The 72,089-nt window shown below is 38.3% G+C and overlaps 7 non-coding genes and 2 pseudogenes across 7 annotated transcripts; all 9 read left to right on the top strand.

Annotated features, from left to right (window-relative positions):
* Window positions 1-22,129: 22,129 nt before the first annotated feature.
* LOC145110047 (U4 spliceosomal RNA) lies at window positions 22,130-22,273 on the top strand (annotated as a pseudogene).
* Window positions 22,274-22,596: 323 nt separating this feature from the next.
* Window positions 22,597-22,792, top strand: LOC145109996 (U2 spliceosomal RNA). Its single transcript, XR_013709389.1, has one exon. It is a non-coding gene; the product is annotated as a U2 spliceosomal RNA (small nuclear RNA).
* A 751-nt stretch (window positions 22,793-23,543) lies between these two features.
* Window positions 23,544-23,707, top strand: LOC145110610 (U1 spliceosomal RNA). Its single transcript, XR_013709976.1, has one exon. It is a non-coding gene; the product is annotated as a U1 spliceosomal RNA (small nuclear RNA).
* A 2,536-nt stretch (window positions 23,708-26,243) lies between these two features.
* LOC145110644 (U1 spliceosomal RNA) lies at window positions 26,244-26,406 on the top strand. The gene has a single exon (XR_013710008.1). It is a non-coding gene; the product is annotated as a U1 spliceosomal RNA (small nuclear RNA).
* Window positions 26,407-43,946: 17,540 nt separating this feature from the next.
* Window positions 43,947-44,090, top strand: LOC145110046 (U4 spliceosomal RNA; annotated as a pseudogene).
* Window positions 44,091-44,413: 323 nt separating this feature from the next.
* Window positions 44,414-44,609, top strand: LOC145109995 (U2 spliceosomal RNA). The gene has a single exon (XR_013709388.1). It is a non-coding gene; the product is annotated as a U2 spliceosomal RNA (small nuclear RNA).
* Window positions 44,610-45,360: 751 nt separating this feature from the next.
* LOC145110609 (U1 spliceosomal RNA) lies at window positions 45,361-45,524 on the top strand. The gene has a single exon (XR_013709975.1). It is a non-coding gene; the product is annotated as a U1 spliceosomal RNA (small nuclear RNA).
* Window positions 45,525-48,063: 2,539 nt separating this feature from the next.
* LOC145110659 (U1 spliceosomal RNA) lies at window positions 48,064-48,227 on the top strand. The gene has a single exon (XR_013710022.1). It is a non-coding gene; the product is annotated as a U1 spliceosomal RNA (small nuclear RNA).
* Window positions 48,228-60,302: 12,075 nt separating this feature from the next.
* LOC145110643 (U1 spliceosomal RNA) lies at window positions 60,303-60,465 on the top strand. The gene has a single exon (XR_013710007.1). It is a non-coding gene; the product is annotated as a U1 spliceosomal RNA (small nuclear RNA).
* Window positions 60,466-72,089: the final 11,624 nt, after the last annotated feature.

The following is a 72,089-nucleotide window of genomic DNA, read 5'->3' as shown; positions in this document are numbered from 1 at the left end:
CCTGAATGTCGTCCAGAGAAACGACCACGGCCTCGTCGGTGACACACTTCCGAAGCTATGACACATAGAAGGTGTTGTGAATCTGGCTAAGCTCATCCGGCAGCTCCAAACGATAGGCCACCTTGCCCACGCAGGTCGTAATCCTGAACGGTCCAATATATCGGGGCCCCAACTTGCCTCTCTACCGAAACCTGATGACTCCCTTCCATGGCGACACCTTTAGTAACACAAAGTCCCCCACCTAGAACTCAAGATATGATCTCCGTCGTTCAACATAGCTTTTCTAACGGCTCTACGCGACTCACAGCCGGTCGCACACCTGCTGAATCAGCCCAATAGTCTTGAGCACTACCTCAGTGCTCCCCATGACTCGGTGTCCAACCTCACCCCAACAAACCGGGGTCCTACACCTTCGACCATACAACATATCAAACGGAGGTCGGTCGATACTAGCATGGTAACTGTTATTGTATGAAAACTCTGCCAACGGAAGGTATATATCCCAACTACCTCCAAAATCCAACACGCATGCCCGAAGCATATCCTCGAGTGTTTGGATCGTCCTCTCACTCTGGCCATCTGTCTGGGGGTGGTACGTCGTGCTGAAATGTAACTTGGTGCCCAGTTCCTCATAGATCTTCTTCCAGAATCCAGATGTAAATCAAACATCTCTGTCAGAAACTACCGACACTGGCACCCTGTGTCTAGCCACCATATCTCGCACATATATATCCGCCAATTTCTCAGCGGAGATGCTCTCGGAAATCGGAATAAAGTGGGCACTTTTCGTCAACCTGTCCACAATCACCTATATGGCATCCACACCCCTCGTTGTCCTCGGTAACTTCGTGATGAAGTCCATAGTGATCTCTTCCCACTTCCACATGGGAATGGGTAGCGGCTGAACCTTGCCATGCGGCCATTTATGCTCAGCCTTGACCTTCCTGCAGGTTAAGCACCGCTCCACGAACCAAGCGATCTCCCGCTTCATGCAGGGCCACCAATAGCTCAGTCTCAGATCTCTATACATTTTTGTAGCCCCCGGATGTATAGAGAACTTGGACTTGTGTGCCTCTTCTAATATCTTCTGTCTCACTCCTCCAGTCACCGGTACCCACACCCGGCCACACTGTGTCAGAAGACCTCGACTATCCCGAACGAACAAGGGATACTGACCCCGAATCCGCTCTATCTTCCAATTCTCTTTCTGCACCCCCTCGACCTCAGCCTCTTTGATCATATCCAACAATGGAGAGATCACTGTCATCCTCAAACAAATGCTCCAAATCAGGGAACCCGCCGTCTTGCGGCTCAAAGCATCGGCCACCACATTGGCCTTCCATGGATGGTATATGATCTCACAATCATAGTCCTTCAGCACGTCCAACCACCTCCTCTGCCGCATGTTGAGGTTCTGCTGATCCATCAAATATTTCAAACTCTTGTGATCTGTATAAATAGTTCACCGTACTCCATACAAGTAGTGCCTCCAAATCATGAGGGCGAATACTACTGCCCCTAACTCCAGGTCGTGGGTGGGATAATTTGTTTCATGAGGCTTCAACTGCCTCGAGGCGTAAGCTATCACATGCCCCCTCTGCATCAGTACCGCGCCTAACCCTGAGATCGATGCATCACAGTACACTACCAAATCATCTAACCCCTCCGGTAGTACTAGAATCGAAGCCTCGCATAACCTCCATCTCAGGGTCTCAAAAGCCAAGTGTTGCTCCGTGCCCCATCGAAATGTCACATTCTTCTTGGTCAAGAGGGTCAAAGGCACAACAATCTTGGAGAAATCCTGGATGAATCTCCGATAGTACCCCACTAAACCCGAGAAGCTACGAATCTCATATGTGTTCTTTGGTATTTCCCACCGCATCACCGCCTCAACCTTGGCCGGATCAACCGAAATTCCCTCCTGGTTGATGATGTGCCCCAAAATCTGTACCTCTCGTAGCCAGAAATCACACTTGGAGAACTTGGCATAAAGCCTCTCCGCCCTCAGTGTCTCCAATACCTCCCTCAGATGCTGCTCATGCTGCTCCTTGGTCTTAGATTAGACCAGGATATCATCAATAAAAAACAATTACCGACCGATCCAGTATCGGTCTGCACACTCTGTTCATGAGATCCATGAACGCTGTTGGGGCATTGGTGATCCCGAATGGCATCACCACAAACTCATAGTGCCCATACCAAGTCCTGAAAGCTGTCTTCGATATATCCTCATCCCGAATCCTCATCTGATGGTATCCCGACCGAAGATCAATTTTAGAAAACTAAGACGCCCCCTGCAGCTGATCGAACAACTCATCAATCCTCGGTAACGGACATTGGTTCTTCACAGTTAGTTTGTTCAGCTCTCAATAATCAAACACATCTTGTATGACCCATCCTTCTTTTTCACGAACAGGATCGGAGCTCCCCACGAGGAACTGCTCGGACAGATAAACCCTCGATCTAGCAGCTCCTGAAGCTGCGTAGATAACTCCTGCATCTCGGGCGGTGCTAGCCGGTATAGTGCCTTTGCTATCGGAGCGGCACCCGACACCAAATCAATGTGAAACTCCACTTGCCTCTCCGGAGGCACTCTCGGTAACTCCTCGGCAAAGACATCCCGAAACTCCTGTAGAACCGGCACACTGCCCACATCTGTAGTGGACTCAACCCTTGTATCGGAGATATAAGCCAAAAATCTCGAACAACCCTGATAAAGCAATATCGTAGCCCTCACAGCTGAATAAAGGGTCGACCCCTGTGAGGCCCTCTCTCCGTGAATAACCAGTTCTCCCCCACTTGGGGTTCGAACCCTCACCAGCTGGTGCTTGCAATCGATCATGGCCCCATTGGCCCCCAACCAGTCCATCCCGACAATCAACTTCAACCCTCGCAACGGTATTGGGACTAGATCAACATGAAACCTCTCCCAAGTAACATTCAGGACACAGTCCAGATACACCATCGCAGCACTCACAGTGCGGTCGTCCGCAATCTCCACCTCAAGCGGGGAATCCAAAGTTGTCGACGCATCCCGAAACTTCTTGCTAAGCGCAAGAGACACAAACGATCGGGTAGCTCCCGAATCGAACGAAACGTGAGTAGACGTACCATTGACCAAAAGGTCCCTATACATAAGCACAATATACACATAGGCAATACAATAAAAATCTAGAGCAGGAAGATAAAATACATACCAGCCACAACGTCTGGCTGTACCCGAGTCTCCTCGGTTGTCAACTGGAATGCACGACTCTTCACTACTGGAGTCTCCACCTTAACATAGCGGCCATCAGTGATCCTCATGATGGCGGGCACAGGCGCCATCACTGCTCCTCCTCCTCCCTGCAACCTCGGGCAATCAGCCTTTTTATGGCCAACCTGGTTGCAGTGGAAACATATCAAGTCCTTCTTGGGGCAATCCCTACTCGTGTGGCCCGACTGACCACATGTATAGCATACCGGGCCCGACCCCCGACAACCTCTACTATGCGGTTTCCCGCACTTAGCACACCGGCCACGACCCTGCTGGCCCCTACCCGAAGACTCAGAGGTCTTAGGCTTTTTAGCCATACCCCTAGCCGCCTGAACCTGCTCCGGCTTCCGCTTGGTGCAGAAGTCCAACTCAATCTCCTATTCACGGGCCTTCTCCACCATCTCATTCAGAGTTTTGCACCATATGAAGCTCATGAACTCCCGGATATCATCCCTCAACATGGAATGATACCTCGTCCTCCTCATGTCCTCATCAGTAGCATACTATGGGATCAACAATGCTCGTTCTCGAAACTTAGCGGTGATCTCCGCCACAGTCTTGGTGGTCTGATGTACGTCATGAAACTCCCTCACTAGCCGTTACACCTCGATTGGTGGTGCAAACTCCAAATCAAATCGTTGAACAAACTCGGCCCATGTCATCTCAGCCACACCGACTGCTCCCACCTGACTAGTCACCTCTCCCCACCAGTCTCGGGCTCTGTCTCTCAGCATACATGAAGCAAAAACCACCTTTGCCGCATTAGGGCAAGAACTCGTGCATTGGGCGTTCTATATATCCGCCACCCATCATCGACTAACAATGGGGTCCTTGACCCCGAAAAACTCCGACGCCCTACACGCCTTGAACTCCCAGAATGAGGGAGTTCGGGCCCCAACCTGGCCTGCAACTATCTCGGCTCTGAATACCCTGAGCCTCTCCTCCATAATCTCCATCATACCCTCCTTGACCGTCCTAAAGATAACTGGGGTAGCGTCAAGGATTCCCCTCGTAACCTCAGCTGCGATGAGCTCACGCAGCCTCTCGTCGATGGGCTCGGTACCATCGCCCGACCCAGATCCAGATCCCGATCCTGATCCCCCAGCTCTATGTCGTGTCACCACCATACTGAACTACAATGTCAAAAATTATAATGATCAGGATGTCCTTATGAAATCTTCCCACGACGGTCCTCCTTAGAGATTCCAGATCTAACATCAGTCCGGGTATAGGTCTTGTGCTTTCAGTAGTACAGGTCCAATACTACCTTCCACACCTACCTGTACCTTCCCCAAGGCTATACTTGATAACTCTAATTCATCCCAAAACAAACCATATCTCATAGGCTACCGTATAGCTCGAATCCTAGGTTGTCCTAAGATTTTATCTACCCACATCAAATCAATCATAACAGGTTGCCTTTATGCATGCAAATTATACACAGAAAAAGATCAAATAGACTTTCGAATAATAGATTCTACCCTAGGACCACAACCAGACAAGGAACAGGGAATAAGGACAAATCAATCATTCTAAGGCTATAAGCTCCTTACCCAATACAATTTTAAAAGCATACACATAGCAAAATCCATACGATTATCATAGCTCAAATATTAGTATAGCATGTCTAACATATTGGGGAGCTATTTACTTAGCTCGGCCGATCACGCCCGTTGCACTCTCCTATTTTCCATTCTTTAAAAGTTTTAACTTTTATTTTATTTTTGAAAACAATTTTACCATTTCCTTAGTTTGAGTCTCGACACACCCGCGGGTGTGCCTGAATCCCTCAAACCAAGGCTCTGATACCAACTTGTAACGACCCGATTTTTCAAAAGAAAAATTTTCATTTTTGATTAACCAAAATACTTTCCATAAAAAACGCCTGTAAGAGAGTGCACGCCGCGCTATCAAGCCTTTCCCTTACCCTTGGGCTTAGATGTACTTGAAACAAATCCACAAACTGCAAGCTAATGCTTAGTGAGTCCCCCAAAGCATACCACACACACAATCTACATAACACATATCATATTAGCTATAAAAGCTACACATATCACATAAGCCATGCATATAAACATATAGGGTTGTCGTGGAAACCTTCCAAGGTCTTACAACAAGTACCACGGGAAACCTCCACGTGGTCTTTACTAGCCGCCACTGGAACCCCCACGTGGTCTTGGCTAATTGTCGTGGGGACCTCCACACGGTCTACACTAATTATAGAAATATCATACGATCTAAACAAGTAAACAGACTATGAATCCGTGGAAACCCTCCAAGGACTTATACTAAATGCCATAGGAACCTCTTGATAGTCTTAATATACTGCCACGGGAACCCCCCGAGGACTTCCATACAAATGTTCTAACGACATATCACATAACCAACTATCAATCCATATAACATTAAATGGTTCGACCTTGGTGCCTTAGACCCATTGGTATGGTGAGAAGACTCACCTCTGTCAGCTGAATCCGAAAGATGCTCTCCTAACAGTCCATAACACTCGTGCTGAACAATAATAACATTACCCAAGATTAGGACTGAACACAATCCAATTGAAGAACCCAAACCCCAAGTCCTTTCACAATGACCCCAAAAGTCTTCTTTTGCTAATGGGCCCAAAGTCCATGTCCAAAACCATTAATGGGCCTCATGGACCAATAAAGCCCAACCATAGCATCCATGTACCAAAACAGATAAGCTGGCCCACTAACTCCAAAACGTGACCAGACCCAATGACTAGTTAAGGCATAAAAGCTTACAAATCCAAAACAAGTCCCAATCCATCTACTGTGCGTACGCCTTGCGTACCACCCTGGTACGCGCAGCGTACTAAGTCCCTGAGCCGTACGCGCTGCGTACTCTAAGTTACGCCCAGGGTACAAACAGATTAAACACATTTTCCATTAAGTGCTTAATACTCAATGTTCTATCATCCAATATCAGATCTGAGCTCATTAAGACGTCTCAATGCATAAGGTTGGCAACTTTATGCCTTTGCATGTCCCATATGTTCCCAACAACCCATTAAGACCTTTCCAAGAGTCTTAATCCATGCATGAGGTCAAAACACCCATCAAGACTCCATTTTTATGTTATGAATTGACAAAAGGACCTCAGATCTATCCTCCCTAAGCTCTGGAGTTGCTCAAACTCTCAAGAGGTGGTTCAAGAACACAAAAAGGGATTAAGGAGAAAACCCTAGCTCTAGAAATGGAAGCGATAACCAAGGTAAAAGCTTTTTACCTCCTTAAGCTTCCTAGACAGCTCAAAATGTAATATCCAAAAGCTCCTCTTCGTTTAAGCTTGATTCCTCTTCTTCATAGTAGCTAACACACAACAAGTATGGTGTTTAAACACTCAAAATCTCAAGAACACACTCCCTAATGATTTTAGGGTTTTCAGGGACGTTTGAAGGTGAAGGAGGCTGGTTAGGGTGAAGCTCAAATGAGATAAGGATGCTTATATAGGTCTCAAGTCTGGAAATTAGGGTTTGAACATTCGTCACGTACGCTGTGCGTACGTGATGGCCCTCTGCGATCATCCATGCATGGTATGCTAAGCGTAACCATGAAGTACGCCCAACGTACTTAAGGGACTTATTATGCAATATTTAAAATTTCATGGGCTTCAAAGATAATACCTGATTTGTAGTGTTACACATCCCGAGCTACTTGTGAGGTGAGTTGTCCTCACTATACTAACAGGGTCGAAGGCACCAATGTTGGCCCTTTTTGGATTTGTATATGGGTTTATTGCATGATATGCTTATTGATTTAGATCCTGGTAGTTTGGAGGGTGATATGCTTAGTGACCTGGTTAGGTCGGTATCCTGGTATATAGGATAATGCTATGTTAGTGACCGGTTAGGTCGGTATCATGATTATAGGATATTGCTATGATTAGTGATCTGTTAGATCGGTTTGACTGTTATATATGCTAGCGTATGATATTTATGTGCACATGATTGTTTGATTTGGGGGTTGTGTTGAGGCAGACCTGCTTTGTGCTGAAGGCCAACATACCCAGGGTGGACTGGATAGACTGCAGGCCCGGGAGGGCATACTAGTCAGACCAAAGGCCCGACGTGCGGTCCGGATAGGCTGAAGGCCCTGAGAGGCGGTCCAGACGTGCCGATGGCTCGGAGAGCGGTCCAGATAGATTGTTGTCCCTACGAGGCGGTCCAGTCAGGCTGATGGCTCATTATGCATGTTGTTTGTTTATATGTTATTGATATGGTTTGTATGGCGTTGCTATTTTGGGGGAACTTACTAAGCTTCGGGCTTACAGTTGTTGATTATGTTTCAGGTACTTCTGATGATCGCGGGAAGGCGAAGGCGTGATCGTGCACCTCCTTATGTTTTCATGATTTGATTCTGGGATACTCTGACACTAAACTATTTTGAGAACAAATTTTGTAATAATTATCGGTTTTGATTGTTTGAAAAAAAGTTTAAATTTGGCATGATTTTTATGGGTGTTACATTACCACATCTAACCATCTCCTCTACCTCATATTCAAATTATGCTAATCAATCAAATATTTCAAACTCTTGTGATCGGTGAAAATGGTGCATCGGACCCCATATAAATTATGCGTCCAAATCTTGAGGGCAAATACCACCGCCCCCAATTCCAAATCATGAGTGGGGTAATTCGCCTCATGAGGCTTCAGCTGCCTCGAGGCATATGCAATCACATGCCCCATCTGCATCAGAACAGCTCCCAAACCCGAAATAGAAGTGTCACAATACACCACAAAAATCATCTAATCCCTCGGGCAGTGCTAGAATTGGGGACTCACATAAGTTCTGCCTCAAGGTCTCGAAAGCCGATTGCTGATTTGGACCCCAACGAAAGATCACACTTTTCTTGGTCAAACGGGTCAAATGCACGACAATCTTAGAGAAATCATGGATGAATCTCCGATAATACCCTGCTAACCCCAAGAAACTTCGGATCTCGGATGCGTTCCTCGGAACCTCCCAACGCACCTCACGCAACCAAAACTCACATTTGGAGAATTTGGCATAAAGCCTCTCCCTCCTTAAGGTCTCCATCACCTCCATCAAATGTTGCTCGTGCTGCTCCTTAGTCTTAGAATAGACCAAAATATCATCAATGAAAACGATCACAGACCGATCCAACATCGGTGCAGACCCGGTTCATGAGATCCATGAATACGGATAGAGCCGGAGGCGAATCTACATTAGCCTCAAGGGTGTGTCCATGGACACCCCTAAGTTTCGAATTGTTCTTGTAAATTATATAGAAAATTTGGAATGGACACTCGTGGGCAACACAAGGTGGACACCTGTGAGTGAAGAAAAGCAAAACAAAGATGTTTTAGGAGTTTAATATAGTTAATAGAAACAAGATATTTTATAAGTGAAGAAAAACAAAACAAAGATGTTTTAGGAGTTTAATATAGTTAATAAAAAAACAATATATTTTACATTGATATCGTAATCCAATCTATTTTCAAACTTCAATAGTAAAATATAAGATAATATGTGAGATGGAAAAGAAAAAATAAAAGAATAAAAATACATGAAAGCACCCCAATTTATAAACCCTTCGTAGCTATAAAAAATTCAAACCCTAGTGTCGGCTAAAATGCAAAAACACCTAAAAAACATGATTTCTAAATAATTTAGGTCACCGGAAGTCCATGTCGTCCTCAGCCTACATGCTTCGCTAACCATTCTTTGTTGTAATCGGTAGTCCCTCTCGCTGCACACCTTCGCCGATTCTTTGATGTCGTCGGTTGGCTCATCGTTCTGCCGATTCTCTGTCCATTCCCGCCGATGGAGAACCTGGACGCATACTTCTCTCTTTTCTCCTATGACCAGTCTTATCTTTGAGGTATCACCGTATCACACATCATTTTGTGATTTTTTGATTTTGTCTATTGATGGTTGGATTGGGTTTAGTATAGTGTAGAAAGTAGAGGTATTGTAGCAGTTTTGTAATTGACTAGCTATAAATACTTAGATATATGTAACAAATAAAATAATTAAAATTGCTTTCATCTTTTGATTTTTTTTTTATTTTCATTTTTTCAAAAAACACTATTTGTTTGAAATTATACGTAGTTATAAGTCATAACTATATTTATAGTTTGAATCCTAGCTAAAGAATTCCGATTCTTTTTTTTTGTTATTTTATTATAGTATTTAAGTTGGACACCTGTTAGTTTAGATTCTGGATTCGTCACTGGCTGGAGCATTGGTGAGTCCAAATGGCATCACCACAAACTCGTAATAACCATAACGAGTTCTAAACGCCGTCTCCGGTATGTCTTCATCTCTGATTCTCATCTGATGATACCCTGACCGAAGATCAATATTGGAAAACCAAGATGCACCCTGAAGCTGATCGAATAACTCATCAATCCTCGGAAGCGGATAACGGTTCTTCACCGTCAGCTTCTTCAACTCCCAATAATGAATAAACATCCTGTGTGACCCATCCTTCTTTTTCACGAACATGATCGGTGCTCCCCACAGGGAACTGCTCGGACGAATGAATCCCCGGTCTAGCAGCTTTCGAAGCTACGTAGACAACTCTTGCATCTCAGGCGGAGCTAGACGATATTTTATCTCTTATATCCTTTATCTTCAAGTTTCCTTGGTTGCTAGGGTTTGAGTGTGAATCATTAGATACACGACACTTGTGGTTCTAGCTTCCAAATCAAAGAAGAAAGTATTTTTGATTGTTTACTACAACAATAAAAAAGGTATGTAATTTATAACTTGTTTTTCAATTTCGAAAATACCTAGGGTTCATAGGTTTCTTGTTGTTCAATAGAATGTTACTTCAATAGTGTTATAACATAGATCTAATAGGTTGCATGTACCCTTAAGTGTTAAGGATTTATCCGCGTTAATACATGTAAAACCCATCATAAGGTCTGATGTCGGAGGGATTTCGGATGAGAAGGAACGACGACATAATCGATTGCTTCGTTTATGTGGTTAAAGGGTGAAGATGAACAAAAAATTAATGATCGCTTAAGGGTAGGACGATGGTGTCGACATGTACATTGATGACCAACGTCGACTGTGTAATGCAGTTCCGGTACGGGCTATGGTGTATGTCATTGGGTATGAGAAAGAAAGTAGCGAATCCAAGTATTTTGGAGATGACGACTAGAGAAAAATAGAGAATGAGGATTAGGTCTAATTTTTTTTAGAGACAGGGGAAATAAAAATATCTAATTTTTGGTAAAGAGGGAAAAAATAATAAAATTTGAGTAAAGAGGGAAAATTGAAATTTCATAGATGAAGGAAAAAAATTGTACTTCCTCCCAATACTGGTTTCATTTTTCAACACTGTCACCATACTAACACTTATAATGACATGTCTTTTTTTTTTCTTTTATGGTTACCATACAAACACTTATAGTCACATGTCTTTTTTTTTTTTCTTTTATGGTTACCATTTTTTATATTTAGATACAAATAAAAAATAAAATGTAACTGTAACATACTTTTAATTACAAGTTTCATTTTTTAAATGTCATAATAAAATATTTACAGTCAAATGTTGTTATTCTTTAATATTCAAAATCATTAATTTTAGACATATATATGAAATTAAATCGTTATCATAAAACAATTATAATCACATGTTTTTTTAAATGTCATAATAAAATACTTTTGGTCACAGTAATCTACCGTGATTATTGGCTAATATTTGTCACAATTTTTATGTAAAACAGGGGCGGAACACAAGCATGAATATTGAGGGGGCCAAACATAGTTATACACATATACTATAAATATTACTTTAAATTAGATGATATGTTTGAACAATTTACGTACAAGGCTTTTATTTACGTATAATACTCGTAAATCATACTATACGTATAAAATGACCAATTCAGAAAACTAATCAAATTAATGAAACGATTACATCATGAAATAGTTAGTAAAATACAAAAAAAAACATAACAATATATTCACAAAATATATAAACATGGATAAAAATCAAAAGTTTTTTTAAGTTTCTATACATTAAAGTATCTCTGATACAATCGACACATATTAAGTATTAAATATTTACTTTATGAACTTCTCATAATGTTTCTCATTACTTTATTGTATTGTCACATGAGATATTGGGTCATATACTCATATACTCATAGTCATATCTATCTCAGTATTATTACAAATTAACAAGTAATCAAAAGAAATAAGATTAGCAGCTAGAGAGAAAGTAACAAAAGGTTGAAAAAAAACAGAGAGCTTCAAACGGCAAAACCTGGTAAGTGGCAATGGGCGTGAGTCAAAGGCGGTGACCAGAGTCAAGGACGACGTTCAACAGTAACCGGTGGTGTTTTGAAGATTGTGACGGGAGACGATGCACCGCAGATCAAGGGAGAAGCTGTGAACGGCGTGAAGTTCTATATCGGTTAGGGTTTTTAAAATTTTTGAGTTTTGGAGATTGTTTATCTTAACTTTTTGTAGTAGCTAGGTACCGATAATGTGTAAGATTTGTGGATTTTCTTAGATTAAAAGATTCATGATTTTTTGATGTTAAAATAGAGATTAATATTGATTAGGATTTGTTACATTTTGATTATTAAAGTTTTTTTTTGGGTTTTTTCTAACTCAAAAGACCTTTCAGTTTTATTTATTTTCTGGTGCTGCTAAAATCAAGAGGTGGTTTTCTTATATGAAATAGATAAAAATAGATAATTACCATCTTCAACGATCTTCAAATGCATTTTAAATATTTTTCTGTAATTTACTGGTATAAGAAAGGAAAAAACCTGGGGGCCATGGCCTCCCCCCTGACTCCTCAAAGGATCCGTCACTGTGTAAAACATTGTAATTCAGAAGCATGCATCAACTTTGTCTTAATCTTCATTTTTGGAATGGACTTCTCCCATTTACCACAATCAAAGATTACAATTCTTTTGAGAGGGAGAGATCGTATTGATCTAACAGGCCCAGACATGAGCTGAGGGCCAGGTGGGGCATACCAGATTTGGGATGTAGTTTGCAATTGGATTCAGAGTTCGGCTATCATACTATTCTAGGGTCACGTGCGATCGTGAGTTGTAGGAGTTTGCTTGGATAGCAACTTATTATATAAGTGAATCGTGCATGGTGGGATCTCAGCATCGTGGCACTGGTTGGTGTGTGAAGGACGTTGGTTAGGTTTTTCTTTTGGATAAGGTTGATAGTTTATCAGGAGCATTCCAGTCATGAGCTGAGGGCCAGGTGGGGCATACCAGACTCATGTTGTGGGCTTAGAGGCAATCCAGACCTATGCTGAGGGCCTTGTAGGGGTATTCCAGTCATAAGTTGTGGGCCAAGTGATCCTAGTAGTTCATTCTTCTGTTGGAGCGCTTTCGGAATGGACACATTGTTGAGGTTCGGGCGAGCCATAATCGGCTGCGAGGAATCAGAAGATTTAGTGCGAAATACAAGGTTAGGTCCCTGAACTTCAAGTTATGAGTTTAGACCCGAGTTTCGTATATAATGCTATATTGATCGAGGGTATTCCATCCTGAGGATGACTGGACCCGTCGTGGGCATGCCTGGTATTCCACCCCGAGGCTGATCGGGCCAGGTATAAGTGTTTGGGCTTATGAGCCGGTTATGATATGTATGTGGTTCAGGAACCAAAGGAAACACTGTCGTGTTGATCCAAAAGGGTTCATCTCCCAGTTTACATCTCGTTGTTTATTTTATCGCTGGGAATTGGTTATCAGGACGAATTTCTCTTGAAGGAGTACCTAATCTCTTGTCAAGAAAAGAGTTTTACGTAGCAGTGTGTGATTAGTTGTCACACCCCCAAACCAAGGATGGCGGAAACGTCCGGGGGTGGAGGACTTCATGTATAGTATCATAACAACAAATTGCAATAGTGATCAAAGTAAACACAACCAACATAATATAATTGAAAGAGTTACATCATTGTATGCGTTTACATGTTTCCAAATCAATTACATTATGTTGACAAAAATGAAATGTTTGACGCTTTACGTCCCATCCTCAAAAGCACTTGGTTACCTGTTTATTGATTTCCTGAGAATACAAGTAGTTTTGAAAGAGTGTCAACAATTAAGTTGGTAAGTTCATAAGCTTTTGAAAGCGATGCTAAAATCCTTTTCTTGTAAGTATGATGTTTGTTCAAGAAAGATCCCATATTTTCTTATGTAATGCATTGTAGCCTTAAAAATCAAGACCGAAGTGTACAAGTATTTTACCATACTTAAAGTAATTTTATGCAAGTTTAAATCGACGTAAACTCGTTAAATTTAGAAGTAAAACTCGCAAATCTTATGTTTTGTTAATACCACATGTGAGTTATTATAACCATACTATGACTCAGACGGCCTCGTAATACGACGTTCTTCAGGCGTCGCAAGTTAAATGACACTTATCACCACAGACCTGCCGGTCTAGCTGTTGCATGCAGCTCAGGTGTGGGTTTGTCAGACCCAATATAGATCTATACACAACTATCACGTTCTCCCTACAAGAGACTCTGGTTACAATTTACAGGACTTTTGATTTTGTTACATGGATGTAACACGAAGCGAATGTCTCACAAATTTATTCATTAACAGATTTACGTGAACTGAAAACCTTTGGTAAAGAGTTTGAAATGTAATGAAACATAAACTATACCTATTATAGTTTATTATAATCGTTTGTAATGTAAAGCAATATAAACTATTCTTCCGTAGTTTATCAAATGTTTGTATGAAATGGATGTAAACTTTGTTTATAACCTTAAACTAATTACCATACTTGTGAAGGTAAAATCCATTTGTTTTCTGGTGTATGTCATTACACTAAGACGAAATGACATATAATGTAAAAACATATATTCACATAATGATACACACATTGCTCAACAAGTTACAAGGTGCAAATGAAATTGATAGCATTTTTCTAGTATTATCATTTCTATTCTGTTGTTAGAAATTTTATAGAAAAATCATCAAAGATCCAAATCAAAATCTGTAAATTCTGAGAGTTTGGAAAATGAGTCTAGTTTGTTCATAAATTTTATTATGATTTTTAGTGACCTCCAACTTGTGTAAAAAGGTCCTTAATCACAGACTGGTCCGGATTTGTTCTTGAAATGATAGACAGTTTTGTAAAAATCGTCATAAATTGTAGAAAAATCGTATGGAGATGTGCAAGTAGTCATTTTAAAGGTATGAACCTGAACTATTTGCACCTAATACAGTTTTGAAAACTAAAATGTTTAAGTTGACCAAAACAGTCCGTGAATGGAGTTAAACTTTTCTGATGAAGGCTGTTAAATGAGTTTAGTTATGTTCTTAGTGTTTTAACCTGTATTCCCCCCCTTAAAACTTAAGAAAAACATGAAAAGATAGGGGTATGAACTCACCTTGTGTGTTCTTAGTGGATGGATGTTGAAGTAAAGAAGTGTTCTACTCAAGAACACTAAGAAGATGCCTTGAAGGTTCGAAGATCTAACATGAATGTGATGATATTTATGTAAGATATCCATGATTTGAGTAGAAAGAAGTGAAATAATGTTGTGGAGGATGATAATACTTACCAATAGTAGAAGAAAAGCTTGGAGAATGGCCTTGAATCTCGAAATTTAGAGAGAGAATGGTGTTTGTCTTTTGGGGGAAAAATGAGAGAAATGAGAGAATGGTGAGGAGAGATAAGAGTTTTCAGCCTTTGACCAAGAGTGTGGCTGGTCAAATGGTGGGGAAAGTACTCTTGAATGACCAGGTATGGTGGAAGGACAATGGTTGGTCCCTGGAGTGGGTATGGGGTGGTTGCTTGTGTCATACACTAAAGTAAAGTCAACACTCCACCTTCACCCACTAGATTTTATTCTTAAATACAGATTTCCATAAAAATATGTTTAAATTATGAATATTTAGGGTCTTATATGTTAAAATATGATTTTTGGAGAAAATCCCGCGTTGAAATCACGAAAAACGGGCTTAATACGTGAAAATGGTCAAAAACCGGGAAAAATAGGCGAAAATCCGAAGTCTGGGCCGGAGGTTCGGTTCCTGATGCTTAGAACCGAAAGTAGGTGAGAGCCGAGAGGAGGGTTCGGTCGCTGGAGAGGAACCGAATGTGCGAAGAGAAGGAACACAAGGCGAGGCTCGGTCTCGGTGGCTATCTGCGAGGTTCGGTCCAGGCTCGCATCTCGGAACCGAAGGTCAAGTCCTCGGACCGAAGGTCAGGTCCTCGGACCGAAGGTGAGAAGGAGAGCCGAAAGTCAGTCTCGGTTCAGCATGATCAGGGGACCGAAATAGACCGAGCGCTCGGTCCATTTCGGTTGAGAGGGTTTCGGTTCTCAGGAGGTTCGGCTCCTAAGAGGAGTTTCGGTTCCTAAGAGGAGTTTCAGCTCCTTAAGGCTGTTTTTCGCGTAAACTTCCGTTTTCGAGCTGTTTTCGTCAAATTCGAGGGTCGGGATGCCCCGAGTGATTATAAACAGTTGAGAGAGATTTGGGAGAGATTTGACATACTTGGAGAGATTTGGGAGAGATTTGACATACTTGGAGAGATTTGGCATACTTAGATAGATTTGGGAGAGATTTGACATACTTGGAGAGATTTGGCATACTTAGAGAGATTTGGGAGAGATTTGACATACTTGGAGAGATTTGGCATACTTAGAGAGATTTGGGAGAGATTTGACATACTTGGAGAGATTTTAGATAGGGAGAGATAAAGTGAAAGAGATTGGGCGAGATTTCTTTTGTGACCTTTTTGAGTGTTTGGCTTTGAAACACAAGGTCCACAAACCCCGTTAAGCCATGATTAAGAGTCTTACACACCTCCGAAGGGTATGTAATAGTGTTTTATCGCTTTGCTACCTCACTTACCCCGCTTAGGGTTCAAGAAATCTAAAAATACAACTTTTCATGTGATGATTTCTTATTAAAATAGTGAGTTGTACAGTAATTACATAAGGTGAACCCTAGTATACAAGTGTTAGTAGGGTTGACCGGTTTGACTTATTGACTTTATTTGACTTTGACAAGACCAAAATTTGACGGTTGTCACATTAGTGGTTATGCTTTCTGGTGGGAACCCAAGGTTATTAGCAGTTGAGTAGCTAGTTGGAGGATAAGTGCAATGAACTCGGCAATGCTCCAGTGTTGGAGGTCTGTTAGGAAGCCAGACCATCTCGAGACTCCAGATTTCAGATCGAGTAATTGTGATCATATTGTAAGGGATTTGTTTATTTTCTTGGTTTTAGAACCCTGCGAGGGTTGGATATGGTTGCCTTGGAGAGGCTAGAGTTATGCTCGGGATTGTAGCAAAGTAGCTCAAGTTGTTTGGTGTGTAAGCAATGATAATAAACGATTTCGAGGACGAAATCAAATTTAAGTGGGGGAGAATTGTAACATCCCAACCGTCAGGTATCATTATTTTCCATTTAGATTTCACGTTTTAAGGTTTACTCGACGAGTCGACGCTGTGACTCGTCGAGTAGAAGCAGGCCGGGACACGTCATTTAATGAGTGACTCGTCGAGTCGGCGTGGGGGAATCGACGAGTAGGAGCTGGCAGTGGAAACCCTAAGTTTCAAGGTTTTTGCACCCTATATATTGGACCATCAGTGCCTCCCACTGTCCTCTATCACCCCTTGAGAGCCATAAACCCTAATTTTCGTGAGTGTGAGCTTGTAGAGTGTTTTGGAGCTTTGAGAAGTGATTTTTGTGAAGGAAACCTATAGATCAAGAGGCTAGCATCAAGGATTTCGTGTGGATCCAGAGTCTACTTCAGTTTGGGCACGCCTTGGAGGTAATAAGCTGTTACCTTGACCTCTTTTCTTCTAGAATCATTCATATGTGGAGGCTAGGGATTTCTTTAGTTATTCATGAAGGGATTTTGGTATGGGAGCTAGATCTGAAGTTGAAACTTCAGATCTGAACCTCTTTTGAGTCCTAAGTCCTTAAAGTTTCCAGCTCTTGCAAGGATGAGACTCTCCTAAGGTGTAAAGCTCCATTAGAAGCTTAGATTGGTCATTTAGAGCCTTTAGGGCCTTGCATGCGTGTAAAGTTTGCAACTTTACGTGATAAACATGCCTTAGAAGCTTGGATCTGTAATCTGGAACCTTGGCATGGCTTAAAAAGTGTCTGCATGGATGAAGGTCTGCAAGGACTCGACGAGTTGCATAGTCAACCCGGCGAGTCATATGAAGATGGTCATGAACTCGTCGAGTTGATGAACAACTCGGCGAGTCCGATGAAGATTGCCTTGGGCTCGGCGAGTCAGTCGACTGACTCGGTGAGTCGGCTAGGGTTTTCCCAAACCTTTGGACACGTATGAACTCGACGAGTTACGGGAAAACTCGACGAGTCAACCAAGGATTTCACGACTTCTCGAGTTCAGGAAGGACTCGACGAGTCGGTGAACTGCACTCGACGAGCCGGGTCAGCATGGACTGTTGACCTTGACTGTTGACTTTGACTTTGACCAAGGGTTGACCAGTTGACCTCTGGGGGTATTTTGGTAATTTGGAAATTTATGGAAAGGGGTTTTATGGTGACTATAGGTGGTGGAGTTCGTGTTGGTGATTCGAGAGTTTGAGCCTATCACTTCAGTGCGACATTGTGAGGCGAGTTCTCCTCACTATATCAACAGGGTCTACGGCACCAAGGCCGGCCCTTCATGATTTACATCCTGGTTTAGGATGGTTGCTATGTTATTGCTATGCTAGATTTCATCCTGGTTTAGGATGGTTGCCATGGTAGATTACATACTGGTTTAGGATGGTTGCTATGTTATTGCTATGCTATATTTCATCCTGGTTAGGGATGGTTGCCATGTTAGATTACATCCTGGTTTAGGATGGTTGCTATGTTATTGCTATGCTAGATTTCATCCTGGTTTAGAATGGTTGCCATGTTAGATTACATCCTGGTTTAGGATGGTTGCTATGTTATTGTTATGCTAGATTTCATCATGGTTTAGGATGGTTGCTATGTTAGATTTCATCCTGGTTTAGGATGGTTGCTATGCTAGAGATCGGTTAGATCGGTATCCTGGTTATAGGATGGTTGCCATGTTAGTGATCTGTTAGATCTGCATGTTTACTTGTTTATATGTATGTGCACATGTTTGTTGGTTTGGGGAAAGGGTTGAGGCAGGTCCTGCAGTGTGCAGTAGGCCAAGACACCCTGGGAGGACCGGGTAGACTGCAGGCCCGGGTCGGGCAAATTTGGTCAGGCCGAAGGCCCAGCGAGCGGTCAATAGGCTGTAGGCCCCGAGGAGGGCGGTCCAGACGTGCCGAGGGCTCGGAGAGCGGTCCAGATAGGCTGAGGACCGGGATTCGGTCCAGTCAGGCTGATGGCTCATTACGCATGATGTATTGTTTGCTTATATGTTTATATGATATGGATATATATGTATGGCGTTGGTATTCTGGGGGTAACTCACTAAGCTCTCGGGCTTACAGTTGTAGTTTATTGTTTCATGTACATCAGGGGATCGCGGCAAGACGAAGGCGTGATCGTACAACTCCTCATGATTTGTTTATGTTTATGGGAAAACTCTGATATTATATATTTTGAAAACAAAGTTGTAAGGATTTTAATGGTTTGAAATGTTTTTAAAAGTTTAAATTGGCTTGAAAATTTTGGGTGTTACAATAATATTTAAGTTGGACACATGCTAGTTTAGATTATGGATTCGTTACTGGCTGGAGCATCGGTGAGCCCAAATGGCATCACCACAAACTTGTAATAACCATAAAGAGTTCTAAACGTCGTCTTCGGTATGTCTTCATCTCTGATTCTCATCTGATGATACCCTGACCGAAGATCAATCTTGGAAAACCAAGATGCACCCTGAAGCTGATCGAATAAATCATCAATCCTCATAAGCGGATAACGGTTCTTCACCGTCAGCCTGCTCATCTCTCAATAATCAATACACATCATGTGTGACCCATCCTTCTTTTTCACGAACAAGATCGGTGCTCCCCACAGGGAACCGCTCGGACGAATGAATCCCCGGTCTAGCAGCTCCTGAAGCTACGTAGACAACTCTTGCATCTCAGGCGGAGCTAGACGATATTTTATCTCTTATATCCTTTATCTTCAAGTTTCCTTGGTTGCTAGGGTTTGAGTGTGAACCATTAGAGACACGGCACTTGTGGTTCTAGCTTCCAAATCAAAGAAGAAAGGATTTTTGATAGTTTACTACAAAAATAAAAAAGGTATGTAATTTATAACTTGTTTTTCAATTTCGAAAATACCGAGGGTTCATAGGTTTCTTGATGTTCAATAGAATGTTACTTAATAGTGTTATAACATAGATCTAATAGGTTGCATGTACCCTTAAGTGTTAAGGATTTATATGCGTTAATACATGTAAAACCCATCATAAGGTCTGATGTCGGAGGGATTTCGGAGGAGAAGGAACGACGACATAACCGATTGCTTCGTTTATGTGGTTAAAGGGTGAAGATGAACACAAAATTAATGATCGCTTAAGGGTAGGACGATGGTGTCAACATGTACATTGATGACCAACGTCGACTGTGTAGTGTAGCAGTTCCGATACGGGCTATGGTGTATGTCATTGGGTATGAGAAAGAAAGTAGCGAATCCAAGTATTTTGGAGATGACGGCTAGAGAAAAAGAGAGAATGAGGATTAGGTCTAATATTTCTTAGAGACAGGGGGAAATAAAAATATCTAATTTTTGGTAAAGAGGGAAAAAATAATAAAATTTTAGTAAAGAGGGAAAATTGAAATTTTATAGATGAAGGAAAAAAATTATACTCCCTCTCAATACTGGTTTCACTTTACAACACTGTCACCATACTAATGCTTCTAATCGCATGTCTTGTTTTTTTCTTTTATGGTTACCATACAAAAACTTATAGTCACATGTCTTTTTTTTTTCTTTTATGGTTACCATTTTTTATATTTAGATACAAATAAAAAATAAAATGTAACTGTAACATACTTTTAATTACAAGTTTCATTTTTTTTAAATGTCATAATAAAATATTTACAGTCAAATGTTGTTATTCTTTAATATTCAAAATCATTAATTTTAGACATATATATGAAATTAAATCGTTATCATAAAACAATTATAATCACATGTTTTTGTAAATATCATAATAAAATACTTTTGGTCACAATAATCTACCGTGATTATTGGCTAATATTTGTCACAATTTTTATGTAAACCAATAACAAAATGTGTGAAAATAGTTTGCAATGGTGACGGATTTTAGTTAACATGTGGGCTAAAACATTACTGAAATTTGATTAATGATCTTTAGTTTAGTGATGCAAATTCCCAAAACCCTGACCACCCTTTTTTAAAAACCAGTGACCACAGGTCCGTTTTGTACTAGTGTAAAATCGTAATTTTCTGGATATTAAAATCTTTTATCTCATCATTTAGCAAGAAATAATCTATCATTACCGGATATAGTATTATGAATATCGTAATGTTACTTTTACTATTTAAGAAATTGTGTGTCTCCATCGGCTTGTATAAGATATGGGTATGCATTTCATCACCAAATGTGATCGGGTGTCATAATAGATGCGTTACCCATATTTCCTATAAGACATGTTTTATGAACACAACAAGCACCGTAATATTGACCGGCAGTTTCTATCGAAAATCTATCACTAGAAATATAGTTTGTCTATCTCCCACCTCCTCCATCCGCTAAGATACTTATGTATTTATTAAAGCTTTTATCACCAGGGATGCTTCTCTACTCTTATTTCCAAAAAAATTATATAAAAACGTAAATCATAATAACTTTGAGGAGGGATGATACTATTATGTATATTTCTTTTTAAACGACATATATTAAGAAAAAGCAAGCCCAAGTTAGGCACATGCTAGCGAGGAAACACATGCCATTACAACAAGTTACATATTCGAGCTAGATGAGTTTAACCAAGTACAACAATCCAAAGTAATTTTACTACTCCTAACCGAAATCCAATAAAACGCTTTCACAGTACTGTTTTGAAAAAAGAGTCTTCAGTTCTCCACACGCCATTTTTAAAAGATTCATCGACAATGTCGTTTCTTAAATTCCATAGTTCCCACAAAAGCGAAGCAGACACAACAAACAAAAGAATTTTCTCTATATTTGACACCCGAAATGAGATATTACAGTGTCCAAGTCTTATATTCCATAGTTCCCCCACAACACATGACCCACGACCATCACATGAGAGGTAAATCGCATAATACAAACGAGCGAGGGATGATGCGTGGGTTCTAATCCCAACACCAACAATATAGGACTCCGCTTCTCAATGGATGGGCTCCCATTGCAGGGACTCCTTTAAATGATTGGGGTGGCTGGGCAACATATGGTTTTTTGTTACTTAGCTCAAGCTGGGTTTACATCTCGAATGTGAGAGTGTGCTGGTATTGGATCTTGGTGTCACAATGGAGGGCATCTGAAGAAAGAACACTCCAGAGGCTAAAAATGAATGGTCCGCGCGACATAACTAGAAAAAAGGAGAGCCTGTGTGGTCGTCTCCCTTAAAATCAAAGTCAATAGAGATATATATAAAAAATAGTAAAAAGCTGTTCACAAAACAAGAACGTTGTGAAGCATAAATAAATAAATAAAGTTGTCAATTAATTCTGAATTAGTTACCCACCGGCAATAAAAAACAAACGAAAAATAACAACTTGTCATTAAAGAATAATATATTTATTGCATGTGATTCAATTATAAACTTAAACTGAAAATAAAGGAGTTACACTTTGATGAGGTAGGTATATGATGATGCGTTTGTGTAGAGGGAGAAATTAAAGAGTTTTGTTAGTCCCACATCGGTAGGAAAGTAGAAGGTGTTGAAAGAGAGGGAGGAATAAAAGGTGAGGTGGACGAGCATTACAAGCATCTTTGCGCTTGGGGCAATGACGCAGCTAATGAGGTATTAACCGAGGCGCGTCAATTGCTGGTTGAAAACTATTTCCAAACCCCCTCTTTGGCCTTGGGTCTCCCTTGGCCATCGAGAATTTCTGGAAGGGTTTCCTTTGACTGGGAAGCCCTAAAAATTCTTAGTTTGTCAAAAGCTTTTATATCCTAATCCTCTTAATTAGATTAGATGGCCAAAGAGTAATATTTTCATGTAATTAAAAAAAAGTCGTTAGTAATTATGACAATAATATTTGTTTGTATGGTGATTTTTTTTGTATTTAAATATGGATAGTAATAGTATTTATGACCAATTAATATTTGGGAATTATACAGGAGACTAAATCAGTCAACACAGAAGTGAAGGTTCCCTCCCACATCGGGTGAGAGAAGATTACATACAAGATGGCAGTGGATATAGAAAGCAAGCCCCAAGAAAACGAAAAGCATACCTTTCTCGGCCTTTTGGCTAAGATCAAGTGTAGTATCTGTTCTTATCAGTTTAATATCTGATATGTAGGCCATCGGCCTACTCGATATTAATCTTATTTTTTATGGGGGAGAGTCCATCACAGTAGCTTGCTGCTGGGTCTCTCGAGTGTCGCCTTAGCGTTGCACTACAGCCTGGGCGTGGCGCACCCCTCCAATCCTAGTCCAAAACTACTTTAATAGACTTTACTTGTTACCTTGTTATGGCTAATAATGCTATCAATTTATTCGAACCAGGATCCAACATTCCAAAGAAGAGGTCGGAAGTGTTTAGCCTTGGCTTGGCACACCCGTAGCTCCAATGTAAGTTTAAAACTTATATATTGGCCTTTAATTAAGTCGTTTTCATGAGATAGGAAGCAAGCTTTTCCTGTGTTCGGAAGGCATATATAGTATAACAGATCCTGCTCAATTAGTAATAAGATGGTGATCAGTTTTCTCAACGTTTCCTGATCGCACTGTTCCTGTTACAAAATGGTTACACTTCATCTATAAATTGACATCGGTAATACTACAGAACAAATAAGCATATTATGTGGAATTTAATTATGACAAGTTTTTTTTTATCCAAATTAAGAAAACATTGTAATTCAGAAGCATGCATCAACTTTGTCTTAATCTTCATTTTTGGAATGGACTTCTCCCATTTACCACAATCAAAGATTACAATTCTTTTGAGAGGGAGAGACCGTATTGATCTAACAGGCCCAGACACACTTGAAATAATGCAATTATATAACTGCCACTTAATTGGCTGTGCGCTTTAATTTGCCCAGAGGATAGGGGAACTAATGGAACACTATAATATGTCTCATGTGATGTGAACCTGATCCCACATTGGAGGCTGAAGAAAGAAAACAGAAGCTGGATTGTTGCATAAAAGGTGAGGGCAGGAGAATGGAAAACTCACTTACCTGGACAGGGTCTATGGGCGATCAAGAAGGTCCATGGCCTAGGTTGGTGATCTCCATTGCACATTACGGAGAGGTGCCTGTCTAAGGTCGGCCCAAGTTGGTCGAACCTATGTCATAATTTGTGCCAGTGGGGGCCTGCGTTCGCGCGGCCCCTACCAATATCCTAGTTTTAACATCTACTTTTTTTATTTTATTGGTTCTTTTATTATTTTCAGATAACTTAAATCTGAAAATAAAATTTAAAGAGGATATGTTACAAAGCAGTGCTTTCAAAATTGACGATTTGTTAAAGGTGTAGATTTTTTTTTTCTAAATAAGGAAGAACGTGTTGACCAAGTGACTCCGTGTCACATTTTTCCTTTCTCGTCTTTTCAATATGAACTTTCTCTCTACATCTTAATCATGAGAGCTCCTCTTGTAACACCTCTCCCTGGCTACGTTGGTTACTGATCTATCTGGACCGGGCTTTGTAAGAATGGGGAAATCGTAAAATACAAGGTAACACTTCAACAACTGAAATCCACTACACTTTGGGTTGTTTGTAACCGTAAAAGAAATATGTGATTTCCCAAAGCTTTCTGTATAGAGACAAATGTGGCTCATAAGTGTCGGCTTATCCGACGTCTAAAATAATATCAAACACTTGGTCACATAAAACAAGTGTAGAACCAACCAACGAAACGGATTAAAAACTAGGATGCATAAATACGATAACAATACCTACAAAATTGAAAAAAAAAACGTTCCAAGATAAGAAACTGTAAATGACAATTAGTCAACACATGGATACGAGTTTCTAATTAACATTTTTCCACCATCAGGGACACGCTCGGAAAAAGTATGAGCCTCTAAAATATAAAAAGTTTAGGCCCTAAGACTAACAAGACTAACGGATGTAGGGGTGAGCATGATGCGGTTTTAGGGCCAAACCGAACCGCAAACCGCAAGGTGCGGTTTTTGAATTGTTGAAACCGTTGGGTGCGGTTTTTCAATGGTTCGGTTTTGCGGTTTTTGAGTGCGGTTTCGGTTTGTACCGGTTCGGTGTCGGTTTGAAACCGAGTCAAACATATGGTGCGGTGTTTTATGTTCAACGGTATGATTTTTTTAACCGTGGTGTTCATGTGAAAATTTATGATTGTATGACATGGTGTCATTTCGTTTCCTCACATTTAGAAGCTGTAATTTTGAGTTTTTTTATGTTGTTTACCTGATCACTTCATTTGCAACCCATATTCACGACCTCATTTTTTATTCAATTTGTGCTTAGAAGTTACAAGCTTGCAAGTTGTACCCCATATAGTGTTTACACTTTACACATAATCATTAAGTCACAAACACAAAGTGACAAACTCAGATATGAAACCTAATACCTAATTATTAATTACCTTCAAGTTCAATATATAATATATGTATAAATTATAATTTATTAGTTTTTTAAATAATATGTATAACTGTATAATATATATTAGTGATTTATTTTATTGTTAATAAGCATGCGGTGCGGTTCGGTTTTGGTGGTCCGGTTTCTAGATAAAAACCGCACCGCACCAATAAATTCGGTTTTTCAAAAAAATAAAATCCGCACCATCGGCTTTTGCGTCGGTTTCGATTTTTCGGTGGCGGTTTATTGCGGTTTTTGCTGTTTATATTTTAACGGTTCGGTTTTTGCTCACCCCTAAACGGATGTACAAAATAATAAAATGTGTCCCTTTATCCAATTAAATCTAACATGTCTAAGTCCACCATTACATTATTTATCTTGTGAAACTCTTATTTAAACTATATTTTATTATCAACAATTCTCTGATTCCGATTAATGAACATCGCATAATAAATTTCATAATGCACATCCAAATAATTTTTATCATTAAAATTTCGCATCCTAACACTCTTTATTATGTTAGCACCAACTCCCAATCATGATTAATATTCATGGATTCAAGATTTCTAATCCTGATGAAAAACATGTCAACTTTTATCTTGCCATCGTTGGCCAATAATCACAATGTGCATTCGTAGGTGAACACATAGAACACACCAAAAATGTACTTAACTATTTTGTGTCTTTGGTATTTTCATAGAGAGAAGCAGCTTGTTGGCTCAACATTTTTTAGCACGTATGGTCGGACTGTAGATGTAAAATCTATGATGTGGTTCCAACTAGTGTCTTAATGGATAAAATTTTCAATTTTATCCATTAAGATGCTCCAAATAATAAATATCTAAACCCCTAATTCATAAAATGCCCCAAAACTCACTTTTCCTCATGCACGGAGTAAAGAGAACACCACCAATTCCTAGATCTATGAATGAAGAAAATGAAGCTTAGATCTTTATGACTTTCAAGGGTCCAGGTGGTGTATGAGGGTTGATCTCTTTAGATGTAAATCTTCAATGACCAATCTTTCAAGAACATTCACTTCACTCTAAAACCACCCAAAACACACCAAAAGTGGATGAGAGGTGTAACGCCGTAAATTTTTAAACAAATTTTTTTCATAAAAATAAAACAATTATCTCATTCCCAAAAAATAACAAAATTCCCACAAACATCAAGTTATCAAAACATATGGCTATGTGTTTTGCCCAGAGGATAGGGGAACAAATGGAACCTGCTCCCACATTGGAGGCTGAAGAAAGAAAACAAAAGCGGGATTGTTGCATAAAAGGTGAGGGCAGGATAATGGAAAACTCACTTACCTGGATAGGGTCTATGGGCGATCAAGAAGGTCCATGACCTAGGTTGGTGATCTCCATTGCACATTACAGAGAGGTGCCCGTCTAAAGTCGGCCCAAGTTGGTCGAACCTATGTCATAATTTGTGCCAGTGGGGCCTGCGTTCGCGCGGCCCCTACCACTATCCTAGTTTCAACATCTACTTTTTTATTGGTTCTTTCATTATTTTCAGATAAACTAAATATGAAAATAAAAATTAAAGACGATATGTTACAAAGCGGTTCTTTCAAAATTGACGATTTGTTCAAGGTGTAGAATTTTGTTTATGGAAGAACGTGTTGACCAAGGGACTCCGAGTCACATTTTTCCTTTCCCATTCTTTTTAATATGAACTTTCTCTCTACATATTAATCATGAGAGCTTCTCTTGTAGCACCTCTCCCTTGCTATGTTGGTTACTCTATCTGGATCGGGCCTTTTAGGAATGGCACAACAAAAAATGTAACCTTTACCGGCGACAAAAATCGTCGCAATTGATGCCACTTGTTGTCGCTAAAGGTATTAGCGACGACATGTCGTCTCTAACGGGTCGTCGCTATTACCTCGTAGCTAATACTCGTTTGTCGTCGCTAATACCTGTCGTCTCTAATACTCGTAAGTCGTCGCTATTGATGTCGTCTCTATTGACTTTCCGGCCACCGGACGGAGTTTTTCCGGCAAAGCTTCCCGGAGTTATGCGTCATCGCAATTGGTCCATGTCGTCCCTAAAGGTGTCGCTGCTAAGGTTTTTTTTTTTTTTTTTTTTTTTTTTTCGAAAAAAACATATTTTTTATAATATTAGTTTATATGTATTATAAAATGCAAATTTGATAAAAATACACAAATAAATACATACCACACTACATAAAACATCAAATATACCATATTACATATATCTAATAAATCCCAAATAAACATCTAATATATCATCCATAAACCATCTAGTAAATCCCAAATAAACATCATCCATAACATAAAACAAGAATTACTATGTGTCTTCGTCTTCCCCATTGTTGTTTTCCTCGTTGTTGATTTGATTTTTAAACGAGCGGATAATGTCTCCAATGGCCGTCACAAATGTCGGGTTTTGAAGAAAAGCATTCACATCAACATCCTACAATTAAGTCGCAAACACATTAAGTCATTAACAATTTAACAAACTATCAAACCATCAAAGCACAAAATGAATTAAATCGTTAACAATTTAACAAACTATTAAACGACCAAATCAATTAAGTCTTTAACAATATAACAAACTACCGAGCTCCCAAAAATTACTACAAATACATTAAGTTCTTAACAATATAAAAAAGCTACTAAATTCTTTAAGAATTTAACAAGTACTTGTGTTAGTTGCGGTGCTTGTGACTGTGACTGACATTGGATGGAACACTTGTACCCGCAGCTGAAGAAGGTTTAGGCCTAATGCCTCTCACATGCCCCCTTCGTGTACCCAACAACCCGAAATTAATTTATAAATCAATTTCGGGCGGACATTTCTATGCTTTTGATGTATTAAAAAGAAGAGACTTAAACTAAAAAAAACTTACTTTTTTATTATAGCATTGTACTTTAGCGTCTTAATTTTGATTTTTATTTTTTATTATGGCATTGTACTTTCAACGATATTATATATTTGTTATTTATATCATTTTTTTTTCCATATTTTGATTTTTAATCTCAACTTATTTTTGTTTTTATTTTTCTATTTTGAGTAAATTATAACTTAGTAGATTTAGCGTCTTAATTTTTCATTTTTATTTTTTCTTATAACATTGTAGTTCAAACGATATTATATATTTGTTATTTATATCATCTTTTTTTTTTTTTCCATATTTTGATTTTTAATCTCAACTTAATTTTGTTTTTATTTTTCTATTTTGAGTAAATTATAACTTAATAGATTTAGCGTCTTAATTTTTCATATTTATTTTTTATTATAGCATTGTACCTTAAATGATATTATATTTTTGTTATTTATATCATCTTTTTTTTTCCATATTTTGATTTTTAATCTCAACTTATTTTTGTTTTTATTTTTCTATTTTGAGTAAATTATAACTTAGTATATTTAGCGTCTTAATTTTTATTTTTTCTTATAACATTGTACTTTAAACGATATTATATATTTGTTATTTATATCATCTTTTTTTTTCCATATTTTGATTTTTAATCTCAACTTAAATTTGTTTTTATTTTTCTATTTTGAGTAAATTATAACTTAATAGATTTAGCGTCTTAATTTTTTATTTTTATTTTTATTATAGCATTGTACTTTAAATGATATTATATATTTGTTATTTATATCATCTTTTTTTTCATATTTTGATTTTTAATATCTACTTATTTTTGTTTTTATTTTTCTATTATAATACTTTAAAAAGACATTGTAATTTATAACATTCTTTTTTCAATTATAACTTCCTATCATAACATACATATACATCCAATAATAACATATTTTATCATAACATACAATATACACACATACAAATGCACTTAAACATAAATTTTTACATATAAATACCTACATTTTCACATAAAAATGCCTACATTTCATATACATACATTTTTTATGCTAGTTTCAACATCTACTTTTTTTTATTGGTTCTTTCATTATATTAAGATAACTTAAATCTGAAAATAAAAATTAAAGACGATATGTTACAAAGCGGTGCTTTCAAAATTGACGATTTGTTCAAGGTGTAGATTTTTTTTCTAAATAAGGAAGAACGTGTTGACCAAGTGACTCCGTGACACATTTTTTCCTTTCTCGTCTTTTCAATATGAACATTCTCTCTACATCTTAATCATGAGAGCTCCTCTTGTAACACCTCTCCCTGGCTATGTTGGTTACTGATCTATCTGGATCGGGCTTTGTAAGAATGTATCACTTCAACAACTGAAACCCACTACACTTTGGGTTGTTTGTAACCGTAAAAGAAATATGTGATTTCCCAAAGTTTCTGTATTGAGACAAATATGGCTCATAAGTGTCGGCTTATCTGACATCTAAAATAATATCAAACACCTGGTCGCATTAAACAAGTGTAGAACCAACCAACGAAACGGATTAAAAACTAGGATGCATAAATACGATAACAATGCCTACAAAACAGGAAAAAAAACATGTTCCTAAGATAAGAAACTGAAAATGACAATTAGTCAACACATGAGACACGGGCTTCTAATTAAAAATTTTCCACCATCAGGGACACGCTCGGAAAAAAATATTTCGGAGCCTCTAAGATATAAAAAATTTAGGCCCTAAGACTATAACAAGAATAACGGATGTACAAAATACTAAGATGTGTCCCTTTATCCAATTAAATCTAACATGTCTAAGTCCACCATTTCATTATTTATCTCGTGAAACTCTTATTTAAACTATATTTTAATATCAGCAATTCTCTGATTCCGATTAATGAACATCGCATAATAACTTCCAAAATGCACGTCCAAATAATTTTTATCATTAAAATTTCGCATCCTAACAGTCTTTAATATGTTACCACCAACTCCCAATCATGATTAATATTCATGGATTCAAGATTTCTAATCGTGATGAAAAACATGTCATCTTTTATCTTGCCATCGTTGGCCAATAATCACAATGTGCATTCGTAGGTGCACACATAGAACACACCAAAAATGTACTTAACTATTTTGTTTCTTTGGTATTTTCATAAAGAGAAGCAGCTTGTTGGCTCAACTTTTTTTAGCACGTATGGTCGGACTGTAGATGTAAAATCTCTTGATGTGGTTCCGACTAGTGTCTTAATGGATAATATTTTCAATTTTATCCATTGAGATGCTCCAAATAATAAAGATCTAAACCCCTAATTCATAAAATGCCCAAAAACTTACTTTTCCTCATGCACGGAGTAAAGAGAACACCACCAATTCCTAGATCTATGAATGAAGAAAATGAAGCTTATATCTTTATGACTTTCAAGGGTCCCGGTGGTGTATGAGGGCTGACCTCTTTAGATGTAAATCTTTAATGACCAATCTTTCAAGAACGTACACTTCACTCTAAAACCACCAAAAACATACCAAAAGAAGATGAGAGGTGTAACGCCGTAAATTTTCAAACAATTTTTTTTTCATAAAATTAAAAAAAAATATTTCATTCCCAAAAAATCACAAAAATCCCACAAACATCAAGTTATCAAAACACATGTCCCAAAACTTTTTATAACACAAATTCAGGATCCTCAAAAACATATCTCCGACTCGTGTGTGTGTACAATCAAGCCGGTGCCTTCCCGTGATTCTGAGAGGTACCTGAAACACATAAAACATAACACGGTAAGCACGAGGCTTAGTGAGTTCCCCAAAATACCACACATATCTCATTATCCTCTCATGGCTATGCTCAAAATAAGACCCTCCGGTCAATGTGTCTCAGTAGGACTCTTCGGTCCTACAACACGGGTGGACCCTCCGGTCCTAACTCAGTAAGCTCAGAATAATGCACGGCATAAATCACATAGACATAATGCAGGATATCATAATACTCAATATAAGCACATAAGACCCTCCGGTCACACAAAGGTTACCCCTCTAGGTAAGTATAGTGAGAAGACTCACCTCGTAATCAAGTAAGTAATGATCGCGTACACGAATCTCGAACTAGCCTCCGCCTAACACATAAGATAATAATATCTAATCAACACTTAAATCACGACTCGAAATAAACTAGGTTAATCTCCCTCTCAAACTCATTGAATGGGTAAAAGACCATTTTACCCCTCCACGGTCCTCACACTCCCTGCCTTGACCAACCCTAAAGTCAACAAAAGTCAACACTCGAGTCAACTGTACATGTCGAGTCAACTGTCCATGTTGACCCGACTCGCCGAGTGCATCTATGTGACTCGCCGAGTCCCCCTTGTTCCTTCAGAACCTCGCGAAAACCCAACTCAACTCGTCGAGTTGTCTCGTCAACTCGCTGAGTTACCGATGTTCAGACTCATCGGGGAAAACCCTAGCCGACTCGTCGAGTCAGCTCTTTGACCCGTCGAGTCCCTTAAGTCAAATTCTCGTTCAGACGTTTTAAGGCAGATCATTCACTCCAAACTCTAGATCTAGCCTCTCAAGGGTGGAATGTCACGTAAAGCTTCGATCTGTACGTTCATGCATGGCATGTTTGCTCCATAATGCCAATTAAAAGCTCTAGCCAAGGTGTTTAATCACAATAACTCTTTATGGATGGATAAAGTTGGGACCTTTGGACTCTATGGACCTCACAAGGTCCAGATCTGATGTCTCAATGCTTGGCAAGCACAAGTCATACCAAATCTCAAGGAAATATGGAAAAAGCCCCAAAAGTTTCTCATTAACAATATCTAAACAACATGATGAGCAAGGTGACGACTTTTACCTTCCAACAGAAGCTCCAAGTGAATGAATACTGGATCTCACAGACTTTCCTCGTTCCTTGCTTGAATCTCACTTCTTCTTCCAATGTTTCACCAAAACACTCAAATATTAGCTTTATCACTCTCTCTTAGCTCAATGGCTGATTAGGGTTTCTCTCAGGGAAGTAGGGTAGCTGGTGAGGCGGAAATGAGGACATAAGTTTCCTTAAATAGGCCCCAAACCTGGGGAGTTAGGGTTTCCTCACACAGCGCCAACTCGACGAGTCGCCATCTTTGACTCGTCGAGTCGGTTTTTTAACCCGCGTGCTCAAATCCAACTCTACTCGGTGAGTCGAACACACAACTCTCTGAGTCACTCATTATTTCCCATAAATAAATAAATGTAATACCTAGGAGTCGGGATGTTATAATTCTCCCCCACTAGAATCAAACTTCGCCCTCGAAGTCATGCTTCGGAAATAACTCTGGATACTGCTCTCACATCTCGGACTTCGGCTCCTAAGTCCACTCGGACCCTTTCCGATGTTGCCACTGGACCTGAACCAGGAGCACCTCTTTGTTCCTCAGAACCTTCACCTTCCGATCAAAGATGGCAACCGGTCTCTCGATGTAATTTAGGCTCGCATCAACTTGAATGTCCTCTAATGATATCACCGCCATCTCATGGGCTACACACTTCCTCAACTGAGACACGTGGAAGGTGTTATGGATTTGGCTCAACTCTACAGGTAGCTCTAGCCGGTAAGCTACCTTACCCACTCTGGCGGTCATTCTGAAAGGAACGATGTATCTAGGGCCCAACTTGCCCGGTTTCCTGAATCGGATCACCCACTTCCACGGGGATACCTTCAGGAGGACAAAATCTCCAACCTGGAACTCTAGCTCTGATCATCGTCGGTTTGCATAACTCTTCTGGCGACTCTGGGTTGTCAGAAATCTCTGTCTGACCTGATGAATCTGATCGGTCTTCTTCAGCACTATCTCAGTGCCATCTATCACTCGTTGCCCTACCTCTCCCCAACAGATGGGAGTCCGACACCTCCTCCCGTATAGAAGCTCAAAGGGAGGCATGCCAATGATGGAATGGTGGCTGTTGTTGTATGAAAACTCAACCAAGGGCAAATAGGTGTCCCAACTTCCTCCGAAGTCCATAACACATGCACGCAGCATGTCCTCAAGCGTCTGAATCGTCCGCTCACTCTACCCGTCTGTCTGTGGGTGGTAAGCTGTGCTGAAGTGCAGCCGGGTACCCAACTCCTCAGGAAACTTCTTCTAGAACCTGGAAGTAAAATGCACATCCCGATCTGACACTATCAATGTCGGCACCCCATGTCGTGCCACCACCTCTCGAACATAAATTTTGGCTAATTTCTCTGCAGAAGAGCTCTCACTGATAGCGGGGAAGTGAGCACTCTTCGTCAACCGATCTACAATCACCCATATCGCGTCTACCCCACGCGCGGTACTCGGTAGCTTGGTGATGAAATCCATGCTGATCTGTTCCCACTTCCCACTGGGGAACCTCTAAAGGCTGTAGTTGACCATGGGGTCGCTGGTGCTCTGCATTGACTCGACGACAGGTCAACCATCTCTTGACTACCCAAGCCACATCCCTCTTCATACAGGGCCACCAATAACCCTTTTCATATCCAAATACATCTTAGTGGCCCCAGGTACTTCAGGCTCTTATGGTCCGTGTATATGGTACACCAGACACCATAAAGATAGCGGCGCCAAATCTTGAGGGCGAACACCACCTCCCCCAACTCCAAATCATGGGTGGGATACCTCGTCTCATGAGGCTTCAGCTGCCTCGACGCACATGCTATCACGTGACCCCTCTGCATCAACACTGCACCCATCCCTGAAATAGACGCGTCATAATCGACTACGAAGTCCTCCACTCCCTCCGAAAGGGCTAACACCGGAGCTTCGCACAACCTCTGGCGAATAGTCTCGAATGATGCCTGCTGATCAGGCCCCCAAACAAAAGTAACGCCCTTCCGAGTCAATCTGGTGAGAGGGACCACAATCTTGGAGAAATCCTTAATAAATCTCCGATAGTATCCGACCAATCCCAGAAAAATCCTGATCTTGGATGGGGATCTCGACACCTCCCATCACATAACTGCCTCAATCTTGGCCAGATCGACCAAAATTCCATTATGATTTACGAGGTGTCCCAGGAACTGGATCTCTTGTAACTGGAAATCACACTTGGAGAATTTGGCATATAGCCTCTCCGACCTCAATACCCCAAGAACCTCTCGTAGATGCTCCTCATGCTGCTCTCTGGAACTCGAATACACCAAGATGTCATCAATGAACACGATCACCGACCGGTCCAATATAGGCTTGCACACCCGGTTCATGAGATCCATGAACACTGCTGGTGCGTTGGTGAGCCCGAAAGGCATCACCATAAACTCGTAATGCCCATAACAAGTTCTAAAGGTTGTCTTCTGAATATTCTCCTCGCATACTCTCATTTAGTGAAATCTAGATCTCAAATCAATCTTGGAAAACCAAGATGCCCCCTGCAACTGATCGAATAAATCGTCGATCCTCGGAAGTGGATAACAGTTCTTGACCGTTAGCTTGTTCAACTCCCGGTAATCAATACACATCCGGTGTGAACCATCTTTTTTCTTGACAAAAAGGATCGGTGCTCCCCACGGTGAGCTACTCGGTCTGATAAAACCCTTCCCCAGTAGCTCCTAGAGCTGTGAGGATAACTTCTGCATCTCTGGTGGCGCAAGGCGATAAGGTGCCTTGGCAATAGGAGCCGCTCCCGGAACCAAATCAATCTGGAACGGCACATGCCTCTCGGGAGGCACACCCAACAAATCCTTGGGGAAAACATTCGGAAACTCGCACACTATCAGAACCTCGGTGGTAGAACTCGGCCTCTCTGTGGGAACCTGCGTATCCATCACATACATCAAAAAACCCATACAGCCCTAATGTATACTCTGTCTTACTCTGGCAGCAGAGCAGAAAGCTGACCCAGATCTGGTACCCTCTCCATACATTATAAGCACTTCCCCACTGGGGTCTCGTATAGTCACCAACTGACGCTCGCATTCGATCACTGCTCCAAAACGGCTCAACCAATCCATGCCCACGATGACACAGACATCACCCATCGCTATCGGCACCATACCTATTGGGAACTCGACACCAAAAATCTCCAACACACATCCTCAGAATACATCAGTAGCAAAAACCGCATGCTCGTCAGCTATGGAAACCCTCAGAGGTCGACTCAACGCCTCACGTCGGATACTGATGTTGCGACTAAAATCTAAAGACACGAAGGATCGACTCGCACCCGAGTCAAATAACACCAAAGCAGGTACAGAACTCACAAGAAATGTACCTAAATACAACACAGATTAAGCACAATAAATCTCAAATAAATAGATATGGAAATGCGTGCCAGCCACGACATCAGGTGCTGTGCGGACCTCCTCCACTGTCAGCTGAAAAGCTCTCCCACAAGCCCTCGAAGCCTCGGCCTTCACCGGCCGACTATCAATATCACACAAAGTAATAGGAGTGGAACCCTGGGCTGATCCCTGAACAAGCTGAGGGCACTCGGCCTTCCGATGGCCGGTCTGATTGCAGTGAAAGCAAACTGCAAATCCCTTGGGGCAGTCCTTCGCCATATGCCCCTCTTTGCCACATTTGTAGCAAATCCCCGTCCGGCAAGATCCCTCATGACTCTTGACGCACTTGCCACAAATGCAGCCCTTCTGGCCTCTTGATCTCGAATCAGCGGGCTTAGCCCGCTTAGCTGCCGGCTGTGACTGCGCCTCCCATCGGTCTCTCCCCTGAGACTCCGCCTCCTCCCTGGCCTGAGTCTCCTCCCTCCTCTTGGAATTTGCCTGAAGCTTGGCAAATGTCCGATAAGACGAGTTCACCATGAACTCTCGAATATCCCTCCTCAGAATGCTCAAATACCGGCTCATGCGTGCCTGCTCAGTAGATACGTGCTCAGGGAAGAACAACGCCCTCTCGTGAAACATCCTCGTAATCTCCGTCACCGACTCTGTCTTCTGCTTGAGAGACAGAAACTCTTAGGCCAACCGTTCCCTCTCCACCGGGGGAACATACTCATCTCGGAACATCAGCGTAAACCTCTCCCATGACACTGCAGTATGCTTTGCAGGAGTAAAACTGGTTGTCACAAATATCCACCAGTCCTTCGCTCCCATGACACTGCAGTAGCATCCTGTACTGTGAAAGGATTTATGCATTATAGAAAGGTATGGATTGTGTTGTGTTGTGTTGAGAGGGATGTTGATTAGGGTTACTGCAACTCAGTAGGTCGATGGATGATTACCTTCAAGCCCCTATGGTGTTGGTCGCGAGTCTTTAGGCCTATGATGGAATGAAGGCAAGATCGGCGTGGTATCGGTGGGACCCGGTAGACATTTTATTGAGACTCTTAGGTCTCGGATCATTAGTATTATTGGCATGGTTAGGTGTTCGTGTATTTTTGGCAGTCGAGAGACTTAGTGACCAGCTCTGTTTGGATCATGTGGACAATAAAATTTTATTGAGAGTATTAGTTACGCATCATATGTCTATTGATAAATGGTTGCATTTGTGGGATTTTATTAGGAGCTAGATTGCATAGATGAGTCTTGGATCTAAAACTTAGGGTTGTGAGGATGGTTGATATGTCTCGAATGATTTGTCAAGTGGTTGTACGCCTAATCTGATGAGGGATGTATATGCAACATGAGATTCTTGGATGGACCATCAATATGCTCTTGGGATCAGTGGTTTGGTGATGACTTGTCAGGAAGTCAAGTAGGTATTTAATATTTTTGGGCACAACTTATGGATTTGGGATTGGTCAGAGTTCATGATCAATATGTTTTGAGTTTTCATTCGGAATGGTTTGGTGGTGTTCCTAGTCAAGGACTAGAGGTAGGTACGTCAAATAGATGATAATCAATCTTAAGGTATGGTTCCTGGAGTTTAGACTTATGGGTTCCTAGTTTTGCGGAGTTTACTAATGGAAGTAGTTTGTAATCCTAATTTTTGAGAAGTTTTCCTCTTTGAGTGGTTGTCGTTGTGATTTGGGTCTTACAGTTAGGGAGAGAAAGATAGTGGTTGTGGTTGAGTATTTTCAAGTTATTGAGTTGTTTGTTGACAACTGTGGGTTTTCGAGCAATCTCTCGACTTATATATATAGATGCCTTGATTTTGGAAAGGGTAGAAGAATCTTATGGAATATGTTGGTGTTGTTTTTAGAGATTCTAACCAAGACGAATTTTGAGGACGAAATCCAATTTTAGTGGGGGAGAGTTCTAACATCCTGTTTCGAGAAGTTTCTTATTTCGAGATTATGGATAATAAATGGAATAAGAAGAGGCCTTGGGCTTCAACTGAATAGGGTTTAAAACTTATTGGATGTGGATAATATTGGTTATGTGATCTAAGCCTTGGCTTGTGTTTTGAAGTCAAACGGTAAAATGGGATAAGTAGTATTATGGACTTTATCCATGGATTATGGTTTTTATTTCAACATGTGTTAATCCAATTTTAACTAGATATCAATGTGGGGCTTGTCAAGACCTTTCGATCTTGCTATCTAGTTCCTTAGATATTTTTCATTTGGGGGGTTTTGGCACTTTTGGTCCATTTCATGGGTAACCTTGGAGTTGAGTGAACTCCAACATCTTTGATCAGTTTAGAATGATTTTTGGACCTCGCGGACTAAGAAAGTTATGATCTTTTGCCTTCCCTTCGAGCCATGCAAGTTATCTTGGCACTTTAGGTAATTTTGGTGTATTAAAGTTTAGATCTTGATAGTTGGTGACATTATTATGGATAAAGTTGGAAACTTTATCCATCTAAACTTCATGTTGATTTAGATCTGAAGGATGGAGACTTGGACTTAATGGATTAAGTTAAGAAAGATGCATTTTGGGTCCCTTTGTGACTTAAAGTCTACATCTTGGTGGTTTGAACCTTCATAATTGATAAAGTTAGAAACTTTATCCATTAAGACCTTGGAAAGGATCAAATTTGAGCTTTGGAGCTCTTGAAATCGGAAGAAAGTGGATTAAGCCCGTTTGTGTTGTTCAGACCAATCCCCACAGCGTGGCCTTTAGGTGAGTTTTCTCACTATGCCTATGGGTCGAAGGCACTAAGGCCGAACCATTGATTATTTTATGTACTTGATGTAGGATCATTATATGATTAATTGTTATTTTCATATGTCGACATATTTGGAAGGTTGGGTTGAGGCGGGAAGCGAACAAACCCGAATGGTTGGGTTGAGGTATTGGGCCAACAAACCCATGATTTTCGGATGGGTATTTAGGAAATTCGCTAAGGATTGGCTTACAGTTTGATTTCATGGTTTCGGGTATTTCAGATGATCGGAGGAAGGCAAAGGCGTGATTGTGCACATCATCATTGGATATTTTATGGATACATGAGTTTCGGATACTCTGATTTACGATTATGGCTTTTTGGAAACAATATTTTTTATGACTTTTGGATTCGGTTGTTTATTATCTTTATTTTGCATTTTCCTTCAGGTTCTTCTGATCATATGACTTGTGTGGTGATGAAATGAAGATGCTATCTTAACACCAATGACAAATCCAAAAAACAAAAAAAAACAAACATACACATGGTCACATGGACGCTGGTTGATTTAGTGGTGTTGGGTTTGTGAAATTAATAGTGTTTTCACTAGGTAATTAGTAATTACCATTAATACCAGAATTACCCTTTGAGTTGCATGGATCCCATGGTGTCCTAAGCCATCTTAAATCTTTATGTGAGACAAAGGGCTCAAGTGTCATTTGTGTAGCCGAAGGATCTGGTCAGGTTACTCAAAATTTTAAAAGTGTTATTTTTATTTTCTAGTTTTTTATTGTTTTTTTTTTAATTTAGAGTTTTTTTGGAGAAAGAAAACGAGAAAAATGCGTTTGTGAATGCTACATATAGCTAACTTTAATTTTCTATAGTTTTTGTCCCTATAGTTTTGGTCATTGTATGGTTTTTGTCCCTCTAATAGTTTTGGTCCATGTTGCCACAGTTTTGCTCCTTGTGTTTTTGTCTAATTTATTATTTTTATCCCTATAACAGGTTTGGTCCAGGATGTATTGTTTCTAATCTTTTGCTTCTTGATCATATCCTTATGTAATTGTATCCCTATAACAGTTTTGGTCCAGTCTGTCGAACGTTTTTAGTAATATTGTTCTCTGTGTTTTATTTGAACACGTGGGAGGTATGTTTTTTTTTATGTAATCATAATTAAATATAAAAAATAGATTATATTTATATGAATCATATTTCCCACATTAGATTTCATCTTCCTTAACATGGACATTCCATTTTTATACCCATTTTTATTATATTCAATAACAACTATTTATGTAGAGATTTGAAGTATCTTTGGATACAGGCGTTTTAGGCCTGCAACTTTTTTATTTTGTTTCTGAAGTTGCTTGGTTTTTAATTTCTCATAAATTGGTTTGTTGAGTTTTATAAATAAACTCTCAAGCTTGATCAAGAGTCAAACCTTCATGTACTTAACATGAGATACTTACATTATGCTTTATGTTTAGTTGTTTACTAACAACATGCGATCTAAATTTAAAGACCATGCAAAATTTTATCTTCTTTATTTTTGTTGTTGTTGATGATATTATTGTCGTATTAAGTCTTTCAATATATCTTTTTTTATCGTTTATTATATAAAGTTTATATTATTGTCAATTGGAATGGAACAGAGTAGTTCTCACGGAATGTGATTCTTTCTCTTTGGCTTAATTTTATTCCATGGGGGATGAGAGGTGCTTTATTCCATTCCTTGATGGAACGGAATGATATATTTATAACTATTAATTACTTTAATTTATTAAATATTCAATAACACCATTTTTTCGTAAAATTGATAAAACTCTAATTAAATTAGTTTTAGTCGGTTTCAAACAATAACTAAATATATTATTTTAATGTAATTCTATTTTGAGATTTCAGGGTATTTAATCTAATTTAAAATTTTACTTTTGTGATTTGTTATCGATATCTCGATACTTGATCAAAGTTCAATTTAATAAAATATTGTTATTGTACTGATTTATCAATTTAATGTCTTTTACTTTTCCAGATGTACTAAAAAGCAAAATGTTTGAATGACTCATTTCATTCCTTCAAACCAACCAAACATAATAATGGAATGTAATGACCGTGTTCCATTACCTTGCTCATTTCTTTGCTTTTGTTCATTCTATTCCATCATACCAGACAAATCATAATTGATACCAGAAGAATTCATTTTTTATTTACAAAAAAAAAGATAATTGCTTGGTGGTAATGCATATTTTCCTGTTAATAAGCACAAGAAGGAACAACTTAGTGACAATGTGGTGTCCATGATGCAATCCCAACAACATTTTCCAGTACAATCTTAATTTATTAACAATTTAATAAAGCAAATTTTAATTTTATAAACTAGCCAACAAATAATATTTTATTATCTAGGATTCCCAGCTGGGAATATCAGGTGGATTCGGTTTGGGAGGTGCATATTCATAACATCAACAACAACAACAACATGTTCCCATAAACGGTGGTGGGCTCTCATACTTTCCTGCAAACACTCAAGATCTCCATTTTCATGGTTCGGAGGTGGTGTTTACTCTCTTACAATCTTAATTTATTAATAGAGCTTTTGCTTGTGTTTTATGGTAAAAATCCATAAAACATGGAAGAATTCAATTTTGTCCATTCGAAATCCAAACATACCATGGAACAGAATCACGAGTTCCAATCCCATAGTTCTATAAACTTTTCAGCGCAATCTAAACAAATATGACACTATTTTTCCAGGCAAGGAACAACGGAATTCTTCCAACGGGATCACGACCTGTGAGCGTATTGGGTGGGTCCTATGATCAACTGTTTGCAACAATACCAACACTTCCAAAAACAATCCCAAATACACCTAGTTAGCCCCTTTAGAGACCAAGAACTAAAATCCCCTCAACCATCACAATCCTCTGCTGACCGATTCGGTTTATATTCGTCAAAGAAGAAACTACATTCGTGCATGCTTTGCAAATAGATATAAAATCTAAGAATATCTTTAGACCCCAGATCAGGGTCATTATCTGCACTTCTTGTGGAAGGCTCTACGAATACAACATCTAAAATTCCAGAACCTTCGTCAACGATAGAAGATTTGGAATGATTATTACTATTTGTTGTGAAGGTGGTAAGCAAGTCAAGCAAAGTAGCTCGAATGTTGTGAGGTGGTTAGCAAGTTCTTGTGGTACTACTACTATTTGTTTATGACTTTCATCTCCTTCACATTTGATGTATTACATTTATCTACTATTGGAATGATTATTTGTATGACATTAATTTTTTTCAATGGATTGTATTTTTTGTATATAATATTATATTTTGTATTATGAGACATTAAATGCTAATTTAATTTGAAAATAAGTAAATCTATATAAAATATTTTTTTTAACCATTTAAAATTATGATACACAAAAATGTGTGTCATCTACATTTATGATGGGGCTTTAATGATATGTATTTGCGTGTCGTTAACGCGTGTCATAAGGTTACGACATGCAGATGTGTGTCGTCTTCCTTTATGACAAAGCCTTCCTTGACACGCAATACGTGTCGTAAACGCGCATCGTAAGTTTACAATGCGCAAAAATGCATCGTCTTCCTTTATGACAGGGTCTTCCTTAACATGCATTTGCGTGTCATCTGTGGCTTTTACGACACGCAATGCGTGTCATTAAAGGGTATTTTTGGAGTAGTGACATCTATTATCTTGTTTAAGCATCATACTTTTTATCTCTTTGTCATTTTGACATCATGTTTTAAGTTTTATGATTATTCGTCCTCCAACATTATTACTTTATGTCATTGGAAACATTTATCGTTAAGTTTAAGTTGCTTAACATTTGATACATTCCAACGGTCTTGTACCTCACAACTTAACTCATATTGGGTGCTCACCTTGTAACTTAATTTCCATGTCGCATTACACATCACGCTCCACATAATAGTTATGACTTGTTTTATTACTAGAGTACTACTTGTACATAAGTCTCATTTGTCTTAACATTTGTTGCATAACATTTCTTATGTATGACCACAGTATATCATGACATACATTTTCCTTAAATTTCTACCTTAATCAAATTCCTTCCAAGCATTGCACTTTCATCTAATGGTTATAAGGTAGTGTACCTTGGTTTATTGCTTATTCAAACGATCGAAAATTCACCATTTACTTATTGCAATATTTTTATCATTCCGTAGACTAATTCCATGACTTTAAATCCGTTCACTCATTATATAATGCATAACATCACACTTTAATTCCCATTTAAGTATACTATTTTCAATATTTCTATTTTAAATAACTCATTATATCGGTTTCATGCATCATTCCATGCATAATATGCAACAAACTTTCCATAAAGTCCACACCCAATACCATTCTATCATCTTATCCTTATACATCTATTATCATATTTATGCATCATACTTTTTATCTCTTTGTCATTTAGACATCGTGTCTTATCTTTTATGATTATTCGTCCTCCAACATTATTACTTTATGTCATTGGAAATATATTTTTATGTGTCTTATTACAACTACCAGGTTTTCCATATAGTGGTATGTAAAGGACTACTTAAAAGTGCATTACACACAACCGTTTTTTAAATTCATTTTAAGGAATATGTTATTAATCATGAACTCCAAATACAAACATACCTAAAATCGTAATTTTCTGGATATTACATCTTTTATCTCCTCATTTGGCGTGAAATAATCCTCATTACTGAATTATGAATATCATAATGTTACATTTACTACTAAGAAATCGTGTGTCACCGTTTGCTTGTATAAGATATGGGTATTCCATTTCTTCACCAAATGTGATCGGGTGTCACAATAGATGTGTTACCCATATTTCCTATAATGACATGTTTCATGAACACAACAAGCACCTTAAGATTAATTGGCATTTTGTATTGATAATTTGTCACTAGAAGTATAGTTTGTCTATCTCCCACCTCCTCCATCCGCTAGCATACTTATGTATTTATTATAGCTTTTATCACCAGGGATGCTTCTCTACACTTCTTTCCATAAAATTATATAAAGACGTAAATCATAATAACTTTGAGGAGGGATGATACTGGTATGTATATTTCTTTTCTAAACGACATATATTAAGAAAAAATGAGCCCATGTTAGGCACATGCTAGCGAGGAAAAACATGTCATTTCAACAAATTACATATTCAAGCTAGATGAGTTTAACCAAGTACACCTATCCAAATTAATTTTTCTACTCCTTACCGAAATCCAATAAAACGCTTTCACAATACTGTTTTGAAAAAGAGTCTCCAGTTCTCCACACAGCCTTTCGAACGATAGATGATAATGATGTTTCTTAAATTCCATAGTTCCCACAAAAGCGAAGCAGACACAACAAACAAAAGAATTTTCTCTATATTTGACACCCGAAATGAGATATTACAGTGTCCAAGTCTTATATTCCATAGTTCCCCCACAACACATGACCCACGACCATCACATGAGAGGTAAATCGCATAATACAAACGAGCGAGGGATGATGCGTGGGTTCTAATCCCAACACCAACAATATAGGACTCCGCTTCTCAATGGATGGGCTCCCATTGCAGGGACTCCTTTAAATGATTGGGGTGGCTGGGCAACATATGGTTTTTTGTTACTTAGCTCAAGCTGGGTTTACATCTCGAATGTGAGAGTGTGCTGGTATTGGATCTTGGTGTCACAATGGAGGGCATCTGAAGAAAGAACACTCCAGAGGCTAAAAATGAATGGTCCGCGCGACATAACTAGAAAAAAGGAGAGCCTGTGTGGTCGTCTCCCTTAAAATCAAAGTCAATAGAGATATATATAAAAAATAGTAAAAAGCTGTTCACAAAACAAGAACGTTGTGAAGCATAAATAAATAAATAAAGTTGTCAATTAATTCTGAATTAGTTACCCACCGGCAATAAAAAACAAACGAAAAATAACAACTTGTCATTAAAGAATAATATATTTATTGCATGTGATTCAATTATAAACTTAAACTGAAAATAAAGGAGTTACACTTTGATGAGGTAGGTATATGATGATGCGTTTGTGTAGAGGGAGAAATTAAAGAGTTTTGTTAGTCCCACATCGGTAGGAAAGTAGAAGGTGTTGAAAGAGAGGGAGGAATAAAAGGTGAGGTGGACGAGCATTACAAGCATCTTTGCGCTTGGGGCAATGACGCAGCTAATGAGGTATTAACCGAGGCGCGTCAATTGCTGGTTGAAAACTATTTCCAAACCCCCTCTTTGGCCTTGGGTCTCCCTTGGCCATCGAGAATTTCTGGAAGGGTTTCCTTTGACTGGGAAGCCCTAAAAATTCTTAGTTTGTCAAAAGCTTTTATATCCTAATCCTCTTAATTAGATTAGATGGCCAAAGAGTAATATTTTCATGTAATTAAAAAAAAGTCGTTAGTAATTATGACAATAATATTTGTTTGTATGGTGATTTTTTTTGTATTTAAATATGGATAGTAATAGTATTTATGACCAATTAATATTTGGGAATTATACAGGAGACTAAATCAGTCAACACAGAAGTGAAGGTTCCCTCCCACATCGGGTGAGAGAAGATTACATACAAGATGGCAGTGGATATAGAAAGCAAGCCCCAAGAAAACGAAAAGCATACCTTTCTCGGCCTTTTGGCTAAGATCAAGTGTAGTATCTGTTCTTATCAGTTTAATATCTGATATGTAGGCCATCGGCCTACTCGATATTAATCTTATTTTTTATGGGGGAGAGTCCATCACAGTAGCTTGCTGCTGGGTCTCTCGAGTGTCGCCTTAGCGTTGCACTACAGCCTGGGCGTGGCGCACCCCTCCAATCCTAGTCCAAAACTACTTTAATAGACTTTACTTGTTACCTTGTTATGGCTAATAATGCTATCAATTTATTCGAACCAGGATCCAACATTCCAAAGAAGAGGTCGGAAGTGTTTAGCCTTGGCTTGGCACACCCGTAGCTCCAATGTAAGTTTAAAACTTATATATTGGCCTTTAATTAAGTCGTTTTCATGAGATAGGAAGCAAGCTTTTCCTGTGTTCGGAAGGCATATATAGTATAACAGATCCTGCTCAATTAGTAATAAGATGGTGATCAGTTTTCTCAACGTTTCCTGATCGCACTGTTCCTGTTACAAAATGGTTACACTTCATCTATAAATTGACATCGGTAATACTACAGAACAAATAAGCATATTATGTGGAATTTAATTATGACAAGTTTTTTTTTATCCAAATTAAGAAAACATTGTAATTCAGAAGCATGCATCAACTTTGTCTTAATCTTCATTTTTGGAATGGACTTCTCCCATTTACCACAATCAAAGATTACAATTCTTTTGAGAGGGAGAGACCGTATTGATCTAACAGGCCCAGACACACTTGAAATAATGCAATTATATAACTGCCACTTAATTGGCTGTGCGCTTTAATTTGCCCAGAGGATAGGGGAACTAATGGAACACTATAATATGTCTCATGTGATGTGAACCTGATCCCACATTGGAGGCTGAAGAAAGAAAACAGAAGCTGGATTGTTGCATAAAAGGTGAGGGCAGGAGAATGGAAAACTCACTTACCTGGACAGGGTCTATGGGCGATCAAGAAGGTCCATGGCCTAGGTTGGTGATCTCCATTGCACATTACGGAGAGGTGCCTGTCTAAGGTCGGCCCAAGTTGGTCGAACCTATGTCATAATTTGTGCCAGTGGGGGCCTGCGTTCGCGCGGCCCCTACCAATATCCTAGTTTTAACATCTACTTTTTTTATTTTATTGGTTCTTTTATTATTTTCAGATAACTTAAATCTGAAAATAAAATTTAAAGAGGATATGTTACAAAGCAGTGCTTTCAAAATTGACGATTTGTTAAAGGTGTAGATTTTTTTTTTCTAAATAAGGAAGAACGTGTTGACCAAGTGACTCCGTGTCACATTTTTCCTTTCTCGTCTTTTCAATATGAACTTTCTCTCTACATCTTAATCATGAGAGCTCCTCTTGTAACACCTCTCCCTGGCTACGTTGGTTACTGATCTATCTGGACCGGGCTTTGTAAGAATGGGGAAATCGTAAAATACAAGGTAACACTTCAACAACTGAAATCCACTACACTTTGGGTTGTTTGTAACCGTAAAAGAAATATGTGATTTCCCAAAGCTTTCTGTATAGAGACAAATGTGGCTCATAAGTGTCGGCTTATCCGACGTCTAAAATAATATCAAACACTTGGTCACATAAAACAAGTGTAGAACCAACCAACGAAACGGATTAAAAACTAGGATGCATAAATACGATAACAATACCTACAAAATTGAAAAAAAAAACGTTCCAAGATAAGAAACTGTAAATGACAATTAGTCAACACATGGATACGAGTTTCTAATTAACATTTTTCCACCATCAGGGACACGCTCGGAAAAAATATTTCGGAGCCTCTAAAATATAAAAAATTTAGGCGATAAGACTAACAAGACTAACGGATGTAAAAAATACTAAAATGTGTCCCTTTATCCAATTAAATCTAATTAACATGTCTAAGTCCACCATTACATTATTTATCTCGTGAAACTCTTATTTAAACTATATTTTATTATCAGCAATTCTCTGATTCCGATTAATGAACATCGCATAATAACTTTCAAAATGCACGTCCAAATAATTTTTATCAATAAAAATTTCGCATCCTAACACTCTTTATTATGTTACCACCAACTCCCAATCATGTTTAATATTCATGGATTCAAGATTTCTAATCCTAATGAAAAACATGTCATCTTTTATCTTGCCATCGTTGGCCAATAATCACAATGTGCATTCGTAGGTGCACACATAGAACACACCAAAATGCACTTAACTATTTTGTCTCTTTGGTATTTTCATAGAGAGAAACAGCTTGTTGGCTTAACTTTTTTTTATCACTTATGGTCGGACTGTAGATGTAAAATCTCTGATGTGGTTCCCACTAGTGTCTTAATGGATAAAATTTTCAACTTTATCCATTGAGATGCTCCAAATAATAAAGATCTAAACCCCTAATTCATTAAATGCCCAAAAACTCACTTTTTCTCATGCACGGAGTAAAGAGAACACCACCAATTCCTAGATCTATGAATGAAGAAAATGAAGCTTAGATCTTTATGACTTTCAAGGGTCCAAGTGGTGTATGAGGGTTGATCTCTTTAGATGTAAATCTTCAATGACCAATCTTTCAAGAACGTACACTTCACTCTAAAACCACCAAAAACACACCAAAAGTGGATGAGAGGATAGAGAAGGAGCTTAACAAACCCTAAAAGGGAGGCTAGGGTTTCATAAGAATCGTTCATGGGTTGATGGAGGCTGAGAATGAAAACTCCCTAGGGGTTAATGTTCTTTAAATAGTTAGCAAACCTTAAAAAGACGTTCAACCCACGGGCTTGATGTCTCCTGTCCCCTTAATTTTTAAGTTACTAAATTTCAGCTAAATAAGCAGTTTAAGCCCGAACGAGCTACATATCGTGACTCGGGTGTTACACACAATTTATGTAAACCATATTTACTATCTAGATTCACCAATTACGATTAGTAAACATGACAATACAACTTTAAAATTGTGCATCCCTAAATCCCATATAATTCATATTGCATATAGAAATAACTTTTATTTTTGTTATCACTAATTCCAAATTCTGTTTTGTATTCATGGATTCAGTATTCCACTAATTGTGCAAAACTTGCCATTTCCATGTTGTTGTTGCGGGCCAATAATCACAATGCCCAACTATATCAACGCAAAAAATGGATCAAAATCTACTTGACTACTCGCTTCTTTTGTGTTTACATAGAAAGAATAAACAACTTTGTTGGTGGAAATTTTTATGTTTTCTTTTCTAGGAGTTCAAGCCTAACTCTATAAGTGAAATCTAAATGCCTAGTGAAAAAAAAAGATTACATGAAAAAATATGTGAAATATACAAAAAAATCACTAAAAACAAAGAGTGTTAGAAACTAACATCTAAACAAGGATTACCCTAATTAAGTGAAACAGATGTGGTTTTAGGATAACTTCCACATTGTACAATTAATTATCTTTGTCAAAAAAAGTTGTTTGAAAAAAATGGATATTTAGTTAAATTCCTTTGGTATTGTTTGAGTTTTTGAGAAAACGTGGCATAATGACAAATGGAACCTGCTCCCACATTGGAGGCTGAAGAAAGAAAACATCCCACATTGGAGGCTGAAGAAAGAAAACAGAAGCGGGATTGTTGCATAAAAGGTGAGGGCAGGAGAATGGAAATCTCACTTACCTGGAGAGGGTCTATGGGCGATCAAGAAGGTCCATGGCCTAGGTTGGTGATCTCCATTGCACATTACAGAGAGGTGCATGTCTAAGGTCGGCCCAAGTTGGTCGAACCTATGTCATAATTTGTGCCAGTGGGGGCCTGCGTTCGCGCTTTTTTTATTGGTTCTTTCATTATTTTTAGATAACTTAAATCTGAAAATAAAAATTAAAGACGATATGTTACAAAGCGGTGCTTTCAAAATTGAAGATTTGTTCAAGGTGTAGATTTTTGTCTAAATATGGAAGAACGTGTTGACCAAGGGACTCCATGTCACATTTTTCCTTTCCCATTCTTTTTAATATGAATTTTCTCTCTACATATTAATCACGTTCTCTTGTAGCACCTCTCCCTTGCTATGTTGGTTACTCTATCTGGACCGGGCCTTTTAGGAATGGCACAACAAAAAGTGTAACCTTTAGCGGCGACAAAAATCGTCGTAATTGATGCCACTTGTTGTCGCTAAGGGTATAAGCGACGACATGTCGTCTCTAACGGGTCGTCGTTATTACCTCGTAGCTAATACTCGTAAGTCGTCATTATTGATGTCGTCTCTATTGACTTTCCGGCAAAGCTTCTCGGAGTTATGTGTCGTCGCAATTGGTCCATGTCGTCCCTAAAGGTGTCGCTGTTTTTGTTTTTTTTTTTTTTTTTTTGAAAAAAAACATATTTTTTATGATATTAGTTTATATATATTATAAAATGTAGATTGGATAAAAATACACAAATAAATACATACCACACTACATAAAACATCAAATATACCATATTACATATATCTAATAAATCCCAAATAAACATCTAATATATCATCCATAAACTATCTAATAAATCCCAAATAAACATCATCCATAACATAAAACAAGAATTATTATGTGTCTTCGTCTTCCCCATTGTTGTTTTCCTCGTTGTTGACTTGGTTTTTAAACGAGCGGATAATTTCTCCAATGGCCGTCACAGATGTACGTCGAGTTTTGAAGAAAAGCATTCACATCAACATCTTACAATTAAGTCACAAGCACATTAAGTCATTAACAATTTAACAAACTATCAAACCATCAAATCACAAAATGAATTAAATCGTTAACAATTTAACAAACTATTAAACGACTAAATCAATTAAGTCTTTAACAATTTAACAAATTACCGAGCTACCAAAAATTACTACAAATACATTAAGTTCTTAACAATATAAAAAAGATACTAAATTCATTAAAATTTTAACAAGTAAGTGTGTTGGTTGCGGTGCTTGTGACTGTGACTGACATTGGGATGGAACACTTGTACCCGCAGCTAAAGAAGGTTTAGGCCTAATGCCTCTCACATGCCCCCTTTGTGTACCCAACAACCCGAAATTAAATTTTAAATGAATTTCGGGCGGGTATTTCTAGGCTTTTGATGATTTAAAAATAAGAGACTTAAACTAAAAAAAACTTACTTTTTTATTATAGCATTGTACTTTAGCGTCTTAATTTTGATTTTGATTTTGATTTTTTATTATGGCATTGTACTTTCAACGATATTATATATTTGTTATTTATATCATTTTTTTTCCATATTTTGATTTTTAATCTCAACTTATTTTTGTTTTTATTTTTCTATTTTGAATAAATTACAACTTAGTAGATTTAGCGTTTTAATTTTTTATTTTTATTTTTTCTTATAACATTGTACTTTAAACGATATTATATATTTGTTATTTATATCATCTTTTTTTTCCATATTTTGATTTTTAATCTCAACTTAATTTTGTTTTTATTTTTCTATTTTGAGTAAATTATAACTTAATAGATTTAGCGTCTTAATATTTCATTTTTATTTTTTATTATAGCATTGTACATTAAATGATATTATATTTTTGTTATTTATATCATCTTTTTTTTTCATATTTTGATTTTTAATCTCAACTTATTTTTGTTTTTATTTTTCTATTTTGAGTAAATTATAACTTAGTATATTTAGCATCTTAATTTTTCATTTTTATTTTTTCTTATAACATTGTACTTTAAATGATATTATATATTTGTTATTTATATCATCTTTTTTTTCCATATTTTGATTTTTAATCTCAACTTAATTTTGTTTTTATTTTTCTATTTTGAGTAAATTATAACTTAATAGATTTAGCGTCTTAATTTTTCATTTTTATTTTTTATTATAGCATTGTACTTTAAATGATATTATATATTTGTTATTTATGTCATCTTTTTTTTTTTTCATATTTTGATTTTTAATATCAACTTATTTTTGCTTTTATTTTTCTATTATAATACTTTAAAAAGACATTGTAATTTATAACATTTTTTTTAATTATAACTTCCTATCATAACATACATATACATCCAATAATAACATATTTTATCATAACATACAATATACACACATACAAATGCACTTAAACATATTTTTTTACATATAAATACCTACATTTTCACATAAAAATGCCTACATTTCATATACATACATTTTTTCATATTTATATATATATATATATATATATATATATATATATATATATATATATATATATATATATATATATATATATATATTTCACATAGAAATATACTTATACACACATTTTCACATACATTTTTTTCATATATACAAATACATATACATTTTTTCATACATATTCACACATACACATTTGCATATACATTTTACATACATATTCATACATTTTATCTAGATTTCACATACCAAAATATACAAATTTCACATACCAAATTATATACATTTCACATACATTTCATATACATTAACAACAGAAAAAAAAGAACCTGCTGTTGCCGGAAAAGGAAAGCTGTCGTCGGAAAATTCGACCACTCGCCGGAAAATGATGAAAATGGTGGTGATGTGGTGGTGGTCACCACCGGAGTTTACTTAAAATCACAAAAAATGAAATTAGGGTTAAATATTGGTCAGAAAACAAAAGAAAGAGAAAAGGGAAGAGAAAACGCACCATACCGGAGGTTTATTGTCGCTGGAGAAACAATGTATTTGGCGGAAAACGCCGAAAATTGGCGGAAAACACCGGAAAAGGAAAGCCTACCAGCAATCTATGTTAGTGGTGGTTTGTGTTGGTGTAGTACGTCGGAAAAACGCAGCAGAGGACCTTGGTCGCTGGAGCTTTGCGAGAAGGAGGGTTACGTAGAAACTGAGTCGTCTGGGACGAAGGAGTGGTCAAAAGGACGGTACCTTTAGCGGCGACACTGAGACAGTAGCGGCGACAAGTTGGAGGTAAAAACATGCGCCATTCTTTGGTGCCTAGTAGCCGTCCGATCTAAAAGCAATTGAATGGTCACGATGACATTCACGTGGATCGCTATCAATAGCGGCGACACGTCGTCCCAATTGGTGTCGCCACTATTACTTCTCACCAGATGAAACCCCAACCGATGGATCACTATAGCAGCCTACGGTCACGATCAAATGGCGTGTGGCACAAGAGGATCGCCGGTGGAAGCCCTTTAGCGACGACAACTATAACAGTGACAATAACCTTTAGCGACGGCATTATCTATTGTCGCCGCTAAAGGCCAGTGTCGTCGCTAAAGCTTCCATCGCTAAAGGGCTTATTTCTTGTTGTGTGGTGAAATCGTAAAATACAAAAATGTGTACCTTTAGCCATTTAAATCTAACATGTCTAAGTTAACTGTTACATTGTTCATCTCGTGAAATTCTTATTTAAACTATTTTATTATCACAATTCTCCAATTCGGATTAATAAACATCGCATAATAACTTTCAAATTGCAAGTCCAAATATCTTTTATCATTCAAATTGCAAATCCAAACACTCTTTAGTATGTTACCCCCAATTCCCAATCATGATTAATAATCATGAATTCCAGATTTCCACTCATGACGAGAAACATGTTATCTTTCATGTTGTCATCGTTGGCCGATAATCACAATATCCATTCGTAGGTGCACACAAAGAACACACCAAAATGTACTTAATTGGTCTGTCTCTTTTGTATTTGCTTAGAGAGAAGTTACTTGTAGGCTCAACTTTATATGTTTTTTTCTAGAATTTATAGTCGAACCGTAGATTTGAAATCTAAAAGTTTAATCAAAACAACCAAAAAGAACAAAATATATTTGAAACTTACAAAAAGAAATTATATATTCATCAAAAAGACAAGGAATGTGAGAAATCATTGACTAAAAAGGGACTACCTTAATAAAATGAATTGTTAGTTTAATATGTGGTTCTAACTAATACGTATTAGTTTGTCTTTTCTGGCAGGTTGTGTGTAACTATAAATAACAGGGTTCGTCATATGAGAATTAACGCATTATGTGAATAAAATTTTACAGCCATTTCCATTCTTTCTACTCTCAATACACTAATTGATTCTTTTTCGTCTTACCAGATCTTTCTCTTCTTCAATCTACTTTCGGGTTTCATTCTTCAATCGATTGATTTTGTGATTCCGCTCGTATAATCGTTTTGACTTCCTCTTAATCAATTCCGTCTTGGAATCGTTTGTCTAGTTCCTTGTTTCTTATCTTCTTTTGATGAATCACAATTTATAGTGTGCGATTCAAGGTGGAGCTGGTTGAATATGAAGTTGAACAATCTTCGATTGGAAGTGTCGACTATTCTAGGCAACTATATTACAATCAAATGATTTTTGGATTCGTTGATTCTTGGAGGTCAATTTGAAGTTATCGACTGATTTGATTCTTGGAAGTCGATTTGGATTTGTTCGTACCTGGTTACCAGTTTTTGAATCAAGAATCAAAGATTGTTTTCAGAATTCAAGAAAAATACCTCTACATATGATCAAGATCGACAAGTTCACCGGTAAGAACAGTTTTAGCTTATGGAGAATCAAGATGAGGACTCTCCTGAAACACAGGGCATCTAGGCACCTTTGGTAGGAGCTAGACCTGATGACATTTCCAAATCAGATTTCACCAAACAAGATGAGAAGGCCATTCTACCATCTTATTGTCTCTGACTGATGAGGTGATTTATGAAGTGATAGATGAAGAAACTGATGCATCTCTATGGTTGAAGCTTGAGAGTCTTTATATGACCAAGTCTTTAATAAACATTTTATTGTTGAAGCAAAGATTATTTTGTATGAAGGAGGGAATGTTATTGAAGGATCATCTTGACGAATTGAATTCCATTCTTATAGTTTTAAAGAATGTTGATGTCAAGATTGATGATGATGATGTTGCTCTCATTTTATTGGTTTCATTGTCCTCCTTTTATATATATATATATATATATATATATATATATATATATATATATATATATATATATATATATATATATATATATATATATATATATATATATATATATAGAGCTAGGTTCAGGTGTTTAAAGTAATTATTGTGTTATTGTATGCATAAATGTGGGCCAATCAAAATTTAAAATAAAAATAAATAATTAAATTAATAAATAAGGGAAAATAGGTAATTTGATAATTAGTTTCCACAAATAATATACTATAATTATGGTAATTTGATATTAATCACGTATATTTATAGATGATAATTTTAGGGTTTCAATTTTCCAATTGACTTCTACCCAGAGTCAAGATCAAAATCCTGATTTCTCGACATCAACACATCACTCATCAGCTTCGTGAGATTCGTCGTCCGTCGATACTCGATTGCCTGTCCGTCTTCACCGAATCACCGTCTCTGGTCGTCTTCACCGTGTCCGGTCGTCTTCCTCGTCTCTGTCTGCCGAGTGCCGACTGCCGACCTGCTGCTGCCTCCGATCAAGCCTCACCGACCCTCCTATCTTGACGAAAAAGCAAGCCTAAGAAGCCCCTGCACCATGTCGATCTCGGCTACACCCATTCCGACCACAAACAACCCTACCTAAGAACCCATGCACGGTGTAAAATTAGGTTACAAATCAGCGACTCTTATTATGTTTATTTACATACTGCGGCTAGCAAGGGAGGCTATGAGTGGGCTTTTCCCGCTAACTCCTGCAATGTGGCAGCAATGGGCAAATGACGAAATTTCTCTCACCCTGTCTTCTGGGTAGGCTATTGTTATGGCTGGAGTGTTAGGTATTTATGGTTTGATTATCGCTGTGATTATCTGGAATTAACCCTAAGGCTAAATCCTATTACCTTTTCGATGGATATGCTCATCTTTCCTCCGGTCTTGCTTGTGGCCTTGCTGGTCTTTCTGCTGGTATGGCTATCGGAATCGTCGGTGATGCTGGTGTTAGGTAATTTCCTTCAGTATCTCATTCTATACGTCTCTGTTACTGTTTTATTTTTAATTACTTCAAACTTATATTTTCCACATTTCAGATCAGTATCCACATGATAATCTGTAAGTTAACATGAACGTTTTATCATGAATCCATTAAGATTAATTCAATTTCTCATAAGTTGAAAGCTTTACCATACATACAGTTGAAGTTCCAAGATTTTGATTTTTGTTCAAGTTCTTGTTTTCATACATTGCAACTGCAACAAGACTACAACCCTTCATTCATCTCTAGTTTCTTGAACTCTTGGTAACTTGAATTTGTTTCTTCAGAGCCAATGCACAACAACCAAAACTATTTGTTGGGATGATCTTCATCCTCATTTTTGCTGAAGCTCTTGCCCTATATGGTCTCATTGTTGGCATCATTCTTTCTTCTCGTGCTGGTCAATCCAGAGCAGATTAGAAGGTATTCATTCTTTCTGATTTAACACTTCATTTATGTGGACAGTGCAGGATCTTGACAAGGTTGAATTCTGAAAAGGTATCAAGTTTGTTTTTGTAGATGATTCAATGGTTGATATTGGTGAAATTCCAATTCTATTGGAATGGAATCACGAATTCCAATTCTGTTGGAATGCAAAACGGGAGCCCAATTCTGTTGGAATCACAGAATTTGATGCTTGAAGAACGGACAACAAAATTGAAACGGACCACATTATTCTTTTAGAATGTATTAGTCGTTGTTAGATTTTGATGTAATTCTTAACAATTGTTACCCGTATTCTAAAAGAAATAATGCATTTTTTGTTTTTATTCTTCAATTGATTGTTCAAGAATTTGTTATTCTACAAGAAGTTTTTAAATTCATGATCAAGAAATAGGTTCAAGAATATTTTTATTATTTATGGTTCAAGAATATTTTTATTTTTTGAATATACTCATAAACATATTCTGTCAGAATGTCCGAATTAAAAGAATTATAATTCGTAAAATCAGATTTTTAAAATTAATAGAATCTATGATCCCTTAAAAAATGCAATTTTCCTTTACTAAATCTATATTAATTGACTAAATTACCCTTGTAATTAATTAAGATGATATTTTTCAATTATATTTAATTCAATAATATATATTAATCACTTTCTTAAAATAAGTAAATTTGATTGGCCCACATTTATGCATACAATAACACAATAATTACTTTAAATAGAATAACCTAAGCCTATATATATATATATATATATATATATATATATATATATATATATATATATATATATATATATATATGAGAATTTTGTAAATTCGTTCGTTTTTGGAAGAGATATTATCACCATAATATAAGTTTGTTCAAATCTACACTCTAGAGGGCTACGTCACAAAGCTTCTGGAAATATTTCAGATAACCAATCAGTAGGGCTATCAGTAGTGAACAAAGACAAAGAAAGAGGCAGAAATAGAGGTAGCGATAAAGGAAAATGGAATTGGAAGGGAAGAGGTAGATCAAGATCAAAGACTAGAGGTTCAAATGGAAACTCAATGATGGTTGCCACTACTGTTTACAAGGTCACTGGAAGAAAGATTATTCGAAATTGAAGGCAAAAGGTACAACTGCAGTTGCAAAAGATGCTTCTGGTTCAGAATTTGATTTGATGCTTTCAATGATTGTTTATAGAAGTCAATCAGATGTTTAGGTTCTTGACTGTGCATGTTCTCTCACACGACATCAAGAAAAGATTGGTTCAATTCATATGAAAATGTGGCAACTAGAAATGTCCTAATGTGCAATGATATGCCATGTAGTGTTGCTGGAATAGGGTCAGTAAACATCAGAATGCATGATGGGACAAATAGAACCTTAACTGATATTCGACATGTGCTTGGTCTAAAGAAGAATTTAATTTCTTTAGGAGTGCTAGTTTCTAAATGTTTAAAGTACAATGTTGAAGATGGAGTAATAAGAGTCACCGGGGGTGATTTATTAGTGATGAAAGAAATCAAGAAAGGTTCCTGGTATGTACTTGAAGGAAACATAATGGTTGGAACAACATCAGTTCAAGATTCTTTGATAAGATTATGGAACATGAGGTTGGGATGTTGGTGAAAAGGGGACGATAGTTCTTAGCAAGAAAGGACTTCTTGGAGGTCATAAGGTTGCTGAGTTGGGATTTTGTGAGCATTACATCTTTAGAAAGCAAAAGAGAGTAAGTTTTGCTAAAGCTGTTCACACAACTAAGTCTACTTTAGATTATTTGCATGTTGATTGTTAGGGTCCTACATCACTCACTTCTCTAGGTGGTGGTCGCTATTTTCTTTCTATTAGGTTCATAATGTTTAGATCTGATGATGGAAAACATGTACATTGTTTTATACTTATACTACTCATTATTAACATACATTCTTGACTAAGTAAGTGTGAATATTACAACTTAGCAAGATACGCTGTTAGGCAGCCAAGTCATCTTTGTGTTGTGAGTTGTTTTATTTTGTATAATGTTGGAGTTGCCAAAGACTGAAGATAGATATATGTTACTGCTCTACCAAACCCTGAAGTCCATATGTCAAAGAATAAAGACTAGATCTGAGATGCCTTAGCTACTGAAGAGTTTTGATGTTGCTGAAGTTTTTGGTGCTACTGAAGATCATAATCTATTGACCAGAACTGAAGACATGCTGATGACATGCACTGATGGTGTTATTGGCATGTGAGGCCACTGAAGATGTTATCAGCACGAAAATCCACTGAAGATCTTATGCCGCTGATGATACACGACCAGATACCATTAGTTGAAGCTAAAGCTACTTGAGTTGAAGCTGAAGCTGAAGCTGATCAGTAGATGACCCGCTATGCTGATGTCCGAATCTGGAACATATCATAATTACTGTAAGATATTAAACTAGTGTTACCTTGGTGTCCAAGGATGAAATCTGAACAGGAAAAAACCCGAGAGAAACTTTAAGATTGAGATTACTATGTACACAAAACTTTATTGCTGGAATACTTAAAAAAACAAAGACAATGCCCTTATTTATACTAAAAGAGATAACATCCTAATCTAACTCAAATTCTGCTAAAAAGGAAGGTTTCCATAAAAAAAACCATGTACTCAAAATATTCGATTAACCCAACAATCACCCCCTTAATCGGATTGGTCATACCACTCGTTCAAAACACTGTCGGTTCATCTTCGATTAGACCCGCTTCTTCCTTTTCCCATTTAGGACACTTGTTTTTATAGTGACCAAGCTCACCACATTTGTAACATAAAACATGACTTTTATCCCGGACACGTTCATTACCATCTCGACTTCTCCCGGACCCCCGACCCCTTCCCCGATCATGTCCAAAGTCATCCCGATTTGAATGTCCATTGTCACAATGCTTACAAACATGTGATTTTTCCTCACTAGATAACAACAACCCACCTTGAGTGTCCTCCACTTTTTCAGTTCCTCTTATACGCTCCTCGTATGCCTTCAATCTACCAACCGCTTCATCGAATCCAACTCGAAACATTGCTCTATTGACGCCACGATTTGAAGAAACGACTTAGCCATCAAATTAAGTAAACTTTTCACCAAATCAACTTCTTCAAGCTCGTAAACAAGGCTCCTTACTTTTGACGTTAAACCGGATAATTTCGTCACAAAATCGTCAATGGTTTCACCCTCCTTCATGCGTAAACTTTCAAGCTCCCTTTTTAAGGTTGCAAGTCGAGCCGTTATCACCCGATCATCTCCCAAATACTGTGTTTTTAGTCCATCCCACACTTGCTTTGGGTCGGTGTAACTCGCCATTTGCAACACCATGTCTTCGGGTATTGCTTGAAACAAAAAGGCAAGAGCTTGTTTTGACTTCTTTTGATCCAATGCTTCACCTAACGCCTTTGGTTCGACCGTCTCCCATATGCCGTGTGCATCCATAATCAACTTAACTTTAATCGCCCACACCGGATAATTCGTTGGAGTCAAAACCGGAACTTGATACGTCATCGAACCTCCTTCTTTAACCAACGACATATTTTTCTCCTTAACCCCGACCTCTTTGATCAAGCTTGTTCCGAAAGCACTCTTCCACCGGACAACAAAACAAGGTCACGAACACCTTTACCATCTTCCGTCACCCGCAAAACGAACTGAATCAAAGACACCCGCTTTGGCGTCTTCCCGTCCATTTATTCCGCACCTACGGTTAGTCTCTCACTAGCCTGATTAAGAGAAGTCGGGGTTGCTTGTAATCAACCTCGAATCACACCCCCTTCACCAAAACCGCTCTGATACTAAGTGTAAGATATTAAACTAGTGTGGCATTTGTGCCCAAGGATGAAATCAGAACAGGAAAAAAACACGAGAGAAACTTTAAGATTAAGATTATTATGTACACAAAACTTTATTGTTGGCATACTTAAAAAAAACAAAGACAATGCCCTTATTTATACTAAAACATATAGCATCCTAATCTAACTCAAATTCTGCTAAAAAGGAAAGTTCCATAAAAAACCATGTACTCAAAATATTCGATTAACCCAAAGTCATCAACCAAAAACAAGGAGATATAGAAGATTTGGAGAAGAAACTTGTAGAAAAAGAAAAGGAGATCTCAGAGCTGAAGGAGAAGCTTGAAGAAAGAGAAGTTATAAAGAAGAACTTTCATCTATAAGTGTTCAAAAATAAGAAGTACCTAAAGAAAATTTGTCCTCAAGAAACCCTAAAGCTCGTACTGATGAACCTTACAACATTTATCACGCTGATGAACATCAACAGTTCTCGTGCTGAAGAATATCACAAAGAATTTCAAACTGATAAACTTGTTGGGTTTCTTTTAAAAATAGTCTATAAAAACTACAAGATTAGGCAACAGAAGCATTCAAAAAAATAAAATCCGCACCATCGGCTTTTGCGTCGGTTTCGATTTTTCGGTGGCGGTTTATTGCGGTTTTTGTTGTTTATATTTTAACGGTTCGGTTTTTGCTCACCCCTAAACGGATGTACAAAATAATAAAATGTGTCCCTTTATCCAATTAAATCTAACATGTCTAAGTCCACCATTACATTATTTATCTTGTGAAACTCTTATTTAAACTATATTTTATTATCAACAATTCTCTGATTCCGATTAATGAACATCGCATAATAAATTTCATAATGCACATCCAAATAATTTTTATCATTAAAATTTCGCATCCTAACACTCTTTATTATGTTAGCACCAACTCCCAATCATGATTAATATTCATGGATTCAAGATTTCTAATCCTGATGAAAAACATGTCAACTTTTATCTTGCCATCGTTGGCCAATAATCACAATGTGCATTCGTAGGTGAACACATAGAACACACCAAAAATGTACTTAACTATTTTGTGTCTTTGGTATTTTCATAGAGAGAAGCAGCTTGTTGGCTCAACTTTTTTTAGCACGTATGGTCGGACTGTAGATGTAAAATCTATGATGTGGTTCCAACTAGTGTCTTAATGGATAAAATTTTCAATTTTATCCATTAAGATGCTCCAAATAATAAATATCTAAACCCCTAATTCATAAAATGCCCCAAAACTCACTTTTCCTCATGCACGGAGTAAAGAGAACACCACCAATTCCTAGATCTATGAATGAAGAAAATGAAGCTTAGATCTTTATGACTTTCAAGGGTCCAGGTGGTGTATGAGGGTTGATCTCTTTAGATGTAAATCTTCAATGACCAATCTTTCAAGAACATTCACTTCACTCTAAAACCACCCAAAACACACCAAAAGTGGATGAGAGGTGTAACGCCGTAAATTTTTAAACAAATTTTTTTCATAAAAATAAAACAATTATCTCATTCCCAAAAAATAACAAAAATCCCACAAGCATCAAGTTATCAAAACATATGGCTATGTGTTTTGCCCAGAGGATAGGGGAACAAATGGAACCTGCTCCCACATTGGAGGCTGAAGAAAGAAAACAAAAGCGGGATTGTTGCATAAAAGGTGAGGGCAGGATAATGGAAAACTCACTTACCTGGATAGGGTCTATGGGCGATCAAGAAGGTCCATGACCTAGGTTGGTGATCTCCATTGCACATTACAGAGAGGTGCCCGTCTAAAGTCGGCCCAAGTTGGTCGAACCTATGTCATAATTTGTGCCAGTGGGGCCTGCGTTCGCGCGGCCCCTACCACTATCCTAGTTTCAACATCTACTTTTTTATTGGTTCTTTCATTATTTTCAGATAAACTAAATATGAAAATAAAAATTAAAGACGATATGTTACAAAGCGGTGCTTTCAAAATTGACGATTTGTTCAAGGTGTAGAATTTTGTTTATGGAAGAACGTGTTGACCAAGGGACTCCGAGTCACATTTTTCCTTTCCCATTCTTTTTAATATGAAATTTCTCTCTACATATTAATCATGAGAGCTTCTCTTGTAGCACCTCTCCCTTGCTATGTTGGTTACTCTATCTGGATCGGGCCTTTTAGGAATGGCACAACAAAAAATGTAACCTTTACCGGCGACAAAAATCGTCGCAATTGATGCCACTTGTTGTCGCTAAAGGTATTAGCGACGACATGTCGTCTCTAACGGGTCGTCGCTATTACCTCGTAGCTAATACTCGTTTGTCGTCGCTAATACCTGTCGTCTCTAATACTCGTAAGTCGTCGCTATTGATGTCGTCTCTATTGACTTTCCGGCCACCGGACGGAGTTTTTCCGGCAAAGCTTCCCGGAGTTATGCGTCGTCGCAATTGGTCCATGTCGTCCCTAAAGGTGTCGCTGCTAAGGTTTTTTTTTTTTTTTTTTTTTTTTTTTCGAAAAAAACATATTTTTTATAATATTAGTTTATATGTATTATAAAATGCAAATTTGATAAAAATACACAAATAAATACATACCACACTACATAAAACATCAAATATACCATATTACATATATCTAATAAATCCCAAATAAACATCTAATATATCATCCATAAACTATCTAGTAAATCCCAAATAAACATCATCCATAACATAAAACAAGAATTACTATGTGTCTTCGTCTTCCCCATTGTTGTTTTCCTCGTTGTTGATTTGGTTTTTAAACGAGCGGATAATGTCTCCAATGGCCGTCACAAATGTCGGGTTTTGAAGAAAAGCATTCACATCAACATCCTACAATTAAGTCGCAAACACATTAAGTCATTAACAATTTAACAAACTATCAAACCATCAAAGCACAAAATGAATTAAATCGTTAACAATTTAACAAACTATTAAACGACCAAATCAATTAAGTCTTTAACAATATAACAAACTACCGAGCTCCCAAAAATTACTACAAATACATTAAGTTCTTAACAATATAAAAAAGCTACTAAATTCTTTAAGAATTTAACAAGTACTTGTGTTAGTTGCGGTGCTTGTGACTGTGACTGACATTGGATGGAACACTTGTACCCGCAGCTGAAGAAGGTTTAGGCCTAATGCCTCTCACATGCCCCCTTCGTGTACCCAACAACCCGAAATTAATTTATAAATCAATTTCGGGCGGGCATTTCTATGCTTTTGATGTATTAAAAAGAAGAGACTTAAACTAAAAAAAACTTACTTTTTTATTATAGCATTGTACTTTAGCGTCTTAATTTTGATTTTTATTTTTTATTATGGCATTGTACTTTCAACGATATTATATATTTGTTATTTATATCATTTTTTTTTCCATATTTTGATTTTTAATCTCAACTTATTTTTGTTTTTATTTTTCTATTTTGAGTAAATTATAACTTAGTAGATTTAGCGTCTTAATTTTTCATTTTTATTTTTTCTTATAACATTGTAGTTCAAACGATATTATATATTTGTTATTTATATCATCTTTTTTTTTCCATATTTTGATTTTTAATCTCAACTTAATTTTGTTTTTATTTTTCTATTTTGAGTAAATTATAACTTAATAGATTTAGCGTCTTAATTTTTCATATTTATTTTTTATTATAGCATTGTACCTTAAATGATATTATATTTTTGTTATTTATATCATCTTTTTTTTTCCATATTTTGATTTTTAATCTCAACTTATTTTTGTTTTTATTTTTCTATTTTGAGTAAATTATAACTTAGTATATTTAGCGTCTTAATATTTATTTTTTCTTATAACATTGTACTTTAAACGATATTATATATTTGTTATTTATATCATCTTTTTTTTCCATATTTTGATTTTTAATCTCAACTTAAATTTGTTTTTATTTTTCTATTTTGAGTAAATTATAACTTAATAGATTTAGCGTCTTAATTTTTTATTTTTATTTTTATTATAGCATTGTACTTTAAATGATATTATATATTTGTTATTTATATCATCTTTTTTTTCATATTTTGATTTTTAATATCTACTTATTTTTGTTTTTATTTTTCTATTATAATACTTTAAAAAGACATTGTAATTTATAACATTCTTTTTTCAATTATAACTTCCTATCATAACATACATATACATCCAATAATAACATATTTTATCATAACATACAATATACACACATACAAATGCACTTAAACATAAATTTTTACATATAAATACCTACATTTTCACATAAAAATGCCTACATTTCATATACATACATTTTTTATGCTAGTTTCAACATCTACTTTTTTTTATTGGTTCTTTCATTATATTAAGATAACTTAAATCTGAAAATAAAAATTAAAGACGATATGTTACAAAGCGGTGCTTTCAAAATTGACGATTTGTTCAAGGTGTAGATTTTTTTTCTAAATAAGGAAGAACGTGTTGACCAAGTGACTCCGTGACACATTTTTTCCTTTCTCGTCTTTTCAATATGAACATTCTCTCTACATCTTAATCATGAGAGCTCCTCTTGTAACACCTCTCCCTGGCTATGTTGGTTACTGATCTATCTGGATCGGGCTTTGTAAGAATGTATCACTTCAACAACTGAAACCCACTACACATTGGGTTGTTTGTAACCGTAAAAGAAATATGTGATTTCCCAAAGTTTCTGTATTGAGACAAATATGGCTCATAAGTGTCGGCTTATCTGACATCTAAAATAATATCAAACACCTGGTCGCATTAAACAAGTGTAGAACCAACCAACGAAACGGATTAAAAACTAGGATGCATAAATACGATAACAATGCCTACAAAACAGGAAAAAAAACATGTTCCTAAGATAAGAAACTGAAAATGACAATTAGTCAACACATGAGACACGGGCTTCTAATTAAAAATTTTCCACCATCAGGGACACGCTCGGAAAAAAATATTTCGGAGCGTCTAAGATATAAAAAATTTAGGCCCTAAGACTATAACAAGAATAACGGATGTACAAAATACTAAGATGTGTCCCTTTATCCAATTAAATCTAACATGTCTAAGTCCACCATTTCATTATTTATCTCGTGAAACTCTTATTTAAACTATATTTTAATATCAGCAATTCTCTGATTCCGATTAATGAACATCGCATAATAACTTCCAAAATGCACGTCCAAATAATTTTTATCATTAAAATTTCGCATCCTAACAGTCTTTAATATGTTACCACCAACTCCCAATCATGATTAATATTCATGGATTCAAGATTTCTAATCGTGATGAAAAACATGTCATCTTTTATCTTGCCATCGTTGGCCAATAATCACAATGTGCATTCGTAGGTGCACACATAGAACACACCAAAAATGTACTTAACTATTTTGTTTCTTTGGTATTTTCATAAAGAGAAACAGCTTGTTGGCTCAACTTTTTTTAGCACGTATGGTCGGACTGTAGATGTAAAATCTCTTGATGTGGTTCCGACTAGTGTCTTAATGGATAATATTTTCAATTTTATCCATTGAGATGCTCCAAATAATAAAGATCTAAACCCGTAATTCATAAAATGCCCAAAAACTTACTTTTCCTCATGCACGGAGTAAAGAGAACACCACCAATTCCTAGATCTATGAATGAAGAAAATGAAGCTTATATCTTTATGACTTTCAAGGGTCCCGGTGGTGTATGAGGGCTGACCTCTTTAGATGTAAATCTTTAATGACCAATCTTTCAAGAACGTACACTTCACTCTAAAACCACCAAAAACATACCAAAAGAAGATGAGAGGTGTAACGCCGTAAATTTTCAAACAATTTTTTTTTTCATAAAATTAAAAAAAATATTTCATTCCCAAAAAATCACAAAAATCCCACAAACATCAAGTTATCAAAACACATGTCCCAAAACTTTTTATAACACAAATTCAGGATCCTCAAAAACATATCTCCGACTCGTGTGTGTGTACAATCAAGCCGGTGCCTTCCCGTGATTCTGAGAGGTACCTGAAACACATAAAACATAACACGGTAAGCACGAGGCTTAGTGAGTTCCCCAAAATACCACACATATCTCATTATCCTCTCATGGCTATGCTCAAAATAAGACCCTCCGGTCAATGTGTCTCAGTAGGACTCTTCGGTCCTACAACACGGGTGGACCCTCCGGTCCTAACTCAGTAAGCTCAGAATAATGCACGGAATAAATCACATAGACATAATGCAGGATATCATAATACTCAATATAAGCACATAAGACCCTCCGGTCACACAAAGGTTACCCCTCTAGGTAAGTATAGTGAGAAGACTCACCTCGTAATCAAGTAAGTAATGATCGCGTACACGAATCTCGAACTAGCCTCCGCCTAACACATAAGATAATAATATCTAATCAACACTTAAATCACGACTCGAAATAAACTAGGTTAATCTCCCTCTCAAACTCATTGAATGGGTAAAAGACCATTTTACCCCTCCACGGTCCTCACACTCCCTGCCTTGACCAACCCTAAAGTCAACAAAAGTCAACACTCGAGTCAACTGTACATGTCGAGTCAACTGTCCATGTTGACCCGACTCGCCGAGTGCATCTATGTGACTCGCCGAGTCCCCCTTGTTCCTTCAGAACCTCGCGAAAACCCAACTCAACTCGTCGAGTTGTCTCGTCAACTCGCTGAGTTACCGATGTTCAGACTCATCGGGGAAAACCCTAGCCGACTCGTCGAGTCAGCTCTTTGACCCGTCGAGTCCCTTAAGTCAATTTCTCGTTCAGACGTTTTAAGGCAGATCATTCACTCCAAACTCTAGATCTAGCCTCTCAAGGGTGGAATGTCACGTAAAGCTTCGATCTGTACGTTCATGCATGGCATGTTTGCTCCATAATGCCAATTAAAAGCTCTAGCCAAGGTGTTTAATCACAATAACTCTTTATGGATGGATAAAGTTGGGACCTTTGGACTCTATGGACCTCACAAGGTCCAGATCTGATGTCTCAATGCTTGGCAAGCACAAGTCATACCAAATCTCAAGGAAATATGGAAAAAGCCCCAAAAGTTTCTCATTAACAATATCTAAACAACATGATGAGCAAGGTGACGACTTTTACCTTCCAACAGAAGCTCCAAGTGAATGAATACTGGATCTCACAGACTTTCCTCGTTCCTTGCTTGAATCTCACTTCTTCTTCCAATGTTTCACCAAAACACTCAAATATTAGCTTTATCACTCTCTCTTAGCTCAATGGCTGATTAGGGTTTCTCTCAGGGAAGTAGGGTAGCTGGTGAGGCGGAAATGAGGACATAAGTTTCCTTAAATAGGCCCCAAACCCGGGGAGTTAGGGTTTCCTCACACAGCGCCAACTCGGCGAGTCGCCATCTTTGACTCGTCGAGTCGGTTTTTTAACCCGCGTGCTCAAATCCAACTCTACTCGGTGAGTCGAACACATAACTCTCCGAGTCACTCATTATTTCCCATAAATAAATAAATAAATAAATGTAATACCTAGGAGTCGGGATGTTATAATTCTCCCCCACTAGAATCAAACTTCGCCCTCGAAGTCATGCTTCAGAAATAACTCTGGATACTGCTCTCACATCTCGGACTTCGGCTCCTAAGTCCACTCGGACCCTTTCCGATGTTGCCACTGGACCTGAACCAGGAGCACCTCTTTGTTCCTCAGAATCTTTACCTTCCGATCAAAGATGGCAACCGGTCTCTCGATGTAATTTAGGCTCGCATCAACTTGAATGTCCTCTAATGATATCACCGCCATCTCATGGGCTACACACTTCCTCAACTGAGACACGTGGAAGGTGCTATGGATTTGGCTCAACTCTATAGGTAGCTCTAGCCGGTAAGCTACCTTACCCACTCTGGCGGTCATTCTGAAAGGAACGATGTATCTAGGGCCCAACTTGCCCGGTTTCCTGAATCGGATCACCCACTTCCATGGGGATACCTTCAGGAGGACAAAATCTCCAACCTGGAACTCTAGCTCTGATCATCGTCGGTTTGCATAACTCTTCTGGCGACTCTGGGTTGTCAGAAATCTCTGTCTGACCTGATGAATCTGATCGGTCTTCTTCAGCACTATCTCAGTGCCATCTATCACTCGTTGCCCTACCTCTCCCCAACAGATGGGAGTCCGACACCTCCTCCCGTATAGAAGCTCAAAGGGAGGCATGCCAATGATGGAATGGTGGCTGTTGTTGTATGAAAACTCAACCAAGGGCAAATAGGTGTCCCAACTTCCTCCAAAGTCCATAACACATGCACGCAGCATGTCCTCAAGCGTCTGAATCGTCCGCTCACTCTACCCGTCTGTCTGTGGGTGGTAAGCTGTGCTGAAGTGCAGCCGGGTACCCAACTCCTCAGGAAACTTCTTCTAGAACCTGGAAGTAAAATGCACATCCCGATCTGACACTATCAATGTCGGCACCCCATGTCGTGCCACCACCTCTCGAACATAAATTTTGGCTAATTTCTCTGCAGAAGAGCTCTCACTGATAGCGGGGAAGTGAGCACTCTTCGTCAACCGATCTACAATCACCCATATCGCGTCTACCCCACGCGCGGTACTCGGTAGCTTGGTGATGAAATCCATGCTGATCTGTTCCCACTTCCCACTGGGGAACCTCTAAAGGCTGTAGTTGACCATGGGGTCGATGGTGCTCTGCATTGACTCGACGACAGGTCAAGCATCTCTTGACTACCCAAGCCACATCCCTCTTCATACAGGGCCACCAATAACCCTTTTCATATCCAAATACATCTTAGTGGCCCCAGGTACTTCAGGCTCTTCAGGCTCTTATGGTCCGTGTATATGGTACACCAGACACCATAAAGATAGCGGCGCCAAATCTTGAGGGCGAACACCACCTCCCCCAACTCCAAATCATGGGTGGGATACCTCGTCTCATGAGGCTTCAGCTGCCTCGACGCACATGCTATCACGTGACCCCTCTGCATCAACACTGCACCCATCCCTGAAATAGACGCGTCATAATCGACTACGAAGTCCTCCACTCCCTCCGAAAGGGCTAACACCGGAGCTTCGCACAACCTCTGGCGAATAGTCTCGAATGATGCCTGCTGATCAGGCCCCCAAACAAAAGTAACGCCCTTCCGAGTCAATCTGGTGAGAGGGACCACAATCTTGGAGAAATCCTTAATAAATCTCCGATAGTATCCGACCAATCCCAGAAAAATCCTGATCTCGGATGGGGATCTCGACACCTCCCATCACATAACTGCCTCAATCTTGGCCGGATCGACCAAAATTCCATTATGATTTACGAGGTGTCCCAGGAACTGGATCTCTTGTAACCGGAAATCACACTTGGAGAATTTGGCATATAGCCTCTCCGACCTCAATACCCCAAGAACCTCTTGTAGATGCTCCTCATGCTGCTCTCTGGAACTCGAATACACCAAGATGTCATCAATGAACACGATCACCGACCGGTCCAACATAGGCTTGCACACCCGGTTCATGACATCCATGAACACTGCTGGTGCGTTGGTGAGCCCGAAAGGCATCACCATAAACTCGTAATGCCCATAACAAGTTCTAAAGGCTGTCTTCTGAATATTCTCCTCGCATACTCTCATTTAGTGAAATCTAGATCTCAAATCAATCTTGGAAAACCAAGATGCCCCCTGCAACTGATCGAATAAATCGTCGATCCTCGGAAGTGGATAACAGTTCTTGACCGTTAGCTTGTTCAACTCCCGGTAATCAATACACATCCGGTGTGAACCATCTTTTTTCTTGACAAAAAGGATCGGTGCTCCCCACGGTGAGCTACTCGGTCTGATAAAACCCTTCCCCAGTAGCTCCTAGAGCTGTGAGGATAACTTCTGCATCTCTGGTGGCGCAAGGCGATAAGGTGCCTTGGCAATAGGAGCCGCTCCCGGAACCAAATCAATCTGGAACTGCACCTGCCTCTCGGGAGGCACACCCAACAACTCCTCGGGGAAAACATCCGGAAACTCGCACACTATCAGAACCTCGGTGGTAGAACTCGGCCTCTCTGTGGGAACCTGCGTATCCATCACATACATCAAAAAACCCATACAGCCCTAATGTATACTCTGTCTTACTCTGGCAGCAGAGCAGAAAGCTGACCCAGATCTGGTACCCTCTCTATACATTGTAAGCACTCCCCCACTGGGGTCTCGTATAGTCATCAACTGACGCTCGCATTCGATCACTGCTCCAAAACGGCTCAACCAATCCATGCCCACGATGACACAGACATCACCCATCGCTATCGGCACCATACCTATTGGGAACTCGACACCAAAAATCTCCAACACACATCCTCAGAATACATCAGTAGCAAAAACCGCATGCTCGTCAGCTATGGAAACCCTCAGAGGTCGACTCAACGCCTCACGTCGGATACTGATGTTGCGACTAAAATCTAAAGACACGAAGGATCGACTCGCACCCGAGTCAAATAACACCAAAGCAGGTACATAACTCACAAGAAATGTACCTAAATACAACACAGATTAAGCACAATAAATCTCAAATAAATAGATATGGAAATGCGTGCCAGCCACGACATCAGGTGCTGTGCGGACCTCCTCCACTGTCAGCTGAAAAGCTCTCCCACGAGCCCTCGAAGCCTCGGCCTTCACCGGCCGACTATCAATATCACACAAAGCAGTAGGAGTGGAACCCTGGGCTGATCCCTGAACAGGCTGTGGGCACTCGGCCTTCCGATGGCCGGTCTGATTGCAGTGAAAGCAAACTGCAAATCCCTTGGGGCAGTCCTTCGCCATATGCCCCTCTTTGCCACATTTGTAGCAAATCCCCGTCCGGCAAGATCCCTCATGACTCTTGACGCACTTGCCACAAATGCAGCCCTTCTGGCCTCTTGATCTCGAATCAGCGGGCTTAGCCCGCTTAGCTGCCGGCTGTGACTGCGCCTCCCATCGGTCTCTCCCCTGAGACTCCGCCTCCTCCCTGGCCTGAGTCTCCAACTCGATCTCCCTCCTCTTGGAATTTGCCTGAAGCTTGGCAAATGTCCGATAAGACGAGTTCACCATGAACTCTCGAATATCCCTCCTCATAATGCTCAAATACCGGCTCATGCGTGCCTGCTCAGTAGATACGTGCTCAAGGAAGAACAACGCCCTCTCGTGAAACATCCTCGTAATCTCCGTCACCGACTCTGTCTTCTGCTTGAGAGACAGAAACTCTTAGGCCAACCGTTCCCTCTCCACCGGGGGAACATACTCATCTCGGAACATCAGTGTAAACCTCTCCCATGACACTGCAGTATGCTTTGCAGGAGTAAAACTGGTTGTCACAAATATCCACCAGTCCTTCGCTCCCATGACACTGCAGTAGCATCCTGTACTGTGAAAGGATTTATGCATTATAGAAAGGTATGGATTGTGTTGTGTTGTGTTGAGAGGGATGTTGATTAGGGTTACTGCAACTCAGTAGGTCGATGGATGATTACCTTCAAGCCCCTATGGTGTTGGTCGCGAGTCTTTAGGCCTATGATGGAATGAAGGCAAGATCGGCGTGGTATCGTGGGCTTATCGTTATATTGGCTAGAGGGTGTCATGATGTATCGTGAACGAGTGGTTATATGACTCATATCGGTGGGACCCGGTAGACATTTTATTGAGACTCTTAGGTCTCGGATCATTAGTATTATTGGCATGGTTAGGTGTTCGTGCATTTTTGGCAGTCGAGAGACTTAGTGACCAGCTCTGTTTGGATCATGTGGACAATAAAATTTTATTGAGAGTATTAGTTACGCATCATATGTCTATTGATAAATGGTTGCATTTGTGGGATTTTATTAGGAGCTAGATTGCATAGATGAGTCTTGGATCTAAAACTTAGGGTTGTGAGGATGGTTGATATGTCTCGAATGATTTGTCAAGTGGTTGTACGCCTAATCTGATGAGGGATGTATATGCAACATGAGATTCTTGGATGGACCATCAATATGCTCTTGGGATCAGTGGTTTGGTGATGACTTGTCAGGAAGTCAAGTAGGTATTTAATATTTTTGGGCACAACTTATGGATTTGGGATTGGTCAGAGTTCATGATCAATATGTTTTGAGTTTTCATTCGGAATGGTTTGGTGGTGTTCCTAGTCAAGGACTAGAGGTAGGTACGTCAAATAGATGATAATCAATCTTAAGGTATGGTTCCTGGAGTTTAGACTTATGGGTTCCTAGTTTTGCGGAGTTTACTAATGGAAGTAGTTTGTAATCCTAATTTTTGAGAAGTTTTCCTCTTTGAGTGGTTGTCGTTGTGATTTGGGTCTTACAGTTAGGGAGAGAAAGATAGTGGTTGTGGTTGAGTATTTTCAAGTTATTGAGTTGTTTGTTGACAACTGTGGGTTTTCGAGCAATCTCTCGACTTATATATATAGATGCCTTGATTTTGGAAAGGGTAGAAGAATCTTATGGAATATGTTGGTGTTGTTTTTAGAGATTCTAACCAAGACGAATTTTGAGGACGAAATCCAATTTTAGTGGGGGAGAGTTCTAACATCCTGTTTCGAGAAGTTTCTTATTTCGAGATTATGGATAATAAATGGAATAAGAAGAGGCCTTGGGCTTCAACTGAATAGGGTTTAAAACTTATTGGATGTAGATAATATTGGTTATGTGATCTAAGCCCTGGCTTGTGTTTTGAAGTCAAACGGTAAAATGGGATAAGTAGTATTATGGACTTTATCCATGGATTATGGTTTTTATTTCAACATGTGTTAATCCAATTTTAACTAGATATCAATGTGGGGCTTGTCAAGACCTTTCGATCTTGCTATCTAGTTCCTTAGATTTTTTTCATTTGGGGGGTTTTGGCACTTTTGGTCCATTTCATGGGTAACCTTGGAGTTGAGTGAACTCCAACATCTTTGATCTGTTTAGAATGATTTTTGGACCTCGCGGACTAAGAAAGTTATGATCTTTTGCCTTCCCTTCGAGCCATGCAAGTTATCTTGGCACTTTAGGTAATTTTGGTGTATTAAAGTTTAGATCTTGATAGTTGGTGACATTATTATGGATAAAGTTGGAAACTTTATCCATCTAAACTTCATGTTGATTTAGATCTGAAGGATGGAGACTTGGACTTAATGGATTAAGTTAAGAAAGATGCATTTTGGGTCCCTTTGTGACTTAAAGTCTACATCTTGGTGGTTTGAGATTCTAACCAAGACGAATTTTGAGGACGAAATCCAATTTTAGTGGGGGAGAGTTCTAACATCCTGTTTCGAGAAGTTTCTTATTTCGAGATTATGGATAATAAATGGAATAAGAAGAGGCCTTGGGCTTCAACTGAATAGGGTTTAAAACTTATTGGATGTGGATAATATTGGTTATGTGATCTAAGCCCTGGCTTGTGTTTTGAAGTCAAACGGTAAAATGGGATAAGTAGTATTATGGACTTTATCCATGGATTATGGTTTTTATTTCAACATGTGTTAATCCAATTTTAACTAGATATCAAT

This window comes from Lactuca virosa, chromosome 4, assembly GCF_052849685.1.
Source record: "Lactuca virosa cultivar CGN04683 chromosome 4, Lactuca_virosa_CGN04683_v6, whole genome shotgun sequence".
NCBI classification, from domain to species: domain Eukaryota; kingdom Viridiplantae; phylum Streptophyta; class Magnoliopsida; order Asterales; family Asteraceae; genus Lactuca; species Lactuca virosa.
The sequence above is the reverse complement of the archived record's forward strand: the minus strand, read 5'-3'. Positions and strand labels throughout refer to the sequence as shown.